Source organism: Neltuma alba, unplaced genomic scaffold (genome assembly GCF_004799145.2).
Source record: "Neltuma alba isolate B1F8T4 unplaced genomic scaffold, ASM479914v2 tig00012185_pilon, whole genome shotgun sequence".
NCBI classification, from domain to species: Eukaryota; Viridiplantae; Streptophyta; class Magnoliopsida; order Fabales; family Fabaceae; genus Neltuma; species Neltuma alba.
Window position 1 is genome coordinate 176931 of NW_021636727.1, and position 72089 is coordinate 249019.

The following is a 72089-nucleotide window of genomic DNA, read 5'->3' on the forward strand; positions in this document are numbered from 1 at the left end:
GAAAATTCATAATTAATTCTAGAAAACTCCAAATTGAGTGATTCCAAGTCTCACTGAAAGATCCTTAAGTTAAATTTAAATGAAAAATAGTTTCAGGAACCAGTTCTACGCTGAACAGTACCGGAACTGTACGGAACTCGAAACTCTTCCAAAAGTTCAACACTGTTTCCAGATTTCAAACCCTAACTTTGAAAAATCACCATAAATCGTACACATATCCAAATGAAGTGTTCTACCTATGGATTTAAAGCTCACAGAGTGTACTTAAGCATGCAAAATTTCAGAATCAGATACGCACAGTAACTAATCCGAAATAGGCATAAAATCAGGTGCTATAACCACCACATACCGTGTTTTAGAGTTTGATCTGGCTTGGAACCACTTGGCCTTTCTTTCTCCCTCTTCTTTCTCTCTCTAGAAACCATTTTGCAAGAGCTTCCCCATGGATTCCTTATGCTTGGACGAAATGGTAGGGAGGGGAGGGGGTATTTATAGAAAAACAGACCGAATCTGGACCGTCGATCTTAAAAATACGTGGCTCGATCTGGACCGTCCATTTTCTCTTTTGATCTTACGGTGACAAGTGTCCTATGACATCATGCTTACCTCATCATGATGACATCATGCTTACATCATCAAGCCACATGTCTTTAATCCGACCGCACACGTGCCTTGCATCCGACCGTACACGTGTCTTCCATCTAGCCGTACACGTAATATTTTCTTTTTCTCATCTAACCGTACACTTGTCACTTTTATGTCCTTTCATCATTTATGGCATTAAAATAGGGAGAAAATAAATGGAAATTCGTGCAAAAATATCTCCTTAATTATTTCTCCACCTATCAAGCCAATCTTGCACCATATCAGATACTTTTCGGGTCCTGACTTACCCTGTACCACCAGGACATGTTCTGACACTATTTTCTCATCTTAATTAAGTACATATATGGTGCCACCTTAGAGGAGCATAGATAAAAATAATTAGCTCTACTGACAGGCTACTTAACCTTACTGAGTCATGCAGTAGAGATTTCGCTATAATGGGTAGACAAAAGATTGTCTAAAATATTCCCATACCGCGTTCTGATTTTTATGCTGTCCATAAATATCTTCTGGTGACTCAGCATGATGACTCGTAGGTGTCATGATTACGCTTGATGACTCAGCATGATGACTCGTCGGTGTCATGATTACGCTTGATGACTCAGCATGCTGACTCAGCATCGTCATGATGGCTTTTAGATGTTTTCTTTGGTTTTGTCTCCTATTTAGGGGACAAAATTATTTAATATTTGACTGGAGCATTTTATTCAGTCCAGAGCTCCAAAAATTCATCCAAAAATATCATAAAATTCCTCCTATTCTAGAGAAAATCTGTGAATTTTCTCAGGTCATAACTCAACCTATAGCCCCACTTAAAAATCATTCTTTAAAATGCCTTTTTTGGGCACAACTGGCTTTTAAGTATTCTTAAAGCCATTTTGCTTGTCTTCTAGGGATGAGACTAATTTTATAATTTTCTACAGTCTCTTAGATCATACATCCCCATTTTACCATAATTTTCTGAGGTTTCCTTATGACTCAAACAATTAAATCTACCTCTACATCTTAAATTGAGCCATAAACTTCTAAATTCCTTTTAAGTTACCTCAGGGGTATTTTCATCATCTCTCTTCACAAAAGAGTCTTAGAATATTATTTCCCATTTTCTGGGATTTTCTTAGAATTTTCTAAGTACTTTCCATTTTTACCCCTGATGGCCGTAACTTTCTGAATTTACGGTTTTACCCCTGCTTAGGCTCAACCTCATAAAACAATCTCTTTGAGGCTTCTAACTTAACCTTTGGTCTGTATCTAGCCTCTTTTCTCTTTCTGGGCCTTTGAGACTTTACTGGAGCCTCTAACTTTGATTACCCTTTAGCCCCTTAAAACATTCACTTTGCAGTTTAGTCCCTAAAACTGCTTTAACTTTCTTTCTCATCTTTAAGACCTCTACTAAAAAGGGGTCTGGTAGCCTATCTCATTTAGGCTATTTCTGATACTTCTAGGCCTAAAAATCAGGATGTTACACAGCCCGTGTCAGATAAATGTGTCTTATTTTTCTATTTTTTTACGGCAATTAACATAAACTTTTCACGGCGGTTTTGAGTAGGACATCTATGCCGTTGACATTAAAAGGTAGAAGACTTTATTTTATTACATCTTATTGATGTGTAATCATATTTTTATCTAAAAAAAAAACTGAAGTATATAATACTGAGTTCAAGCAAGATTGTGCCCTTAAGAAATTATAGCATTATTTTCATTTTAATAGAATTTAAAGAGACTTGTATACATTGTTGTTTCTTCAAATTTTTAACACTTAAGGTTCATTATTATATTGACAACTAAAATATTTAATATTTATTTTACATTTTAGATTCAGAATAAAAATCTTGAATAAATATTTTCAATTTTAAATTAATAAAAATATAAAAATCAAATAACTATATTTTATGATCTCATTTTTGTTGTAAACATATGTGTGGGATCTTATATCAAGAACATGAAGCAATAACTAAGAAAAAATGAACACACGTCCCGTCCAATAATGATTTATAGTTTACATTGTTGATGGTAGTTATCAACTTAAATTATACAGGTGTATTTTAAATCTCAAATTGGAAAAAATAAAAAAATTTAAATAACTATTTATATATATATAAGTGGATACTTGGTCTTCTACCAAAATTAAGTACTTCAATCACATTTATACATAACAATGTTATAGGTGAAGTTAATTTGTCTTTGTAATGACATATGGTTAATTGTGATTATATTAGCAAAACATGTTAGAAAAGTATATAAAATATAAGAGCAAGACGCTCTAAATATCTTGAAAATAATGATCTTAAATGATAGAAACATCACAAAAAGAAAATTCAGTACTACTTACAAAGCAACTTTTTATAATCTTTTATCTTGAGCATAATATGATTTTTTTTTTGGTGACAAAAGTATATATATGAATTTAACTAATTTAACTCATCACTGTGTAGTTATTGAACTTTTTATAATATATGAAGAAATACTAATTCAACCCCGTGCATTGCACGGGTACCGTACTAGTTATTTAATAAAGGGAACGGGGAAGAAAAAGGAGATGTGGGGAAGAGGGGAATGATAGCTGGCCTCCCGAAATCACATCACCGCTTCCTTTTTCAAATACGCACTATTCTCTCTTCTGACTTTCTCTCCCTCAGTGTTGACGGAAGAGAAAAGTAGAAAACGTAACACACAATCAAACATCTTGAAGAACCACGAAGGAGACGGAAGAGTTCAAAAGAGGTGTAGGAAGGGTGATGGGATGCGATGCCATGACCAGATATGAATTTTTGTGCTGAAATAGAAGCTTGGTACGTTTATTTCCTCTTCTTCCCTTCTATATCTATCTTCTTTTCCGACGGATTCAATTTTATGCTTATGTAGCATCCGGATTCTTCCTCTTATTATTTACTGTCCTCTTCCTCTCATGACTGCATAATTTTCTTTCTTAAAGAGAATAGCCCCTCCACCACAAATAGTGAACTTGCCGGTGTCTTCAAGGTTGGAATACTGTGACTCCAACCTTGTAGATGTCCTGATTTGACATATTTTGTGTTTTTGAACCCGATTGATAAATACCCTTTCAAATTTTTCTTTCAGTATATTGCAATACTTGGAAGACTCGATTAAAATAAAGTTTGAATATTTGGTAGTTCCTGCTACACATCACCCAGAAGCATAAATAAGTGTATTGGGAAAGATTGCATGAAATGTATGCCTCACTAAAATCAGCATTTTGTTTCTATTTTGGTTTGTACATGTGCTCCAGCTGGCTTTTGTTTATAATTTTCTATTTGGAAAACCATTGTTCAAATATATTCCTGCTCTTGATGCTCTTCCACGCATGGTCTTGGAGACGGGTAGAAATAGGTTGGGCTGGCTTGGTTGGGGCTTGACATGACCTACCCTGTTTAGTAAATAAGTCAAGTCTAAAACCTATTTAGAGGTCTTTAAAGTAAACAAGCTAAGCTTTTAACTTTAAAGTCTGGCTAAATTAATTTTTTAAAATTAATTTCGTTAATATGTATGAAAATATCTAGACTTCTAAGTATATCACACGCTTAAATTTGTATAGGTTTTTAGTAGGCTGAAAGTCTTTACGACTTTTAAAGCTTGAACATAAGGTTTTTTGTTTTTTTAATACCTATACCTTTAAAAAAAAACTTCCATATAAGCTCCGGCCTAAACCTATGCTTCTATGTAACCTCAAGTCTATGCTTAAGCTTTAAACTCTAATTATAAGGCCAAAGCTTGATCTGTTTTCATCCTTAGTTAGAGATCATATATCTGACATTGCATTTTATATATATTCCTCCATTTGCTTGAACTTTTTGGAGCCAATCATGGAAGTGCTTGGAAGTGTGTCAAGCACATGGTATTGAAAATCGGACCGGAAACTAATGAACTGACCATGAAACCGGTCCGGTTGAGTCTTTGAACCAGGTTCACTTTGGCCTGGTGTGACCCGGACTGAACCAGGATGACCTGGTAATGAGCTGGGTAACCCACCCAATTTGGTGGGTTAACCCACATCCCCGCTTTTTTAAAAAAAAAATTAGTTTGATTTTTTTTAAAAAGCTATTGATAATTAGGACTTAGTGATTAATAATTATATGGAGGAATATTTTGTTATCATATATCTAATTTGATATTTTTTTGGGATGAATATTTAGTGATTTTAATAGTATGATATTATAAGAAATTGTAAGGATGTGATTATTTCACTAGTGATTCAAGATATTAAATTGATATCTAGTTCTTAGTAAAAATTTAAATTATTTTTTATTTTTCTATTTCTCACCGGTTTGACCCCTGGTTTGATTCTGGTTTAACCCACTGACTCTTGACCCATTATTTTTACTAGTTCAATTACTGATCCTGTTTTTAGTACCTTGGTCAAGCATCATAGGGCTTGGGTTGCTCTCTGCATGAAGTAATCAGAAAAAATTATAAACACTTGAAAGCATCTAATGGAAGATTCAGCGGCTGAATTTTTGGATGCAAAAGTTGAATGCTTGTCAAGATGTAGGAGAGATTCACTAGGAAAACTGGCATACCGGATGATCTAAACACCTAAAAATCATGTTCATGTTTATGCTAGTTAAAATAGAGTTGTCTTCACATGTTACTTTATATTTTATACTACTTCTTGTCCCAATTATAAGATGGGAAGTAGTATGTTATAATTAAAAAGTTTAAAAAATTATCATTTCACATCTGATATGGTGTGATTTTATTGGGTATTGCATAAATGATGCCTTGGGCGCATCTAATAATTTCTCCATTCTCGGGATTATGCACAATCGTTCCCCCACAAACATTGAATTAATGGGTTTATTTTCTTTCCAATATCCGTCCTATACTTCTTTCTCGTTCAGCTTTCTCTCTCTCTCCCCTTCACGTGCTTTTGTTTCGCTTGGCCTTATGTCCCGGGAACATTGACTGAGGGAGACACTCTTTTCCCTTTTTTTGATATTATTTCTTTATTGTAAGTTGTAACTTAATTAAAGTTTTAACAATAAATTAAATATTTTATAGAATTATTTCAAAAATTACTGATTACAAAATTTATCATCTAAAAGTACTTAAGATTCTAATATTTTGAAATGTAACTTTTTCTAAACTATGTACCTCGTATTTTTAATTATGTGTAAATATTTTTTGTTATGGACAGATTCCTCACATTTAAAAGTTGAAGATAAGTGCACTTGAGTCATTCATCAAATTTCAGGTATCTTTGATAATAAATTTTGCAACGAGAGATTTTTCAACAATTTTCCAAATTATAATTATTATAATTTTACATAAATAAATTTAAAAGATTAAAATTTCGCTCGAACAATTTAAAATTGTAAGAAAATATTCTCATTAAATTTTAATAAAATTTTACAGTTCATATTGATCAAATTATAAAAGTACAAATTTATTTGTATAAAATAATAATTTTATAAAATATTAAATTTAAAAATATGAAATTATAAAATTATAATAAAAGGAAAAGAGAAGAAAAATAAAAAGATGGGGAAAATGGGAGGATAGTGTCCCGAATCACCTCTTATTATTATTATTATAAAAGGATAAATATTATTAAAATTAAAAGAAGAATTTAGAATTAATATAATTTTTGGTCCCTCAAGTTTCTTTCCATTTAAAATATTGGTCTCTAAACTTAATAAAGCTTGAATCATTTTGTCTTTTCAGGGACCAAAACTTATAATGTAAAACTTGATAGATCAAAATCAAAATGAAAGCAAGACGATTATATTAACCTAATAATTTATTATACAGAGTTAGTAAGGGAACACAAATGGACAAATTCTTGTCTCTTTTTTCTTCTTTTTGTTTTCTACATTACTTGCCTCTTTTCTGAGTTTCTCTCCATCGATGCGGATGGAAGAGAACGATTGAAACATAACACGGAAGCAAAGTTATGATCACTTTTTATAATAGTAACTTAATGGATAAAACTTGTATAAATTGACATCAATATCTGTAATAAGGTTTGAGAACTACAAGCAAAACAACAATAATGAAGTCCATAATACTAGAAGAGAAGGACACCGCAGCAGGAAAAGGAAATTCAAAGTTAAGTAGGGAAGCAGATGAAAAGGACGGTCACAGGGAGAAGGATAGACGCCAGCGAAGGAGATCGCTTGACAAAATTCTTCACTGCCTCCGTACCTTCATCTTGCTCCAGTATATGCCCTAGTGGCCTAGTCCCTCCAAATTAGCCCATACTCCTTAAGCCCAATATTAACATCTGTTGACCCAATACTAGTTTTCTCATGTTCCTCACTAATACGGGGCCCATTCATGACAAGCAATCATTCTGGAGAACCGTAAAAGACATGGCTGATTTTACGGGACGAAGGAAGGGTGATGAACTGCGATGATGCCTTGACCAAATCTAAGTTTTTGTGTGCACAGATAGAAGCTTGGCACGATTATTTCCTTTCTTCCCCTTTATTGTTCTTTCTTTGTGTGTTATGTATCTCCTTTATCTACGGATTCAACTTTAATTTACCTCATGCAACATCCGGATTTGGCAGTTTTTGTGTTTTGAACGAGCCTTACCTACTAATAAAATAAAAATACTTAACAGTTATTTTTCCTATACTTAACAGTTCTCAACCATCATATATGTAGGTTTATGTTATATGTTTGCATAGCAAATATTTGACGGCTATAAATCATTAAATAGTTGTGGAAATACTCGACGGTTTTAATAACCATCAAGTATTGCGACCGTATTTGTAATTTTCTGGTTTCAATCACTTGACGGCTATTGAGAATATTTGTTAAAAAATATTTGATGATTATTCTTAATGACCTTACTTGATGGTTATGCACAATAAGCATCAAGTATTATTGACTTTTTTACAAAAAAAAATAAGTGGCTGCTTTTCTAGTAGCCCATTACATTTTAAAAGCAAAAGGGAACAATAGAGAACTAGTAATATATATCAATTCAACTAGCAAATTAGGAATACTAATTTACATTACATTTTAAGAAACCAAAAGCCATATATAATGTACCCTAAACCAAAAAAAAAAGTTTAGACAAGAGAAAGCAAAACTAAATTGGCCAAGTATCCTAAAACCAAAGCCAAATTGGCCAATTATCAAAACCATAACAAAATTGTCCAAATACTAAAACTAAATTGGCCAAGTATCCTTTTTTGAATTTAGACTCTCTATTGCATACGCGCTCTCTTCCTAAGCCTCTGACTATTCCAAAACTATTAAGTATTGTCAACAAATACCTGACGGTTTTAGAGAATAAATGTTAAATATTCTATCTAAATAAAACCCTCAAGTTTTTGTTGACAATACTTGATGGTTCTTAATGAACAATAGTCAAGTATTGTTTTGCCATTTAGTGCCTCCTCTTATTTGATAGTTTTTTCCATAACCGTCAAGTTTGTGACATCAAATATTTATGATTATGTAGTAGTGTTGGTCCGGAGTGACTCAACAGGCTCGATTGATAAAAGCTCCTTGAGACTTTTCTGTCAGTATATTGCAATACTTTGGAGACTCAATTAAAATAACGTTTGACTGTTTGCTAGTTCACATTGTTCTTGACATTACTATTTCACTTACTTGCTCATACACGCATTACACACAAGAATGGATTAGTCATATATGCATGTCACACTATTAGGAAAGATTGCATGAAATGAGTGTCTCGCGAAAAATCACCATTTGTGTCTATTTTAGTTGTAGGTGTGCTCCAGCTTGTTTTTGTTTTTCTATTTGGAGAACATATATTTGACCTTTCGTTATGTTTTTAATATGCAGCTGACAGGACACACTGGCTCCAGCAATATACGTTTTGCTTTTCATATTCTTCTGTCTGTTTGAATTCCTTGGAGCCAACCATGGAAGTTTTTGGATGTGTGTCAAGCACCATAGGCTTGTGTTGCTCTCTGCATGAAGTAATTAGAGAAAATTATAAACACTGGAGAGTATCCAAGAGGAAGATCCAGCAGCTAAATAGTTTGATGCAAAAGTTGGATGCTCGTCAAAAAGATGTTGAACATGAACTAAATCAATTATGGCATCAAAAAGGGGCAAAACGAACAAATGAATGTAATTTATGGTTTGAGAGCGTTGATCAGGCAAGAATAGAATTTAGTAGCCTCTTGGATGAAAATGGCCCCCATAGACCAAAAGGATGCTGTTTCATTTGTTCGAGAATTAAGTTGGGGAAACTTATTGAGGAAAAGATCGGAGATATTGGCAAACTTATAGATGATGTTCCACATTTAGAGCATTCAATTGTTGTTCCTGTAAACAGGACAAGTGATGTTTTGTCCACAGCGCCAATGGTGGAATATGAAACACATAAACAAATCTGTATGAAGATTTGGGAATTCCTATTAGACAAAAAAGTCAGAAGGATTGGTGTCTGGGGAATGGGAGGAGCAGGTAAAACAACTATCATGTTAGAGATTTACAGACGCCTATCAAAAGGAAGGAGTCAATTTAATTGCATTATTCGCGTGGAAGGGTCAAAGGATACAAAAAAGGTGCAAGAAGATATAGCTAATGGATTAGATTTGGATTTGGGAAATATTGATGGTGAAAGAGAAAGAGCTTCTAAATTATTAGAAGCCTTTGATACTTTCTTGCTTGTAATTTCTCTTCTTTTTTTCCTTCTCTGAACCATGTTTATTACTGAAGAGAAGGAACCTTTGAGCTTGCCAAAACTTGAATACGTGCTCCCCCACACATGTTTAGGGCCTGATCTTTTAAGTTACTTTTAAGAGAGCCTGTGGGAGAATTTTAAGCTAAACTCGAGGGAATGTTAAAAGAAAATTTGTTTTCAACTTGTTCTGATAGGCTAATCAAAATCACTTGTCCAAATAAAATGAAAATAGTTTTCCTTCAACAATCCCTTTTGTTTACCTTAAATTCTCTAAAATAAATTTCTTACATAGTTTAATCAAAATTTACTTTTTTTTGTTAACCTTAAATAGATACAGTTAGTTATGCCTTTATTATAGTTATTATTTGTAATTCCTTATACAAATCTATTTGGCACCTTTTAAACTCTGTTACTTCTCATGAAATTATCAAGTTAACATTTTTTGGAATACTTAACTTCTATTAATTTTTATTTTGCCGAGGATTCACTGATGTAAATTGATCTGCATAGACAATTTTTATCTTACAACCATAGAGTACATCTCATGGATGTCTCTATTTTTATTTTTATTAGTGTGTGCTTTAAATATTAGTAGTATTAATGTTCAATTTAAAAATGATTTCTTAGACATCCTAAATAAAAGTAAGAAATTAGTACTAATTAAATATTTGCAATATATTAAATTTATTTGTCATCCTACCTCTATTTAAAATATAAGGCAATTTTAACTAAAACTCACCAATTGAGATTTGGTTTCTTAAACTCAAAAAATTGCTGTAAAAAACTGTGTCTTAAAATGTAAATTAACAAATGCTGTGTAAAAGACCAAATTTTTCTCCCGTTGAAAGTAAAAAGTGAACTGTTGAGACTAACAAGTACAATATTAAAAATTATGAGTTAAATATTTCAAATAACAAGTAACAAGTACAGTATTAAAAATTATAAATGAAGTATTTCAAAATAATAAGCCAGTCGCTGGAAATAACAAGTTCAAACAGTAAGGTAATTTGGTCTTTTTACACAATATTGGCTGATTCATATTTAAGACCTCGTCTCTAACAGTAACTTTTTAAAATTTAATAACCCAAATCATAATTTTACATTTGTTAGGGGCTTTATTTGTGATTTTTCTTTTATTTTATCGGGATTAAAAAAAAAAGGCCTGTTTAATCACCCCTCCCCCAACGCGTTTTTCACTTTTGTTTCCCTCGTCAATTACAGTCTTATCCATTGAAGACGGAATTATCCCGAGAGACCCCCCCCCCCAAAAAAAAAAAATCATTTAGAGGAATAAGGGCTAGTTGTACAATATAAAAAATTGTTCATGTTATTAGGGTACAAAATTATATGTAGCGTTCTCTTTCCCTTCTAATTTCATTATTTATTATTATTTGATTAAAATTTTAACTATTGAAATAAGATATTTTTATAAAAATTATAAAAAAGTTTAAATAGCTAAGATTTAATCTAAATAATTTATAATTGTATTCTATTTTAATTTTAGATTATTTAAACTAAAATTGTAATAATAATTTTATAAAATATCAAATAAAATATTAATTCCAAGAAGAGACAGTGAAGGGAAAAGAAAAGGACAGTAGGAGAGGAAAGTCTCCCGAAATTAAAACACCAGTTCCATTTTCAAGCTCACAAATTATTTAACTGATTTGACATAACTTTAAAAATCATTTATAAGTATGTAATTGACACAAAATTTCACTTATATATTCAGTACTATTTCTAGTTTTAATTATATGACCTCATTTATAATTGACAAACAAGACCTTATAATTAAAATCAGAAATAACATTTTGTAAATTATTATTGAAAATCTACTTATAACCTATTTCAAACCGCCAATAATCTATTCCGTTTTGTACATTACTTTTCTCTTTTCTTCACTTTCTCTACCTCAATGTGGATGGAGGGAACACAGAATCAACATTAATTTGAAGAAGCAAAAAGGACATGGAAGAGTATGAAAGAAGGGGAGAAAGAGTGATGGAAATACGAAGCCATGACCAAATCTGAGTTTTGTGTCCAATTAAAAGCTTGGTAGGATTATTTCCTCTTCTTACCTTTTATTGTTCTCTCCTTTTTCCTTTATGTCTTTCCTTTTTCGCCGTATTCAACTCTATGATTATGCAACACCCGGATTCTTCCTTTTCTTCCTTCCATCGATGTTACACTTAAAAATCGGACCACATAATTTTCTTTTTATTTTTTTTTCAACAAAAGAAAAGAAAAGGCGCCTTTTTGAACTGGTGAACTTGGTTGTGCCTTCGAGATTGGAATGCTGTGATTCCAGTCTTGTATGCCCTAGTTTGGCATCTTTTGTGTTTTGTCGAACCCGGACCCAAGTGATTCAACGGGTCTGATTGATGAGCATCCCCCATCTAAGATAATGTTTGAATGTTTGATATTACCTCTAGTCCAGTAACTAATTTGGAGAGATCAAGAAAGCTAAATAAATTGCTTAAATAGCATATGTTACATATGTGTCATTAGATTATATTTTAATTTATACGTAAGATAAATTAATTTAAAAAATGATAAATATAAATATTTTAAATTAATTTATTTAGCTTTCTTGAGTTGAGTCTTATACTAAGGACCGTTAATAGTAGTTCATGCTGTTCTTCACATTACTTCTTTACTTGCTCGCTCATACACAATCACAAAGAAGCATGAAATAGTCATATATAAGTGTCAACCAATGTATTACGAAAGGTTGCATGAAACATGTGTCTCACTAAAATCAGCATTTTCTTTCTATTTTAGTTCTACATGTGCTCCAGCTATTCTTTTTTGCTCACAATATTCTGTTTGGGACATCGTTGTATATATTTGTGCTCTTTATGTTGTTCCATGTATACTTTAGAAGATAATATATTTGACCTTCCATTATGTTTTCAATCTGTAGTTGACAGGGCACACTAACTCCAGCAATATACATTTTGCTTTTTATATTCGTCTGCTTGTTTGAATTCCTTGGAGCCAACCATGAAAGTTGTTGGAAGTGTGTTGAGCATCATAGGTTTGTGCTGCTCTCTGCATGAAGTAATCAGAAAAAATTATAAACACTTGAGAACACCCAGGAGGAGCGTTAGGCAGCTTAATGATTTTATGCGAAAGTTGGATGCTCATAAAAATGATGTTGAAGATGGAGTAAATGTATTGTAGCATCTACAGAAGCCAGAGCCAACAAATGAATGTAATTTATGGTTTGAGCGAGTTGATCAGGTAATAACAGAAGTTAGCAGCCTCTTGGATGAGAATGGCCCACATAGACCAACTAAAGGATGCTGTTTCATTTGTTCAAGAATCAAGTCTGGGAAACTTATTGAGGAGAAGATCAGAGATATTGAGGAACTTCTAGAGAATGCTCCACGTTCAGAGGATTCGATTTCTATTTCTAGCAACAAGAGAGGTGATATTTTGTCTACAACACCAATGATGGAATGCAAAACACATAAACAAATATTTATGAAGATTTGGGGATTCCTACAAGATATGAATACTAGAGGGATTGGTGTTTGGGAGATGGGAGGAGTAGGTGAAACAACTATCATGTCAGAGATTCGCAACTGCCTAATAAAAGGAAACAGTCCATATGATTGCATTACTTGGGTGGAAGCATCAAATTATCTAAAGAAGGTGGAAGAAGATATAGCTTGGAAGTTGGGTTTGACTTTTGAAAAAACTGACGGCAAAATAACAAGAGCTTCAAAATTGTTAGAAGCTTTTAATAGGAGGAAGACATTTGCACTAATTTTGGATGATGTTTGGGAACCATTCTCTATTAAAGAAGTTGGAATTCACGTGCCAACAAAAGAGAATGGTTGTAAATTAGTGATAATAGCTAGAAGCCGTATATATGGTGTGCAAAGAGATGGAAACAGACAAGGATGTCGAAGTCAGAGTCCTAGAAGGGGATGAAGCATGGAATCTCTTCAAGGACAAAGTAGGAGAACTTGTGCTAACTGATTCAAATATACAATCAATTGAAATGGATGTGGCAAAAGAATTTGGTGGTTTGCCTCTAGCTATTGTTGTAGTTGGACGTGGATTGAAAAGCACAACTAATATAATAGAGTGGGAGAATGCATTAGAACAATTAAAAATGTCAACTATTGATATTTACAACATTGACGAAGTAGTGCATTCTCACACTGCAAAAAATATGACTTTTAGCAATGACTTAAAGTTAACGCAAAAGTCAGACTTTCTACGGTGAGTGTCACAGCAGAAAGCCTAACTTTCAGCGGTGACTTTTTGTGTCTCTTTCCACGATGACAAAACAAAGTTGGCACTAAAACACTTTTTTATTTTTTAAAAAAAACATCATGTTTTTGTAGTAATTTTGTTATGAATGTAATATATTATCAATAAATAAAGTATTTTCATATATCGGTGTGTTAACAGCGAGAGAGTTTGAGAAATAATGTGATGTTAGTGTATTATTTTTGTTAAAGAGATGATGTAGAGTGAGAGAGGGAGGATGAGAGGGGGTGTGCATCAAAGATATATGATATTTATATTTTGCTTGGTCTATTGGGGAGGTGAAGAGATGGATAATATATTTTCAAAAAATCATCATATTTTTGCAATAATTTTGTTCATGAATGTAATATATTATTAATAAATAAAGTATTTTCACATATTGGTGTCTTTGGAGTGAGAGTATTTGAGAAATAATATGATGTTAGTGCATTTTTTTCTGGTTAAAGAGATGATGTAGAGTGAGAGAGGGAGGATGAGGGGAGTGTGCATAAGAGATATATGATATTTATATTTTGTTTGGTGTATTGGGGGGGTGGTGAAGAGATGGATAATATATTTTTGAAAAATCATTGTATTTTTGCAATAATTTTGTTCATGAATGTAATATATTATCAATAAATAAAGTATTTCCACATGAGAGAGTTTGAGAAATAATATGATGTCGGTGCATTATATATGTTAAAGAGATTATGTAGAGTGAGAGAGCGAGGATGAGATAGAGTGTGCATAAGAGATATATGATATTTATATTTTTTTTGGCATGTTGGGGAAGTGAAGAGATGGATAATAAATATAAATAATATAATTAAGCCTACAAAAGTTTAATAAATTTATCCTCAGGCCATATGGGATATTTTTTCTTCACACCTTAATCAAGATATCCTTATAGATTAGATATAATCACATTTTTGTCTAAAAAGTATATTAAAAATATATTAAATATATTCATATGATATTATATAATTATTTAATATTATCTGAGAATATCAATATAAATCATACATTTATTCTAAAATTTCTAATAAATTAATAGTTAATAAATAAAAAAATAAAAGCTGAAAATGTATGTAAAAATTTACCAAAAAATTTTTAAAAATTATATAATTAATTTAGATGAAAAATAAATTTGCCAAGCAATGAAAAAAAAATACATGACGTAATCTGTAAATGACTTTTTTATTTTTAATTAATATATTAAATAATATTATAAGTTGAATATAAATAAAAAATTCATTGAATGTATTATATTTCATTAGCTATATAAATACTTTAATTTATTTAAGAAGAATATTATAAATATTTTATCAATATATATTAAAATATGAGATATAATATTAACACATTTTACATAATATTTATAATATATATTAATATTAACATATACGCTAACATACGTATAATTTAACATATTTATACAATGATATTTATATATTTATATCAAATATATATTAATAATATGTATTATAAATAATACCACATAGATATATATATATATATATAAAATTTTGCAATTAAAAAAAAAAAGAGAATTCGTCACAATTCTATGCCAGGAAGCTCAACAGAGTAACAAGGCGGTCAATGGTTTGAATCTGAGCAAGTGCATTTAGGAGGTGAAAATATTAAGGGCTGATATGGCATGATATGCCAGGGGCAATGATGTGGTGACACATGGCAGGTGGCTTGGAGCAGGTGATGACGTGGTGTGACATGTGGCAGGTTGGGGGGGCAGGCAGGTGACGTGACGGATGGGTGATGATGTGTTATTATTATTTTTTCCTTCACTTTAGGTAGTGACATATAGGGTCGACGCTCAAAAGTGAAATTCTGCAACGACATAAGCACCTTTTACCCATGACATTTGTTGCCGGTGACTTGTTTTGTCATTGCCTATTAGTATCAATGACAATCACTACAGAAGCGACTTAGCGACGACAAAAAGTCACCGCTAAAAACCTTCGGTGGCAATTTTTTGACTTTTGGCAGCGACAAAAAATCAAATTTTTTATAGTGTCATTTGAGATTGAGCTGTTCAAAACTAAAAGATGAGGCAAGGAGATCTTACTTTCTGTTCTGTGCTTTCTACCCAAAAGGTCATCTAATTGATGAGAATGAATTGATTAATTATTGGGTGTGGGAAGATTTATTGGATGGTGTAAGCATGCATTTGATGAAACAAAGGGGGCAAATGATTATACGTGAGTTAATATCTGCTTGCTTATTTGACAACACGCAAGGGCTAAATGTTCTTTGACAACACGGCTAAAAGTTCTTGATCTCTCCTATATTGGGATTAGTTCTCTACCTGTGTCTCTTTCAAATTTGAAGAATCTATGTGCCTTAATATGTAGCCACTGTTAGAATCTTGTTGAAGTTCCTTTTTTAGCAAGGCTAACTGAATTGAAGTATTTAGACTTTTCATTTTGTAGACGTTTAACAGAACTTCCACAAGGGATCGAACAATTGACCAATCTGAGACACCTGGATTTCTCCTTCACATCCGTCCAGAACTTAGAAGCTGGAGTCATATCCAAATTTACTCTTCTGGAGGAATTTTTGATTTTGGGTTCGCATATTATTGGGATGTCATCTAAGGATATACAGAACCTTGTGCTTATCCAGTTAGAGTTGAAGAAATAATATCCTCTCAAAAGTTGCCTCTTGTGCACATGCAACTGCTTGGGGCATTGCGGCTTGTAAAAAAATTGCTAAACATCTCGAGTTTTCTCAATTGAAGGAGTTCATGCTTACCGTTGGGTTTCGATATGCAGACTACATTCCAGAATTATTTGAGAAAATCATTTTAGCAATAGATATGGGATACAGAGATTACTGAATTGATTCCGAGAAACGTTATGGAGTTAACAATTCATAATTCTTATAATGTGATCAAACACTTGTCTTTGCACTTATTGGAGGCAAAGTGGTTGAAAACTTGCAATACAAGGAGTTGTTGGGGAATGGAATTCATTCTAGAACCTGAGGAGAACAATTTATCGCAGCTAGAGAGAATGAATCTATATTATTTGAGTGATTTGAGGATGATTTGTGGTAAAGTTATGAAACCCGGTACTCTAATGAACCAGAAGAGTATTTATGTGGAAAGATGTTCATCATGGAAATTTCTGTTCCCAGGGCAGCTCATGCTCGAACTTAAAAGTCTTGAAGAAATTACCATCGTTTGGTGCCTCAGAATGGAAGAAATTATCGAAGGGGAGATGAATACAAACGCTGAGGGCAGCAGCCATGCAGCCAAAGTGATCCTTCCAAAATTGCAGAGGTTGAAGTTGCTTCATTTACGAAGCCTGAAAAGCATATACAATGGGGAATTCAATGTCATTCTCTACGCCACCATTGAAGTCTCTCGCTGCTATGCTCTAAATAAATTGCCGCTGGGTCTGTTTAGAATAGAGGGAGGTCAGCAAATGTCACCATCAATTACTCTTGAACAAATAACAAGTGAAGAACCATGATGGGAATCTCTGCAGTGGGACCAACCCCAAGCTAAGCATCTCCTTCAACCACACTTTGGCGTCCATCCCAATAGCAGGTATGCTTAAGAATATGTATCCCGGTGTTCATATGCATATTATAATAAACAAAATTAAATATAGATATAGTAGGTTTTTATTTTTAGGCTTCTTTTATCTGCTGTATTTGATTTGATTACATTATTATTCCATCTATCATAGTATTGTGGTATGAAGAGGTGCAGGGACAGGTTTGGTCCGAGCAGCAGTAATACAGCGTGAAGGCAGTATTTGAATAATGGAATGAAGCCACAATCACTTAATCTGATTCAAGGAGTGTTATATATCGTTAATGTTCATGTTTGTATAATGTTTGATGCTTGGCAAGGGAACATTTTCTGTGAAGAGTGTTGCCTCTCCTAAATTTATGGTGAGACCAAGTGAATTTTAAAGTTATTTTCATGTTTCTTTTCAAGACTTATTGTTAAGCATATGCCTTTGAGAATGATTTGGTTTCGTTTTTAAAGAATTGGAGGTAAATCCTTCTGACTGTGTGGCTAATGCTATGAGGCTGGCAAGGGAGGTTTGGAAAGCTTTAGCAAAGAAGGAAAGAAGAGGGGCTACTGGTGTGGAGTATGAGAGAAGAAAGCAGTGGGAGAAACTGGAAGCTGGAATGGTGAAAATAAATGTTGACGCTGCATTCTGCAGCAAGTCAAGCAAAGCTGCTTACAGCGGGATTGGTTTGTAGAAATGAGATGGGCCAGTTCATTAGAGGCATGGGTAAAAAAGTGCAGGCTAGCTCCTCATTGATGGCTAAAAGTTGAGCCCTTTTAACAGCCCTGGAGGCGAGAGAAGTGATGAAACGGGAGACGCTAGTGGTTGAAACAGATTGCCAGAAGCTGCACAACATGATGAAGAAAAAGGAAGCTAAGGTTGGGGACGTATTATAGAAGTGCTTAATAGTGATGAAAACTAAACAGGATTGGTCAGTCGAGTGGGTAACAAGGCTGCAGATTCAATGGCAGCTGAGGCAATGAGGGGTAGTACCTAAAGGATGGCTGACAAGGCCATCATCCTTGTGCTGCAAATGAAAAGAATTATAAATGTAGAGAAAAAAGAAACTTTAATAAGAGTAAAACTAAATTTGTCAATTTAATGATGTACTTTTTAATATATGAAAAATGTGTTACCAATGATTTATATTTTGACCTGACAAATTATAATATTAAAAATTAGAGTCGTATAAAAATTTTCAAAATATGTATTATATTTGAAGAAGAGGGGGTGCCATAATTTTAATATATAAATATTGAAAAATATGTTTAATTATTACTAATTTTTCACCAAAGTAATTATTACTAATTAATATGTCCTAAATCAATATTTGTGAAATACTAAATTTAAAAGTGAATGCAATTTTAGACCCATTCAATTTGAAATGCAAAGGTCCCACGCCCGTTCTCCAAACTGGGGACCACGGAAAACGGGCCATTCGCATTCACAGTCAACTTATCCACAATCTTGTGGCCGGGACCGTGAGGGGACTGAGATGTCCTATTTTCTCTTTAAAAAAAAACTATAATTTTTTGTGTAAATTTTTTATTATAATGCTTATTTTTATTGAATTTCTAGAGATAAAAATATTATTAAAAAATATTATGTAGAAAAGCTAAATTATATAGTATAAAAAGGTGTAAAAACAATACTATAAAAAAATACCATAAAAAAAACATTATCTAATGGCTTTATGAATTATTTTATTGAGGAAAGAGATTTTGTTGAGATAATACTACAGCTTAAGAGCTAAAAAAAATCACTATAAAAATATTATTATTAAGTAAATGAATAATATAATAATAATTATTAAAAATTTTTTAAAAATTCGGGATAGGACAGGACGACTCCGTCTCGCATCTTGTTCTGTTCAGATTACTATCCCGTTCCCTGCCTACTTGTCCCGTTTTGAAATCTTTTTGTCTCATCCTGAACTCACAGGGATTGGGACAGAACAAAATTGAATACCCTTATTTTCTAAATATTGATCTTATTTTTCAGCTGTATTGACATCCTAATCTCATTTATGGTCATCCACTGTTCTTTTCGCAATCACCGCTTCCTTTTTCAAACACACATTCTTATCTTTTTCGTATCCATTCACTATTCTTTTTTCTGGCTCTCTCCCCCTCAGTGTTGATGGAAGAGAAAAGTAGAAGAGCAACACAGAATCAAACATCTTGAAGAACCACGGAGCAGATGGAAGAGTTTAAAAGAGGTGAAGGAAGGGTGATGGAATGCGATGCCGTGACCAAATCTGAATTTTTGTGCTGAAACAGAAGCTTGGTACGATCATGTACTTTTCTTCCCTTTTCTATCTATCTCCTTTTTCTACGGATTCAACTTTATGCTTATGCAACATCCGGATTCTTCCACTTACTATTCCCTGTCCTCTTCCTGTTTTGACTGCATAATTTTCTTTCTTAAAAAGAAAAGCCTCCGCCAGAACTAGTGAACTTGGCAGTTCCTTTAAGGTTGGAATACTGTGACTCAGTCTTGTATGTCCTGATTTGACATCTTTTGTGTTTTGGAACCTGATTTATAAATACCCCTTCCAAATTTTTCTTTCAGTGTATCGCAACACTTTGAATACTCGATAGTTCACTCTACGCATCACCCAGAAGCATGAATTAGTCATATGTACTTGTCACATAAATCAGCATGAAATGTATGCCTCACTAAAATCAGCGTTTTGTTTCTATTTGGGTAGGCTGTGCTCGAGCAGGCTTTTGTTTGTAATTTTCTATTTGTTTTTTTTTTTACCTGTTTGTAATTTTCTATTTGGAAAACCATTGTTCAAATATATTCCTGCTCTTGATGCTCTTCCATGTATAGTCTTGAAGACAGAGGTGGAAATATCGTAGGCCTACAACCTGGCTTGGTTGGGGCCTAATATGGCCTGACTTGCTGGAGCAAATAGATCAGGCCTAAGGCCTATTTAGAGGCGTCTAACAAGCTAAGTCTTAAAATTTAAAGCATGGCTAGATTAATTTTTTTACAATTTATTTTATTAATATATATTAAAAAATATAGGCTTCTAAGTACACTAAATGCTTACATTTATATAGGTTTTAGTAAGCTTAAAACCTATTTATGACGATTGAAATATAAGGTCTTTTTAACTGTTTACATTGTAAGTAGATTTTTAAAATGATTTCAGGCTTTCCAAACCTTTCAAAGGCTCAGGCCTAAGTCTTAAAAAGAAAAAAAACAAAACGCTCTTTTATATAGACTCAGACCCATGCTCAAGCTTTGAACACTTATTACAGATTTAGGCCTATTTGGCCAAAGCCTTATCTGTTTCTATTCCTAGTTGGACATCATATATTTGACCTTGCATTTTATATTCCTCTGTTTGTTTGAATTCCTTGGAGCCAACCATGGAAGTTGTTGGGAGTTTGTCAAGCATCATAGGACTTGTGCTGCTATCATCATGAAGTAATTGGGGGGGGGGGGGGGGGGGGGGGGGGGGGATTATAAACACTTGAGAGCATCCAAGAGGAAGATTCAGCGGCTCAGTTTTTTGATGCAAAAGTTGGATGCTCGTCAAAAAGATGCAGGAGAGATACAGTAGGAAAATTGGGATACAGAAAGCTGCCAGCTGGGGATTTGCTTGGAGCTACGATCTAAACACTTAAAAGCATGTTTATGTTCTAAAACAAAATTCACTTCTTTTCTTATTCAACTTTCTCTCCCTCTTTCTTTCACGTCCTTTTGTTTTGCTTGCCTTCTCTGGGGAACATTAACTAAGGGAGACTCTGTTTTCCCTTTTTTTACATTATTTTTTTAATCGTAATAATCTAATTAAAGTTTTAACGGTAAATTAAATATCTTGTAAAATTATTTCAAAAATTACTGATTATAAAATTTATCATCTAAAAGTACTTAAGATACTAATATTTTGAATGAGTATAACTGATTTTAGCAAATGTAACTTTTTCTAAACTATATACATCATATTTTAGTTATGTATAAATATTTTTTTGGTTTTGCATATAATTAAAGATAGATTCCTCAAACTTTAAAAAAGTAGCATTAATAGAAGATAAGTTGCACTGCGTCGTCAATCAAATTTCAGGTATCTTTGATAATAAATTTTGCAAGGAGATATTTTTCAACAATTTTCCCAAAATTATAATTATTATTATTATTATTATTTTACATAAATAAATTTAAAAGATTAAGATTTCACTCGACAATTTAAATTATAAGAAGATATTCTCATTAAATTTTAATTAAATTTATTGTTTATATTGATCAATTATAATAGTAGAAATTTATTTGCATAAAATAATAATTATAAAATATTAATTTAAACATATGAAATTATAAAATGATAGTAAAAGGAAAAGGAAAAAAGAAAGGAAAAGGAAAGATGGGAAAAATGAGAGGATAGTGTCCCGAAATCACCTCTTTATTATTGTTGTTGTTATTATTAAAGGATAAATATTATAAAAATTAAAAGAATAATTTATAATACTACCTCCGGTCCTAATATAGACCCTGCTTGACTTTTATTTTGGTCATAAATATAAGACTCCAGTCCACTTAATTGTCTCTCATATTTACTCAATATTTTTCAAAATAATCCTTCTAATAATTATAGTTCTAGTCAATACACTTGATTAGTAAGGATATTTTAGAAAAGACAACACTTATTTAAAACAAATAACTATCCCAACTTACTTCCTTAATCTCCTCAAATTATTCAACTTATTCTTATAATTAGGACCGGAGGTAGTATATTGTTAGCAAGAGAACACGAATGCAAATTAGAAAAAGGAAATATGGAATAGTTTATAATACAACACCCCTTCCTTTTTCAAATACACAAATTCTTGTCTCTTTTTTCTTCTTTTGGTTTTCTCCATCACTTCCCTCTTTTCTGACTTTCTTTCCATCGATGTGGACGGAAGAGAACGATAGAAACATAACACAGAAGCAATCATTTTGAAGAACCACAAAGGACATGGCTGATTTTACGAGACGAAGGAAGGGTGAAGGGCTGCGATGCCTTGACCAAATCTAACTTTTTGTGTGTTCAGATAGAAACTTGGTGCGATTATTCCTTTTCTTCCCCTTTATTGTTCTCTGTGTTTTATGTATTGAACGAGCCTAATCCAACCTGGTCCGAAGTGAATCAACGGGCCCGATTGATGACCGCTCCTTTAAACTTTTTTGTCAGTATATTGCAATACTTTGGAGACCCAACTAGAATAACGTTTGACTGTTTGATAGTTCACGCTGCTCCTGACATTACTCTCTCACCTGCTCCTCATACACATCACGTAGAAGAATGCATCCGTCATATATACATGTCACACTATTAGGAAAGATTGCATGAAATGATCGTCTCGCTAAAATCACCATTTTGTTTCTATTTTAGCTAAACGTGCGCTCCAGGTAGTTTTTGTTTATGATTTTCTATTTGGAGATCATATATTTGACCTTTCGTTACGTTTTCAATATGTAGTTGACAGGACACACTAGCTCCAACAATATACATTTTGCTTCTTATGTTCGTTTGTTCGTTCGAATTCCTTGGAGCCAACCATGGAAGTTCTTGGTTGTGTGTCAAGCACCATGGGCTTGTGTTGCTCTCTGCATGAAGTAATTAGAGAAAATTATAAACACTTCAGAGCATCCAAGAGGAGTATTCGACGACTGGATAATTTGATGCAAAAGTTGGATGCTTGTAAGAAAGATGTTGAACATGAAGTAAATCGATTGTGCGGTCAAAACAGAGCAGAGCCAACAAATGAATGCGTTTTCTGGTTTGAGCGAGCTGATCAGGTAAACACAGAAGTTAGCAACCTCTTGGATGAAAATGGCTCGCATAGACCAACTAAAGGATGCTGTTTCATTTGTTCAAGAATCAAATTGGGGAAGCTTATTGGGGAGAAGATCAGAGATATTCAAGAACTTCTAGATGGTGTTCCACGTTTAGAGGATTATTCAATTGCTGTTCCTGTAAACAAGAGAGGTGATGTTTTGTCTGCAATACCAATGGTGGAATATGAAACACATAAACAAATCCTTATGGAGATTTGGGGGTTCCTACTTGACAAAAAAGCCAGAAGGATTGGTATCTGGGGAATCGGAGGAGTTGGTAAAACAACTATCATGTCAGAGATTCACAACCGCCTAGTGAAAGGAAGGAGTCAATTTAATTGCATTATTTGGGTGGAAGCGTCAAAGGATCCAAGAAAGGTGCAACAAGATATAGCTAGGAGATTAGGTTTGACTTTTCAAGATGCTGATGATGAAAGAGCAAGAGCTTCTAAATTATTAGAAGCTTTTGATAGGAAGAAGACATTTGCACTGATTTTGGATGAGGTTTGGGAGCCACTCTCTATTGAAGAAGTTGGAATTCCTTTTCCAACAGCAGAGAATGGTTGTAAATTAGTGATAATAACTCGAAGCCGTACAGTGTGCAAAGACATGGAAACAGACAAGGATGTCGAAGTGAAACTTCTTTCAGAGAATGAAGCATGGAATCTCTTCAATGACAAAGCTGGGGAACTTGTGCTATCAGATCCAGATGTACAATCAATTGCAATGGAAGTGGCAAAACAATGCTGTGGTTTGCCTCTAGCTATTGTTACAGTTGGGCGTGCATTGAGAAACACAGTCGATATAAGAGAGTGGGAGGATGCATTACAAGAGTTAAGAACTTCAACTACTAGTATTCACAACTTTGAGGAAGTAGTATATTCTCGTTTGAAGTTGAGCTATTCAAAACTAGAGGATGATGCAAGGCGGTATTGCTTTCTATTTTGTGCTTTATACCCAAAAGGTCATCTAATTGATGAGAATGAATTGATTAATTACTGGGTGTGGGAAGATTTATTGGGTGGTGGAAGCATGGCCGAGATGAAACGAAAGGGACAAAAGATTATACGACAGTTAATATCTGCTTGCTTATTGGAATTAAAAATTGAGAATGGTGTGAGATATGTGAAACTGCATGATTTGATAAGAGATATGGCCCTCACAATCATGAGTACAAAGCCTAGATGCATTGTGAAAGCTGGCATGGGACAAGTAAAACTGCCGCCACCTCAGGAATGGAAAGAAGATGTTCAATGGGCATCATTGATGCGAAATGATGTGAAATATATAAGATTCAATCCAATGTGTCCCAGACTCACTTCTTTACTCCTTCAATGCAACTCATTTGAACAAAATATATCAGATGACTTCTTTGACAATATGCAAGGGCTAAAAGTTCTTGATCTCTCCTATACTGGGATCAGAGCGCTGCCTATGTCTCTTTCAGATTTGAAGAATCTACATGCCTTGATATGTAGCCAATGTTGGAATTTTATTCGTGTTCCTTCTTTAGCGAGGCTCACAAAATTGGAGTATTTAGATTTTTCATTTTCTAGAAGCTTGACAGAACTTCCAGAAGGGATGGAACATTTGACCAATCTAAAACACCTGGATTTCTCCTTCACATCCGTCCAAAACTTAGGAGCTGGACTCTTGTCTAAATTTACTCTTCTAGAGGAGTTGTTGATTCTGGGTTCGCCTATGATGGGAGTATCATCTAAGAGTACAAATTCTTACTCTTATGCAGTTGGAGTTGAAGAAATTGGATACTGTCATAAGTTGTCTCTTGTGCACATGCAGCTACGTGACATTACAGCTTATAGAAGAATTGTTAAATGTCTCAAGTTTTCTCAATTGAAGGAGTTCAAGCTTGTCGTTGGGTCTGTAGCCGGATACGACACTTCACGATTATTTGAGAGAACTAGTTTAGCTATAGATTTGAGTGTTGGAGCAAGGAACCTTTCAAAAGCGGAGATCACCGAATTGATTCCGAGAAATGTGATGGAGTTAGTAATTCAGAATTCTCAGCATGTGATCAAACGCTTGTCTTTGCACTTATTGGATGCAATGTGCTTGAAAACTTGTGATATCACATGGTGTTTCGGGATGGAATGCATTCTGGAAAGTGTGGAGAACAATTTGTGGCGGTTAGAGAAAATGAGACTATATAATTTGCCACAACTGAGGATGATATGCGGGGAAGTTGTGAAACCAGGTACTCTAAAGAACCTGAAGAGTATTCATGTTGAAACATGTGGCTCACTGAAATTTCTGTTCCAAAAGCAGCTCATCCTCGAACTTAAAAGTCTTGAAGAAATTACGATCGTCGGTTGCCCTAGAATGGAAGAAATTATTGAAGGAGAGAGGAATACAAATGCTGAAGGCAGCAGCCATGCAGCCAAAGTGATCATTCCAAAATTGCAAAGGTTGAAATTGATTGATCTGCTAAACCTGAGAAGCATATACGATGGGGACATTCAATGTGATTCTCTACGCACCATTGAAGTTTTCCGCTGCGGTGCTCTTAATAAATTGCCTCTGGGTCTGTTCGGAATAGAGGAAGGTCAGCAAATATCACCATCAACTACTACTCTTGAACAAATATCATGTGAAACAGAGTGGTGGGAATCACTGCAGTGGGACCAACCGCAGGCTAAGCATCTCCTTCAACCATACCTTGTCGTCCATCCTGGTGGCAGGTATGCCTCAGAGCACATATCACTTTGTTCATATGTATATTATAATAAATAAACTTAAATATAGATATAGTAATTTTTTATTTTTAAAATCTTTTATGCACTTGTATTTAATTTGATTACATTATTCGCTTCTGATAGGGTGATTGGCACGATCATGTTTGCTCCAATCATGTTTGCTCCAAGTAGCAGTAATACATCGTGAAAGCAGTATTAAAGTGGAGCCACAGTCATCACTTGATTTGATTCAAGCTGTGTTATTTTACTGTCAATGTTGAAGTTTGTGTAATGTTTGATATTTGGAAGCAGAACATTGTTGCTGCTTCTAAATTCATGGTGAGACCGAGGGAATTTTAAAGTTATTTCAATGTTTCTTTTCCAGACTTATTGTTAACCATATGCCTTTTAAGAAGGATTTGGTATGTTTGTCAAGTAATTAAAGATGTGTCTATGGTCACTTACCATTTAGTTATCTAAATTGGTAATTGCGTAGTGAGAAACACAGCATCACAGCGTGATCAAACAGCATTGGCCTCTCATATCATGACTTATGAATGCTTTGGATTATGATGCTTTCTTGCTTGTAATTTCTGTTTTTTTTTTTTCCTTCTCTGAACCATATTAATTACTGAAGAGAAAGAACCTTTGAGCTTGCCAAACTTGAATATGTACTCCCACACACATTTTAGGGCCTGGTCTTTTAAGTTACTTTTAAGGGAGTCTGTGGGAGAATTTTAAGCTAAACTCAAGGGAATGTGAAAAGAAAATTTGTTTTCAACTCATTCTGATAAGCTAATCAAAATCACTTGTCAAAATAAAATGAAAATAGATTTCTTTCAACAATCCCTTATGTTTAACTTAAATTCTCTAAAACAAAATTTCTTACATAGTTTAATCAAACTTTTTTTTTTTTTGTTAACCTTAGATAAATACAGTTATTTATGCCTTGATTATGGTTATTATTTGTAATTCCTTATACGAATATATTTTACACCTTTTAAACAATGTTACTTCTTATAAAATTATCAACTTAACATTTTTTAAAATACTTAACTTCTATTAATTTTTAATGTGCCGAGCATTCACTGATGTTAATTGATCCCAATAGACAGTTTTTATCTTACAACCATAGAGTATATCTCATGTATATCTCTATTTTTATTTTTATTAGTGTGTGCTTTAAATATTAGTAGTATTGCTTTTCAATTCAAAAATGATTTCTCAGACATCTTAAATAAAAGTAAGAAATTAGCAGTAATTAAATATTTACAATATATTAAATTTATTTGTCATCCTACCTCTATTTAAAATATGAGGCAATTTTAACTAAAACTCACCAATTAAGATTTGGTTTCTTAAATATATTGGAGTGTTGTATTGTTTCTTCTAAATATATGATGAGACGTGAATTTTGAAGTTATTTTCATATTTATTTGTAAGACTTGCTGTTAACTATATGCTTTAAGGACGATGATTTGGTGTGTTTGTCAAGTAAGATGTGTATAATCATTTATCATTTAGTTATCCAAATTAGTATAACTGCATAGTGAGAAACAGAACATCACAGAGTACTCAAACAGTATTGACCTCTCATATTTTGACTTGTGAATGCTTTAGATTATAATGCTTTCTTTCTTGTAATTTCTCAAATTTTCCTTCTCAGAACCTTTAAGCTTGCCAAAACCTGCATACGTGCTCCCAGCTGACACATATTTAGGGAGCCGTTAGGAGAATTTTAAGCTGAACTTAAGGGAATGTTAAAAGAAAATTTGTTTTGAACTCATTCTGATAAGCTAATCAAAATCACTTGTCAAAATAAAATGAAAATGGCTTTTTCCAACAATTTCTTATGCTTACCTTAAATTCTCTAAAAAAAAAAATCTTATGTAGCTTAATCAAAATTACTTTTTTTTTTGTAACCTTAAGTAAATATAGTTATTTATGCCTTTATTATATTTATTATTTGTAATTGCTTATACAAATCTATTTTACACCTTTGAAGCGCTATTACTTCTTATAAAATTATCAGGTTAATATTTTTTTTTTAAATACTCACCTGGTCTTTAATATAAAACCTAATTAGAAAGTTAATGTTGTTTTTAAATATAAGACCTATTTTATATAATTATCAGCCTTTTCCCAATTAACCTTATTGATGTTCCCTCAATAATAATCAAGTAGGAAGGGAAGCAAGGAAATTAAAAAGGTACTTAGAGTATTTAAAAAAAAATATCATATTAATTAATTCAACTAACATTCTTAATTTACTTAAATTAATTAATTAGGTTTTATGTGAAAGATCAGAATGGATATTTAACTTCTATTAATTTTTAACGCGCCGAGCTTTCATTGATGTGAATTGATCTCCGCAGGCAATTTTTATGTTACGAACCACAGAGCATATCTCATGTATATCTCAATTTTTATTTCCAACTAGTGTGTGAGGACTATTTAAATTAGTTTTTTCAGAAATGATATCTCATAAGGATTTTAAATACCCCACTAGAGTGTTTAAAATATATTAACAGAATCTAGAACACCAAGCTCCAAAACACATTAAGGTCCAATTGGTAGAAAAATTAGTTAGAATGAAAAGGCACTAGGGGAATGAAAATTTTTTAACTAACAGTATGTTTGTTAAGCATTGAAATGAAAAATAGGTTGATAAAAAATTTTTATGTTTAATTAAATGAAAATGGATTAAAAAATTGTGTACTTTTACTATGTCACCCGTAATGACAGAATATAATATTATTAAATGAAAATGCCTTTTAACCTTATAGAATAATAATATTATTAAAAAAAAATACTTCAAAAATAATAATTGAATAAAAATATATTATAATTTAAATAAATATAAATATAAAAATACTCTAAATATTAAAAGATTAAAAAAATAATTAAATAAAAATTAAATAATAAAATACCAAAAAAAAATAAAACAGAAATTTTGCACAAGAAATAAAAATAAATTCACAAAAGAATGAAAGAAAGTACAACCAAACAATTTATAAATCTAAATCGAAATAAATAAAGTCAATTAAAAAGTGAATGTTTAGATGACATACATTTGTTAATTTAAATTTAAATGGGTCAAGTGATTTATCATTCTTTAAAATTAATTTTTAATGCAACATGACCCATTTAAAAACTCTCCGTATTTTGAAATTTATTTTCAAGATAATGAGCAAGGGTAAATTATTTAGATTGATGTCATTGAAAAGCTTATTTAGTCTATAGTTATATCAAATAAACTTCACTTTAAAAGTTTCTATAGTTTGTGAAACACTATAACTACATTAATCAAAGGTCAAAGCTGAAATATTTATGACCTTTATTCACAATTTTAATCATAGCCCTATAAATATAAAGAATTTTTAATAGGTTTTATTTTATTAGAAACTAGATTTAAATAACTCTTCAATGATAAGTTATTTGCCTAATTTAGATTTAGATTGATAAAGTCTTATTTGATGAAATTTAAGCTTTAATAGGGCAGAGTAATCAAATTTGAATTTGATGCAGTAAATTCAACTATTTTTTGCATCAAATTTGAATATATTCATTTTTTTTACAGTTTAAAGTTTAATCATGAGTTTATTAATGTAAAGTAGGATTTGTATAAAAAAATTTCCAATTTATCCACCATAAATTCCAACTTTTTGCGCAAAATTTGAATTTATCATGTCTATGTTATACTCTATTTTTAATATTGTGAACAGAGTAATTTTTCATTAAATTTAACTTTCTCCTTTAAATTCAAATTGAACAAATGACCTATTATTGAAAAGAATTTTTAGTCTAGTTTTTAATGCAATAAGATCCGTTTGAAAATACTTTGTAATTTTAAAGTTATGATCAAAATAGTGGGCAAGGGGTCAGAAACATTTTTTTCTTACTAGATTTTGAATCAGATTTGAAAATTCATATCTAATTTACACGAAAATATTTTTTTATTGAGATAAATGTCGTTAAAAAGCTTATTAAGTGAATGTTTGTGCTTTTTGGCCAATCCATGTGTGTTAATTGCGCGACTCAACAATGACAGGGTAGAAAAACGCTTGGCAAAAATGAAGATTTAATTATGTGTTGGGTGTTTAGGGAACTTTATATTATGTTATTATCACCAAAAATATAATACAGCTTGAAAAATCTTTGAAACAATTTTGATCTAATATGATTACGTTCAGGGGTAGGATGCTCAATGGAAGGAAGCAGGGAGGGGGAGAGGGAGAAGCACCTGAAAAAGAGGGAGATAGCAATGGCACATACATCGAGGGGCAAACCTGTCTTTAAGATTTTTCCTATCGTCCTGGAAAATGGGTTCCCACTAAAATAGGTGGAAAGCCACCTTCCCCTGTACAAAGGAAAACTGATCGCCCCCGGCAATCTGCCAACCAAACGCACACTGTACAAAAATCATGATTTTTCTTTTCCTTCTCCAAATTTTCAACATACCAAATGGCCTCTGAATGCTGATTCATTCAAGATTGATTATAAGCCAAACATGAGGAAAATTTTGTCTTCAATTTATTCTGATAAACTAATCAAAATTACTTATCAAAATAAACTAAAAATAAATTTTGTTCCAATAATAGCCCTTATGTTTTACTTCTTAATATTTAACTCCATTAATTTTTAAAGTTCCGGACGTTGTCCGGGGTAAAAATCTGGGTAATAAGAAGTTATATCGAGTAATTTGATCTCAATAGGCAATGTGTTCTTTTTTTTTTTTTCTTTTTTAAAGAGTGAAATACTCTAACGCCTCTCATTTTTATCTTAATTCCGCAAAATTTTCCTCTATTTTGAAAACTCATATAAACTATCTCTAAAATCAATATATATACATAGATATATAAATATATATTACATAAGCATCCCTTATATATTTTAATTAGATTTTGACAGTCAAGTTTAACTCTTAAACTTCTGTTTGACCAAAATAACCCTTTTGGCATAAGAATTATTTAAAAATTCATATTTTGCCCAGAAATAAATTTTATACAACCAAAAATAGTTCTGATACATATATTCTAAAACTTTCTAATATGTTATAAAATTTATTAATTCTGATTATATTATACAAATTTATAGTTTTAGTTGGTTTCTTTCAAAGGGATAAAAACATATTGGAAATTTTAGGTGCTCTCTGTTAATTTCATAATAATGTAAATACTAATAGAAAAAATTGCAAAAAGAAAAGAAAATGAAAAAAAAAACTCTTATTTCGCTCCTCAATTTAAATAAAAAATGTCTTGAAATATTTTTAAAAAAATGTTTTCCTGAGCTCGCAAAATTTCTCACAATTTACAAAGATTGTAAATATTTTGAATCTATCACTGATTACCAAGAACCTGTACTCCACTGAGCTTCGATTCATCAGCAAAGTCTCCTGCGAAGATGAGAACGAAGGAACGAGCATTTGAACCTGATTTCACCAAATTGGACAAGAAAGGAAAAGACACGGTGCAGAGAATTTGGAGTTCCATTTTAATATTTGAGTTCATATTTGGATAGCTTTTTCCCCTTCGTCTTTGATTTTTTTTTTTTTTTTGAGCTGGAATCGTAGTGTGAAATATCTTAAGAAATTCGAATCGCGGCGATAAATTTACAGTGATCTTAAAAGAATCATGACTGTGCTCCAACATATAAGAGAGAGGCCATGAAGGATGATTAGAAAAAAGAGACCTTAAAATATTAAGGGAAAATTAGTAAATAAAATTTTGATTTTAATATAACTTTTAATTTAGAAATATATTTTTAGAAGCTTTTTAAAATATTTGTAATAGAATTAATTGAAGTGCATGTTTTGAAAATGGGAAAATTTTATGTAATTCAGGCAAAAAAAATGTAATCAGAGTATTTTACTTTTTGCTTTTTCAATTATACTACGATTTACTAGTGCTTCAATTTGTTTATGTTAAAATATATAATTAATTTCCAATAATTAACGCTAACTTATGTTGTTTAATTTTCCTGTGTTAAACTGCCGTGTGCGTTCCCTTTTCTTTTCTTTTCTTTTTTTAATGAAATTAACTTGCCTGAAGCCATAAAAATTGGGATCGGCTCTCCCGTGCTCTTCTCCTCCTTTGTCCAAAACTACGCGGTTTTGGATTTAAAAATGAAGGCTGATAATTTTTTTTTCCCTCAAACCAATATCCATCCTTTTAGAGTATTTATCAGTTGCATGTAGTATATTAAAATAATTTTAGGGCATCTTAAAATATTGTTCTAATAATATTTAGTATCTAACAAGTGAGACCAGCATTGTTTTTTTAGTAGCAATATTTTCAACTAAATTTAGAATGTTGGGTTCGGAAAATAATGTAAGGTACTTGATACACTATACTCTTTAATATAAGAGCTAATTGACTAATTTGAATAAATTAAGAAAATTGGTTATGTTAGTTATTTGTAATAAATAAGTGTTGTCTTTCATAAAATATCATTACTAATCAAGTGTATTGATTAGACCTACTATTATTACAAAAACTATTTTTAAAAAATAAATAAATACGAGATACAAAATAAATTTGAAAGTTATATTTAGAATTAAAATAAAAATAAAAAACTCTTATATTAAAAATAGGAGGTAGCAGGAGCGTACCGCTCAAAAGTATTTTTTGGTGACAGGTATAAATTATCTTAAGATACTTGATTTTATTGAAAAATATTCCAGACTGAAAAATACCTTAACCTGATGGATATTGGTTTAAAATGAGAAGTTATTAACCTCCATTTTTACACCCAAAATAGTATAGTTTTGGGCAGAGGAGGAAACGAGGATGGTAAGAACAGAGGAAGAAAGCCGGTTCCATCAAAGTTAACTGAGAGCCTTGAGTGTTCAATGAACTGAGAATTAAAATAATTTTAGGGCATCTTAAAATATTGTTCTAATAATATTTAGTATCTAACAAGTTAGACCAGCATTGTTTTTTTAGTAGCAATATTTTCAACTAAATTTAGAATGTTGGGTTCGGAAAATAATGTAAGGTACTTGATAGACTAAAATTTAGTTTGAAATACTAGATAGTATTGAAAAAACAATTTAGAGTGCAGCTTGTTAGATACTACCTCCGCTTTTTAATATAAAAGCTAATTGACTAATCTGAATAAATTAAGAAAATTAGTTAAGTTAGTTATTTGTAATAAATAGATATTGTCTTTTCTAAAATATCATTACTAATCAAGTGTATTGGCTAAAATTACCATTATTACAAAAACTACCTTAAAAAATAGATAAACACGAGAGGCAAAGTAAATTTAGATATTATATTTAGGATTAATATAAAAGTTAAAAAACTCTTATATTAAAAATAGGAGGCAGTAGTTGGATACCGCTCAAAAGTATTTTTTGGTGACAGGCTCACTATAAATTAACTTAAGATGCTTGATTTTATTGAAAAATATTTCAGACTGAAAAATACCTTAGCATGATGGATATTGGTTTAAAATAAAAGGAGATAGGAGGAAAAGGGAATGGTAAGAACAGAGGAAGGAAGCCGGTTCCATCGAAGCTAACTGAGAGCCTTGAGTGTTCAATGAACTGAGAATTCCTCCCGGAGATGCGAAGGAGGGAGATAGCGGGAGAAGTCCGCGGTGTTTGCTGATCAGGGTCGGGTCATGATGGAGACGGTGAATCCGAAAACCAGAAAAAGCAGAGCGCTGATGATGACGAGCTCGTTTATTCACTAGCCATCACCAAGTGGAAATAATAGGACTTGAGATTGTGGACTGCTATCTCCTTCGCATCTCCAGGAGAAATTTTCAGTTCATGGAACACTTGACGCTCATCGATGACTTCGACAAATCCATTTTTCCACATAGACGACAAGCACCATCCACCCATTTCTAATGCAAGTCAACACAAATTAATTAATAATTAGCTAACTGTTCTACACTATTTTCAGGCAATTACATAGCTGAAACCTCAGGGTTTCCTAAAATCTAACTCGAACATGTCAGGCTTTTACACCTAACTTCGGATTCAAAAAAAACCCAAGAAACCATTAGGCAAAACTTAACCACTCTCAAAACTTACATAAGGTGTATTATTGAAGATGATACTGCTATCATGCAGGCCAGTAGTACTTGACACGTCAGATGTCCTGACTCTTCAACCGAGCCAAGATACATCAGCTATAAATTTGTCTCAAGTTTCCATCAATATTTCATTCCAATTACTATTTGAAAATTCGAATGTATTTGCAGATGTAACCACTTTTATTTATTTTGTTAAAAAAAAAATTATGACGACTTTGTCTGCTATCCACCATTTTCCTTATTCTATTCTCTTTCCCCCCACGGAGAACAAGGAAGGTTTCTAAAGAAGCGCAAGAAGGGCGATGGGATTGATGCCGTGACCAAATCTGAGATTTTGAGTTCAAATAGAAGCTTGGTAGGATTATTTCCTCTAGTTCACTTTTGTTTTTCTCTTTCTGCGCTTTGTGTATTTCCATTTTCTACTGATTCAACTCTATGCTTATGGAACATCCGGATTCTTCCTATTTATTATTCACTGTGATTTTCCTCTCACTTATCTTACATTTAGACATGGGAATTCATAATTTCCTTTTTCAAAGAGAAAAAACCTCCACCTGAACTAGTGAACTTGGTGGTACCTTCAAGGTTGGTGCGCCCTGATTGGGTATTTTTTGTGTTTTGAACCTGCCCTGCCCAACATGTTCCCAAGTGACTCAAAGGGCACGATTCATAGAGGCCCTTTTAAATCTGTTTGTTAGTATATTGCAATATTTAGAAGACACAATTAATGTTTAAATGTTTAGCAGTTCACGCTGTTCCTCACATTACTTCTTCGCTTGCTCACTCATACACACACATCATACAGAAGAATGAATTAGTCATATATACATGTCACACAATATTTGGAAAGACTGCATGAAATGTGTGCCTCTCTAAAATCAGCATTTCGTTCTTCTTTAGTTGTACATATGTGTTCCAGCTGGTTTTTGTTATGATTTTTTATTTCAGATATATTCCTGCACTTCATTTGTTTCCATGTAAAGTTTTGGAGATCATATATTTGACCTTTCATTATGTTTTCACTATGTAGCTGCCAGGATACACTAGCTCCTGCAATATGCATTTCATTATGTATATTCGTCTCTTTGTTTGAATTCCCTGGAGCCAACCATGGAAGTTGTTGGATGTGTGTTAAGCATCACGACATTGTGTCGCTCTCTGCATGAAGTAATTAGAAATAATTATAAACACTTGGGAGCATCCAACAGAAGTATTCAGAAGTTGAATAATTTGATGAAAAAGTTGGATGCTTGTAAAAAAGACGTTGAACATGGATTAAATCAATATTTTCTCAGGATATTACAAAAATATAACGCGTGAATTGTCAATATCTACTGTGATAATTGTTAATCATCACACCTTAAATTATTGACGACTGCACTTTCAGTTATTAATGCATACTATTAAAAAAAGACAAGAACAGTTTGGTAATTAAACAAATAGAATTTATTGCAATGAGGTCTTTTGGGACTTCAGAATAATTTGTTAATTTCAAGAGATATTTTTGTATTTAATTCTTTTGGGTACGATCTTATTGCAATTTTTCTTCTTGTTTTTTTTTCTTTAATTTAATCTTCTTATGGTTCACCAATAGCCCATCATATCAAGTCATCAATTTTTCCGGACAACACCATCAATGTGCACTATTATATAATGGATTAAAGTGAAAAATGGTGGGCAATTGACACTACTACAAAAAAAACAATCATTTTTGTTTGTTGTGGAGGCCTTTTTTCATCTGTTTAAAGGGGATGTTGACACAAGAAATGTAGATAATAGATATATATTTGCTTGTTAAAAATAGATGAATATTTCAACTCAGGAATAGGCGAGTATAATGGCAATATAGACGAGCATGGTGATGCATACTCATTTGTTCTACTGAACAGTGAGTATATTATGTTTTTTTAAAATAAAACAATTTGTTAATTTATATATACCAGTTTTCATTGAACCATACAATTGAAATTAAACCAAAATAGACTACAACAACAGCAGCAATTCAGCAAAGGCAATTCATTCATCATAGTTTCTATACAAATAGCATTCTAATGACATCCTAAACAATAACTTATGGAAATAACATCTTGATTAACTTAGTTAAGCGGGAAAAAAAAACTCCCTAATATAATGATGTAACACAAGTAACTTTAACCTAAACATATCTAAACCTTTCAACCTCATGCATCGTTTTGAAAGAAAAACTCTTGAAAAAATTGTCTTGCCAAGCGATCTTGAACAACATCAATTTTTTTGTTAGTATATGAGACCCATACTTATCTGTTGGCCTAGAATAGACGAATATGGGGCCTCATCTAAGTGAGATCTTCTAACTGCTTGGTAGATCAAATGGCGTAAAAAAAAAAAAAAAAAAAAAAAAAAACCACTGAAATCGGCTTGCGCAAAATAGACCTCAGAACGCACCGTTTTATTGTAAAGGTATTTTCTGGGTTGATCCTAGCCCGAGGGATGCGAAATATCTGCGCTAAGGGATAAGACAAATGAGATAAGGCTTGTGGTCCCAGCTAAACACGCCTTGGAAAATAGTGGACAGCAACAAATTATGAGTAAAGAGATATTCCAATTTTCTTCGTCAACCTTCAAAGCCATTCGAATTGACTTTTCAAAATTTTTAATTTTGTTTATAAAACCACAAAAATTTTAAAAATTAAAATATAAATTAAAGAAGGCTCTAAATATTTTTTAATTTTTCAAATAAAATGAGAAATTAGATATAAATGGAATTATAAAACATGAGAGAAAATTCGAAACATATGAAAAAAAAATAAAAAACTATACAATTATATTACTGGAGTCTTAAAATATACTTTTATCATTAGTAATAAGCTTGTTGGCAAAGACAAAAAAAATCAGTGGCAACAAGCTCCATGCAGTAGGATGTGGCCTGCGGGGAAAGGTCCATTATTTTGGGTGATTCTGTTATTTTCCGCTTTTTATTTTTCTAATTTCTTCTTTTATTGTAATTTAATTAAATTTTTAAACAATAGATCAAATATTTTATAAAATTATTAAAAATTTCCTAATTACAAAATCTATCATCTAAAAGTATAATCTAATTCCTTTTTTTTTTTGGGTAATAAAAAGTTTAGGTGAGGGTCCCGGGTATAATCTAATTCTTTTGAATAAGTGCAACTCATTTTTTACACATGCAACTCATCTTAAATTTTTATTTACGTGCAAATATTGTACGTTTTATACATAATTAAAGATATATTACACATGGTTAAAAGAAGTTGTCTTCATCAAATCCTAAAGTCATTAATTAAATTTCAAGTAACTTTGATAATAAAATTTGCAACCAAGAGATTTCTCAGCAATTTTTTTCAAATTAGTATTATAATTTTACTTAAATAAATTAAATGATCAAAATTTCATTTGAACAATTTAAAACTAAAATAAAATATCATCATTAATTTTAATAACATTTTACAGTTTATATTGATCAAATTATGATAGTATAAATTTGTTTATATAAAATAATAATAAATTTATGAAATATTAAACATCTGAAATTATAAAATGATAGCAAAAGGAAACGAAAACGAAACCGGTGGAAAATATGAGAGGATAGTGTCCCGAAATTACCTCTTCCTCTTTTTAAGAAAGGATAAATATTATTAAAACTAAAAAAAATAGTTTATAATAGAAAGTGAGTTAGAGAACAGTCAGAATACGTAAATTAGAAAAATAAAGAAAATGACATAAAAAAATTTAAAATTATAATACTATAATACAGGCATTCAAGAGGTCAAAATCCCATAAAATAAAATAATGTTTGATCCCGTAGTTGCAAATGTCATTAAAAGACAAAAATATAATTGTATCAAAAGGTTAATTAACAAATTCTAAATTGAAAATAACAAGTATTGAATAATAAATAATAAGAAATATACGAGTAATAATAAGTTATTTACTAATAAGTTGTGAACTATTAATGATAAGTGTTGAATAACCAATAAAAATAAATATACAAGCAATGATAAGTTTGATATCTTTTTTAAACAAAATTTGATACGATAATATTTTAATCATTTAACTATATCTGGAAAATACCATATCAACAAACTTTCTTTCCTGATATTTTGACCTTTTAAATATTATAATTTTGAACTTCTTTTTGTTTTTTCAAATACACAAATTCTTTTCTCTTTTCTCTTGTTTCTTTACATTTCCTCCTTCTTTTCCGACTTTCTCTCCATCAATACGGATGGAAGAGAAGGATAGAAACATAACACAGAATCGATTTGAAGAACGGCAGAGGATACACGGAAGATTTCAAAAGAGGCAGGGGAAGCGGCGCTGCACTGCCATGCTTGGAAAAAATCTGATTTTTTGTGTTGAAATTGAAGCTTGGTAGGATTTTTTCCTTTTCTCCCCCTTTATTGTTCTCTTTTTTCTACGGATTCAACTATATTCTTATGCAACACTAGGATTCAGCTTTTTTTTTTTTTTTGTGTTTTTAATGAGCCCTGTTCAACCTGGTCCGAAGTGACTGGATAGGCCCCGTTGATAAACATTCCCTTAAATTTTCCTGTCAGTAGATTGCAATACTTTGAAGATTCAACTGAAATAACGTTTGACCGTTTGATAGTTCACACTGTTCTTGACATTAGTCTTTCACTTGCTTGCTCATACGCATATCACACAGAAGCATGATTTAGTCATATCACACAATATACTAGGAAAGATTGCATGAAATGTATGTCTCACTAAAACCATCATTTTGCTACCATTTCAGTTGTACATGTATGTGCTCCAGCTGGTTTTTGTTTATGATTTTCTATATGGGATACCGTTGTTCAGATATATTCTCTCTCTTCATGTTGTTCCATGCATAGTTTCAAAGATCATATATTTGACGTTCCATTATGGTTTTAATATTTAGCTGATAGGATACACTAGCTACAGCAATATACATTTCGGTATTTACATTCCTCTGTTTGAATTCCCTGGAGCCAACCATGGAAGTTGTTGCAAGTGTATCAAGCATCATAGGCTTGTGTTGCTCTCTGCATGAAGTATTTAGAAACAGTTGTAAACACTTGATTACACCCAGGAGGAGGATTCGGCTGCGTAATTTGATGCGCCAATTGGATGCTCGTAAAAAGGATGTTGAATATCAAATAAATCAGTTGTGGCATCTAAAAGGGGCAGAGCCAACAAATGAATGCAATTTATGGTTTGAGTGAGTTGATCAGGCAATAAGAGAAGTTGTTAGTCTCATAACTGAAAATGGCCTGCATAGACCAACTATAGGGTGTTGTTGCATTTTCTCAAGAATCAAGCGAGGGCAACTCAGAGGAGAAGATCATTGATATTAATGAACTTCTAGAAACTGTTCCACGTGAAGAGTATTCCATTCCTATTCCTATAAACAAGAGAGGTGATGTTTTGTCTGCAACATCAATGATTGAATACGAAACACATAAACAAATCTTTATGAAGATTTGGGGATTTCTACTTGATGAGAATGCCAGAAGGATTGGTGTTTGGGGGATGGGAGGAGTAGGTAAAACAACTATCATGTCAGAGATTAACAATTGCCTAGTGAAAGGAAGTAGTCAATTTAATTGCACTCTTTGGGTGGAAGCGTCAAAAGATCTAAAGAAGATGCAACAAGATATTGCTGTGAAGTTGGGTTTGACTTTTCAAGAAACTGATGACGAATGAGCAAGAGCTTCAAAACTGTTAGAAGCTTTTAAGAGGAGGAAGGCATTTGCACTTATACTAGATGATGTTTGGGAACCATTCTGTATCAAAGAAGTAGGAATTCCTGTGCCAACGATAGAGAATGGCTGTAAATTAGTGATAATAACTCGAAGCCTTATGGTGTGCAGAGTGATGGAAATAGACAAGGATGTCGAAGTTAAAGTTCTTGAAGATGATGAAGCGTGGAATCTCTTTAAGGACAAAGTTGGGGAGGAACTTGTGCTATCAGATCCAGATTTGCAATCAATTGCCATGGAAGTGGCCAAAGAATGTGGTGGTTTGCCCCTAGCTATCATTGCAATTGGACGTGCATTGAGGAACACAACTAGTATAAGAGAGTGGCAGAATGCATTAGAAGAGTTAAGAACCTCAAGTGATGGTATATACAACATTGATGAAGCAGTATGCTCTCGTTTGAAGTTGAGCTATTCAAAACTAAAGGATGATACAAGGCAATCTTGCTTTCTATTTTGTGCTTTATACCCAAAAGGTCATCTAATTGATGAGAACGAATTGATTAATTATTGGGTGTGGGAAGATTTATTGGGTGATGTGAACATGTCTGCGACAAAACAAAAGGGGCAGATGATTATAGATGAATTAATATCCGCTTGCTTGTCGGAATTAAAAATTGAGAATGGGGTGAGATGTGTCAAATTGCATGATTTGATAAAGAGATATGGCTGTTACAATCATGAGTAAAAATTCTAGATGCATTGTGAATGCTGGCATGGGACAAGTTAGACCACCACTGCCTCACGAATGGAAAGAAGATGTTCAATGGGTATCATTAATGAGAAATGATGTGAAATCTATTGACTTCAATCCAATGTGTCCTGGACTCACTTCTTTGCTGCTTCAATATAACTCATTTGAAAAAAATATATTGGATCACTTCTTTGACAACATGGAAGGGTTAAAAGTTCTTGATCTCTCCTACACTGGGATTAGTGCTCTGCCTATGTCTCTTTCGAATTTGAAGAATCTATGTGCCTTGATATTAAGCCACTGTTGGAATCTTATTCAAGTTCCATCTTTAGCAAGGCTCACTGTATTGAAATATTTAGATTTTTCATTTTCTAGACGTTTAACAGAACTTCCACAAGGGATGGAACAATTGACCAATTTGAGACACCTGGATTTCTCCTTCACATCCGTTCAAAACTTAGGAGCTGGGGTCGTATCGAGATTTAATCTTCTGGAGGATTTGTTGACTCTGGGTTCGCCTATGATTGGGGTATCATCTAAGGGTACAAAAGATTGTTCTTATCCAATTAGAGTTGAAGAAATCATATCTTGTCATACGTTGTCTCTTGTACACATGCAACTACTTAGCATGCGAGCTTATAAAACAATTGTCAGATGTCTCGAGTTTTCTCAATTAAAGGAGTTCAAGCTTGTCATTGGGTTTCGATTTCATGTTCCAGAATTATTTGAGAAAACTAGTCTAGCAATAGATATGAGAAATGCAGCAGAGAACGTTTCAGAAGCAGAGATTATTGAATTAATTCCAACAAATGTTACGGAGTTAGTAATTCATAATTCTCTTGATATGATCAAACGCTTATCTTTGCATTTCTTGAATGCAATGTGCTTGAAAACTTGCGATATAAGAAGGTGTTCCAAGATAACATGCATTCTGGAATCTGAGGAGAACAATTTTCCGCTGCTAGAGAGAATGAATCTATCTAATTTGCCAAAATTGAGAATGATTTGTGGGAAAGTTGTGAAACCAGGTACTCTGATGAACCTAAAGAGTATTAATTTGGAAGGATGTTCATCATTGAAATGTCTGTTCTCAATACAGCTCATTTTCCAACTTAAAAGTCTTGAAGAAATTACCATCTTTAGGTGCCATGCAATGGAAGAAATTATTGAAGGAGAGAGCAATACAAACGGTGAAGACAGCAGCCTTGCAGATGCAGCCAAAGTGATCCTTCCAAAATTGCAAAGGTTGAAATTGCTCGTTTTACCAAACCTAAAAAGCATATACAAAGGGGACATTCAATGTGATTCTCTACGCACCATTGAAGTTTGTGACTGCATTTCTCTAAATAAATTGCCTCTTGGTCTGTTTGGAATAGAGGCGGGTCAGCATATGTCACCGTCAACTGCTCTCGAACAAATAACATGTCAAAAACAATGGTGGGAATCACTACAGTGGGACCAACCCCAAGCTAAGCATCTCCTCCAACCATACTTTGTCGATCATCATCGTAGGTATGCTTCAAAATGTTCTTCAAATTACGCTAATGAGGTGAACGACATATTAAGAACTAATGATTGTAAATATGGCTAGAGTAATTTTTAATTTTTAATCTTTTCTATCCTCTTCGTTTAATTTGATTACATTATTCAATTTCTCATAGTATTGTGGTATGGAGACATGCAGGGCATATTCGCTCCGAGCAGCAGTGGTACAGCGTGAAGACAGTATTTGAATGGAGCCACAATCACTTGATTTGATTCAAGGAGTACTCTTTATTGTTAAGGTTCAAGTTTGTGTAACGTTTGATATTTGGTAAGAAAACGTTGTTTCTTCTTGTCTAGCCTATGGGAAGGTGTTCCTAGGTTGATGTCCTGGTCTACTTGTTCTCAGGCTATGGCTTGCCTTTGTACCTCAAAAAAAGGAAACCTTGTTTCTGCCTGAAATAATTAGAGTGCTGTGTTGTTTCTTCTAAATTTATGGAGAGACTAGGTGGATTTTAAAGTTATTTTCATGTCTTTTTAAGACTTATTGTTAAGGTATGCCTTTAAGAATGATTGGGCTTCTTTGTCAGGCATAGTGAGAAACAGAGCATCACAGAGTATTCAAACAGCTTTGACCTATCATATCATGACCTATGGATGCTTTGGACTATAATGCTTTCTTGCTTATAATTTTTCACCTTTTCTTCTTCGAACCATATTAAGCAATGAAAAGAAAGAACGGTTGAGCTCACCAAAACTTGCATACGTTCTCCACACTACTAGGAGAGGCAACAGAATCTAGGACTATGCTCTCCCAAAAACATCTAGGCGCCATTTGTTTACTACTACCGGAAAAAGTTGATTTTGATAAGGCTGCATACGCAAGTTGTTAGGAGAATTTTAAGCTAAACATGAGGAATTGTCAAGAGAAAATTCATTTTCAACTTATTATGATGTGCGAATGAAAATCACTTATTAAATAGACTTGTTCATGAAGTCATTTAGCTGGCAAATGTGGCTCGCCACTGCTGCCATCTTCTTATACCCAATGCTTGCCATAAATGAGTTACTACTAATCAATATTTGATAATAGGTTACAAAAAAAAGATTATTTGATTACTTCTTCATGTAGCATATACATCTATATAACTTAAATATCTAGAGCATACATTCCGCTGTCATGTTTCTCTATTCCATCCTTCATCTTCTCCCCAGCCGAATGGGAAATCAACCTCCACAGAGTCACAACTGGTAATCGCACCTCCATTCTCACAGCTGGGGAGCCATTGTACAGATGATTTTCACAAGGACGGAAAATTTGAGTTTCAAAATTTGAATATGGCCTCAGCCTTTTTTTATCCGTTCTCTTTCTTATTTCTTGTCTGCCTTTCTTTCTTTTCCTCCCGAGATTCCTCTCTCTGTTCATGTCTTTGTTGAACTTGCTGTCTCTAATGGGTTTTCGCCGATCTATCCTAAGTTTAAAGATGGGATTTCTCTTCACCTTCTTCCACCCTTCTTCATCTTCTATTCTTCTTTTGTTGGATTTTACTCCGTCTGAGTTTGAGAAGAATCCAAAGAAGAGAGCACTAGTGATTTTACTCCATTTCTTTCAATGATTTATTTGCCAAACTCCCACATGTTTATTTAATTAAAGTTTGAGCCTCCACTGATTTGTTGAAGAAAAGACAGCGAACCAGTGAAGAAGATGAAGGAAGCTGATGGTGAAGTTGGGGTGAACGATGAACGTGGTCAATGATGGTTGTAAAGGTTGTGGAGGAGGTATAGAGGCTGAAATCGCAGTTTGATTCTTAGTTAACGAGACCTAATACATGACAGGAATTGTTGAGCACTGATTTCGATGATTTACTGATAAGATAAATAATTAGTAGTCACAATTTTCCTGTCTAACACCCAAGGGTGTATTAGTATAATTGCATGTTTGTAATGAATGTTGTTGATGGTTGTTGTGACAAAAGTAATTGATTCAACCTGAACATCGTAATACAAAGAAACTATTGGTTTGAGAGGAATAAATTTATTGATTATGTTGTCATATTTTGATTCACACAGATGAGTTTTAACTTTTGAAGATCACTGAATTCATTTGTAACTGATGTAGGTCTCACTCCAAAAAAAAAAAAAAAAGAAGAAGGAAAGGAAAAGAAAGGAAAGAAAGAAACTGATATAACAAGTCTACAGGCAAAACTGCATTTTCATATTCCATGATTGTTTTTTTATTATGCACTGAGTACATTAAGACATAATTCTATCTAAATTAAAAGTGTTTTTGCATGTATGGTACGAAAGTTTGAGGAATGATTCATACTATTTATAACTTGTTAATAGAGACTTACTGTTTGAAGCTTTTTAATACTCTAAGAATGAGATTGAAACAAAATAAGGTTATTGAGGAGTTTTAACTTCTTCCCATGACTTGCTTAACTTGCTATTCAGGTTCATTCTATATATATGTATGTTCAGTATTAATGATTTTTGACTTTCTTATTACACTAAGTCTCTAACCCATTTGATACGTATAACTAAGCATGTATTCCAAAGAGGCTCTCCATTGGTTAAAGACTTCTCTGAAGGTATTTTAAGATTAGCCGAGAATGGAATTTTAAAGAGTTTGGAAGACAAATGGTTGACCCTTCAAATAACTGCTCAAGCGGCTCAACGTCGTCTTCTGAAACTGAAAGCCTAACCCTAGCCGACTTTTGGATTCTCTATGTGATAAGTGGTCTGACTTCCACCATCTTCTTGATCGTTGCTCTGTTGAGGACTTACCTTCGTCAACAGAAAGAAGGTGATCAAGAAGAAGACGACCACGACGACAGCAAAAAGGGTAATAATGAAGTTTTCGATAATAATGGTTTTTGGAACCAGGCACTAGTGAGACTCACTTCAGGGCTTTACAACAATGGCAGTTTCAATTTCAACACTACAGGAAGAGCTGGAACGTTTGGTGGAACAGAAACTGTGCGCCATTGGAATTCTTCAAGGTGTGAGAGTGTAAGAACTTCTGATGATCATGTTAATCCTCGACGGACACAATCATTTGGCTTAGAAATGTTGTAGCTACCTAGCTAGCATAGATACTTGTAGAAATATATATCAATTATGGAAGATGTTTTTGTCTCTTAGCTTGTATACCTGTGTGTAATCTCAGCTTTTATGCAGACCCAGTCGGTAATTATTCATTGAATTCACATTCTTTGTCATGTTAATAGAGAAGTGGATACGCTTTTCTGTACATTGCATGGAGTGTGAGTGATTACATTCATCTATGTATATATATGTCTTGTATGAGTCTGACGTGCCAATTAGCCTTTATGTAAATTAACTAGGACATCCAAGGATTATTGCTAGAGAGTAGGGCTACCGAGTTTTAGCCCAACAAATTAATTTTGAGTTGGCAGTCATTTCTTGAATTTATGAAAAAGTGGAAAGAATATTTGCAATAAATAGGTATTGGTAGTTCCTTTATCATAATTTAAAGAGAACTTGAAAATAACCACCGGCCGGTTGGCCGAGTGGTATGTGTGGGTGTGTGGAATGTGCGCGTTGCGGGTTCAATCCCACCCCCTTGTAACCCAAAAAAAAAAAAGAGAACTTGAAAATATAGCGAGAAATTTGAATTTATGAAAAGGTGGAAAGGCTATTGTCCATCTAAAAATATAAATAGGTCTAATTAATTAGCATATACTACTTCCGATCCTTAATATAAAAACTACTTAACTAATTTGAGTAAATTAAAAAAACTAGTTAAGTTAGTTATTTGTAATAAATAGGTGTTGTCTTTCCTAAAATATCATTACTAATCAAGTGTATTAGTTAGAATTACCGTTATTACAAGAACTACCTTAAAAAAAATAGATAAATATAAAAGACAAAGTGAATTAGGATTTTATGTTTAGAACTAAAATAAAAATCAAATGAACCCTTATATTAAACGCACGAGGTAGTATTATTAATGCTTGGATTGGTATTAATTATGGTGTGGGAATATTAATTGGGTGATGTTAGCATGCCTGCCCGAAATGCATGGGGCAAATAATCAATGAAAAAAAATCGTAAAAAAGACATTGAAAATAGAAAAATTACAAATAAGATATTATTGGTTTTGACAACAATTGTCAATTAACAAGCAACTGATGACAATTTTGTGAACAGTCTCTACACAATTTTTTAATTTCCAAGGTTTTTTTTCCTGTGAATACCCCAAAGTATAAAGACTTAAGAGTTTTTTTCCCCCATGGTAAACGTTGAAATTATTTAATACAGTAAAGGGAAAGGGAAAGAAAAAGGAGATGTGGGGAAGAGGGACATGATAGCTGGCCTCCCGAAATCATATCACCGCTTCTTTTTTAAAGCACACACCATTCTCTTTTCTGACTTTCTCTCCCTCAATGTTGATGGAAGAGAAAAGTAGAAACGCAACACAGAATCAAACATCTTGAAGAGGCACGAAGGAGATGGAAGAGTTCAAAAGAGGCGAAGGAAGGGTGATGGAATGCGATGCCGGGACCAAATCTGAATTTTTGTGCTGAAATAGAAGCTTGGTACGATTATTTCCTCTTCTTCCCTTTTTATATCTATCTCCTTTTTCTACGGATTCAACTTTATGCTTATGCAGCATCCGGATTCTTCCACTTACTATTCACTGTCTTCTTCCTGTTATGACTACATAATTTTCTTCCTTAAAAAGAAAAGCCTCCACCAGAACTGTGAACTTGATAGTGCCTTCAAGGTTGGAATACTGTGACTCCAGTCTTGTATGCCCTGATTTGACATTTTTTGTGTTTGCGAACCTCATTGATAGATACCCCTTCCAAATTTTTCTTTCAGTGTATTGCAATACTTTGAATACTCCATTAAAATAACGTTTGAGTATTTGATAGTTCACTCTACGCATCACCCGGAAGCATGAATTAGTCATATGTACTTGTCACACGAATCAGCATGAAATGTATGCCTGGCTAAAATCAGCGTTTTGTTTCTATTTTGGTTGTACCTGTGCTCAAGCAGGTTTTTGTTCATAATTTTCTATTTGGAAAATCATTGTTCAAATATATTCTTGCTCTTGATGCTCTTCCATGTATAGTCCTGGAGACACGGGTGGAAATATCATAGGCTTACAACCTGGCTTGGTTGGGGCCTGATATCGGGTAGCCTGTTTGAGCAAAGAGGTGGGCCTAAGCTTTTAAATTTAAAGTATGGCTAGATTAATTTTTTAAAATTTATTTTATTAGTATCTATTGAAGTATATAGGCTTCTAAGTATACTAAACACCTACATTTATATAGGTTTTAGTAAGCTTAAAACCTATTTATGACCTTTAAGGATTGAAACATAAGGTTTTTTTTTTTTTTAACTGCCTATATTGTAAGTAGACTTTTAAAATGACTTCACGCTTGCGAAACCTTTCAAAGGCTTAGGCCTAAGCTTTAAAAAAAAAAAAAAAAAGAAGCTTTTATGCAGCTTCAAGTAGGGGTGTGCATGGACCAGACTGGACCAGATTTGTTATCAACCCGAAGTCTGGTTCAATAAAGGCCTCGGGCTGAAAAAGACAGCCTGAGGTCTGGTCCAGTCCAGTACCAACCTAAGGTCGGGTTGGACTGGACTTGGTCCTCTGGACTTCCTGGACCAGTCCAAGCAGTCTAGGACCTAAATTTAATTTTTTTAAAATTTTTTTCCTTCAATAGGAGACAAGATTATAACTTACTATATAAAATTTTGTACATATTTTAATCCAAAGTTCATCAAATTTAATCATTCTCTTTCAATTTCCCAATAATGTCATGTTTTATTAATTAATCCTCATTAATATAGATCTTATATTGTAGAAAATATATACACATGCTCATTACTTAGGAAGTTAATAAATAAATCTTGATTATTTGAATAAACAAAAAATTTATATAGAAAAATTAAACCAAAGTAAAATTATATAAATAATAATTAAAAAAACCGAGCTAGACTGGACTGGACTAACTAGTCTGAGGGGCCAGTCCTTAGTCCAGTCCAGCCCGATGAGACTAGTCCAGTCCAGTCTGGTGCAGTCTTGTTTCGGGCTAATTTTTTCTGGACTGGACTGGACTGGACCGGGTTTGCTCAGGTTGGACCGGACCACCGGGTTTTTGCACAGCCCTAGCTTCAAGCGACAAGCCTACACTCAAACTTTGAACACTTAATACAAACTTAGGCCTATTTAGCCAAAGCCTGATCTATTTTTATCCCTAATTGGACATCATATATTTGACATTGCATTTTATATTCCTCTGTTTGTTTGAATTCCTTGGAGCCAACCAAGGAAGTTGTTGGAAGTTTGTCAAAAAGTTGTAGGGGAGATACAGTTAGAAAATTGGGATACAGAAAGCTGCCAGCCAGGGATTTGGTTGGAGCCACGATCTAAACACTTAAAAGCACGTTTATGTTCTGAAACAAAATTCACTTCTTTTCTTATTCAACTTTCTCTCCCTCTTTCCTTCACGTCCTTTTGTTTTGCACTTTTGCTTGCCTTCTCTGGGGAACATTGACTAAGGGAGACTCTCTTTTCCCTTTTTTTCACATTATTTTTTATTGTAATCTAATTAAACTTTTAACACTAAATTAAATATCTTGTAAAATTATTTCAAAAATTACTGATTATAAAATTTATCATCTAAAAGTACTAAAGATTCTAATATTTTGAATGAGTATAACTCAGTTTTAGCAAATGTAGCATTTTCTAAACTATATATATCATATTTTTAGTTATGCATAAATATTTTTTGTTTTGCATATAATTAAAGATAGATTCCTCACACTTAAAAAAAAGTAGCATTCATAGAAGATAAGTTGCACTTGAGTCATTAATCAAATTTCAGGTATCTTTGATAATAAATTTTGCAAGGAGATATTTTTGGAAAAATTGTAAAAAAAAGACTTTGGAATTGCAAAAACGCAGATAGGGACCCTTGACAACTTTATGACACATGAAATTGTCAAAACCCAAAGTGAAGTTGTCAAGGGTCCCTATCTGCGTTTTTGCAATTCCAAGGTCTTTTTTTGTAATTTTCCTGATATTTTTCAACAATTTTCCAAAATTATTATTATTATTTTACATAAATAAATTTAAAATATTAAAATTTCACTCGAACAATTTAAAATTATAAGAAAATATTCTCATTAAATTTTAATGAAATTTTATAGTTTATATTGATCAAATTATAATAGTAGAAATTTATTTGCATAAAGTAATAATTATATAAAATATTAAATTTAAACATATGAAATTATAAAATGATAGTAAAAGGAAAAGGCAAGAAAAAGAAAAGATGGGAAAAATGAGAGGATAGTGTCCAGAAATCACCTCTTTTATCATTATTGTTGTTGTTGTTTTTATTAAAGAAAAAATATTATTAAAATTAAAATAATAATTTATAATACATTGTTAGCAAGACTGCAAGAGAACACGAATGCAAATTAGAAAAAGGAACTAAGCAATAGTTTATAACATAACACCCCTTCCTTTTTCAAATACACAAATTCTTGACTCTTTTTTCTTCCTTTTTTTTCCCCCTCCATCACTTCCCTCTTTTCTGACTTTCTCTCCATCGATGTGGATGGAAGAGGACGATAGAAACATAACACAGAAGCAATCATTTTGAAGAACCACAAAGGACATGGCTGATTTTACGAGACAGGGGAAGGTGAAGGACTGCGATGCCTTGACCAAATCTAAGTTTTTGTGTGTTCAGATAGAAGCTTGGTGCGATTATTTCCTTTTCTTCCCCTTTATTGTTCTCTGTGTTTTATGTATTGAGCTAGCCTAATGCAACCTGGTCCGAAGTGACTCAACGGGCCCGATTGATGGACGCTCCTTTAGACTTTTCTGTCAGTATATTGTGATACTTTAGAGACCCAACTAAAATAACGTTTGACTGTTTGATAGTTCACGCTGCTCCTGACATTACTCTCTCACTTGCTCCTCATACACATCACGTAGAAGAATGAATCAGTCATATATACATGTCACACTATTAGGAAAGGTTGCATGAAATGATCGTCTCGCTAAAATCACCATTTTGTTTCTATTTTAGCTAAACGTGTGCTCCAGCTGGTTTTTGTTTATGATTTTCTATTTGGAGATCATATATTTGACCTTTCGTTACTTTTTCAATATGTAGTTGACAGTACACACTAGTGACAGGACACACTAGCTCCAACAATATACATTTTGCTTCTTATATTCGTTTGTTCGTTCGAATTCCTTGGAGCCAACCATGGAAGTTCTTGGTTGTGTGTCAAGCACCATGGGCTTGTGTTGCTCTCTGCATGAAGTAATTAGAGAAAATTATAAACACTTCAGAGCATCCAAGAGGAGTATTCGACGACTGGATAATTTGATGCAAAAGTTGGATGCTTGTAAGAAAGATGTTGAACATGAAGTAAATCGATTGTGCAGTCAAAACAGAGCAGAGCCAACAAATGAATGCGTTTTGTGGTTTGAGCGAGCTGATCAGGTAAACACAGAAGTTAGCAACCTCTTGGATGAAAATGGCTCGCATAGACCAACTAAAGGATGCTGTTTCATTTGTTCAAGAATCAAATTGGGGAAGCTTATTGAGGAGAAGATTAGAGATATCCAAGAACTTCTAGATGGTGTTCCACGTTTAGAGGATTATTCAATTGCTGTTCCTGTAAACAAGAGAGGTGATGTTTTGTCTGCAATACCAATGGTGGAATATGAAACACATAAACAAATCCTTATGAAGATTTGGGGATTCCTACTTGACAAAAAAGCCAGAAGGATTGGTATCTGGGGAATCGGAGGAGTTGGTAAAACAACTATCATGTCAGAGATTCACAACCGCCTAGTGAAAGGAAGGAGTCAATTTGATTGTATTATTTGGGTGGAAGCATCAAAGGATCCAAGAAAGGTGCAACAAGATATAGCTAGGAGATTAGGTTTGACTTTTCAAGATGCTGATGATGAAAGAGCAAGAGCTTCTAAATTATTAGAAGCTTTTGATAGGAAGAAGACATTTGCACTGATTTTGGATGAGGTTTGGGAGCCACTCTCTATTGAAGAAGTTGGAATTCCTTTTCCAACAGCAGAGAATGGTTGTAAATTAGTGATAATAACTCGAAGCCGTACAGTGTGCAAAGACATGGAAACAGACAAGGATGTCGAAATAAAACTTCTTTCAGAGAATGAAGCATGGAATCTCTTCAATGACAAAGCTGGGGAACTTGTGCTATCAGATCCAGATGTACAATCAATTGCAATGGAAGTGGCAAAACAATGCCGTGGTTTGCCTCTAGCTATTGTTACAGTTGGGCGTACATTGAGAAATACAGCAGATATAAGAGAGTGGGAGGATGCATTACAAGAGTTAAGAACTTCAACTACTGGTATTCACAACTTTGAAGAAGTAGTATATTCTTGTTTGAAGTTGAGCTATTCAAAACTAGAGGATGATGCAAGGCGGTATTGCTTTCTGTTTTGTGCTTTATACCCAAAAGGTCATCTAATTGATGAGAATGAATTGATTAATTACTGGGTATGGGAAGATTTATTAGGTGGTGGAAGTATGGCCGAGATGAAACGAAAGGGGCAAAAGATTATACGCCAATTAATATCTGCTTGCTTGTTGGAATTAAAAATTGAGAATGGGGTGAGATATGTGAAATTGCATGATTTGATAGGAGATATGGCCCTCACAATCATGAGTACAAAGCCTAGATGCATTGCGAAAGCTGGCATGGGACAAGTAAAACTGCCACCGCCTCAGGAATGGAAAGAAGATGTTCAGTGGGCATCATTGATGCGAAATGACGTGAAATATATAGGATTCAGTCCAATGTGTCCCAGACTCACTTCTTTACTCCTTCAATGCAACTCATTTGAACAAAATATATTAGATGACTTCTTTGACAATATGCAAGGGCTAAAAGTTCTTGATCTCTCCTATACTGGGATCAGTGCTCTGCCTATGTCTCTTTCAGATTTGAAGAATCTACGTGCCTTGATATGTAGCCAATGTTGAAATCTTATTCGCGTTCCTTCTTTAGCGAGGCTCACAAAATTGGAGTATTTAGATTTTTCATTTTCTAGAAGCTTGACAGAACTTCCAGAAGGGATGGAACATTTGACCAGTCTGAGACACCTGGATTTCTCCTTCACATGCGTCCAAAACTTAAGAGCTAGACTCTTGTCCAAATTTACTCTTCTAGAGGAGTTGTTGATTCTAGGTTCGCCTATGATGGTAGTATCATCTAACGATACAAATTCTTACTCTTATGCAGTTGGGGTTGAAGAAATTGCATCCTGCCATAAGTTGTCTCTTGTGCACATGCAGCTACATGACATTACAGCTTATAGAAGAATTGTTAAATGTCTCAAGTTTTCTCAATTGGAGGAGTTCAAGCTTGCCGTTGGGTCTCTAGCCGGATACGACACTTCACGATTATTTGAGAGAACTAGTTTAGTTATAGATGTGAGTTTTGGAGAAAGGAACCTTTCAGAAGCGGAGATCACCGAATTGATTCCGAGAAATGTGATGGAGTTAGTAATTAAGAATTCTCATCATGTGATCAAACGCTTGTCTTTGCACTTATTGGATGGAATGTGCTTGAAAACTTGTGATATCAAACGGTGTTTCGGGATGGAATGCATTCTGGAAAGTGAGGAGAACAATTTGTGGCGGTTAGAGAGAATGAAACTATATTATTTGCCACAACTGAGGATGATATGCGGGGAAGTTGTGAAACCAGGTACTCTAAAGAACCTGAAGAGTATTCATGTTGAAAGATGTGGCTCACTGAAATTTCTGTTCCAAAAGCAGCTCATCCTCGAACTTAAAAGTCTTGAAGAAATTAGCATCGTTCATTGCCTAGCAATGGAAGAAATTATTGAAGGAGAGAGGAATACAAACGCTGAAGGCAGCAGCCATGCAGCCAGAGTGATCCTTCCGAAATTGCAGAGCTTGAAATTGCATTATTTACAAAGCCTGAAAGGCATATACAATGGGGACATTCAATGTGATTCTCTACGCACCATTGAAGTTGTTCGCTGTGAAGCTCTAAATAAATTGCCTCTGGGTTTGTTCGGAATAGAGGAATGTCAGCAAATATCACCATCAACTACGACTCTAGAACAAATATCATGTGAAACAGAGTGGTGGGAATCACTGCAGTGGGACCAACCCCAGGCTAAGCATTTCCTTCAACCATACTTTGTCGTCCATCCTGATAGCAGGTATGCCTCAGAACACATATCACTTTGTTCATATGTATATTATAATAAATAAACTTAAATATAGATATAGTAATATTTTATTTTAAAAATCTTTTATCCACTTGTATTTAATTTGAATACATTATTCGCTTCTGATATGGAGACATGCAGGGAGAGGTTTTTTCCAAGTAGCAGTAATACGACGTGAAAGCAATATTACAATGGGGCCACAGTCATCACTTGATTTGATTCAAGTTGTGTTAGTTTACCGTTAATGTTGAAGTTTGTGTAATGTTCGATATTTGGAAGCAAAACATTGTTGCTGCTTCTAAAATTATGGTGAGACCAAGGGAATTTTAAAGTTATTTCAGTGTTTCTTTTCCAGACTTCTTGTTAACCATATGCCTTTTAAGAAGGATTTTGTGTTCGTGAAGTAAAGATGTGTCTATAGTCATTTACCATTTAGTTATCTAAACTGGTAATTGCGTAGTGAGAAACAGAGCATCACAGGGTGATCAAACAACATTAGCCTCTCATATCATGACATATGAATTCTTTGTATTATGATGCTTTCTTGCTTGTAATTTCTTTCTCTCTCTCTTTTTTCCCTTTCTCTAAACCATAATAGAGCTGAGAAAATGGGCCGAGCCCGTCGGATGAGCTTAAAATTTTTTCCCTTAAACAAAAAATAGCTGTAGGGCCGAGGGCTTAAACAGGCCGGCTCTACAGGGTTGAGGGTTGGCCCGTTTAGGCCCTTTTATTATTATTTTTTTGTTTTTTAAAAATTGTTTTGGTATAATTATAATATTATTAATTTTTTATATTGTTAATGATATTTCAAATATTTAGTTATTATTATTTTAAAATTAAATTTCACATAATAGTTTGATTTATTTAGTTTTAGATAATAATTTGTCCAATTAAATTTTTAAAAAATGGGTTAATTTGGATCTTAATAATGATTTGATCTATATTATATGTGTTGATATTTTTAAACTATATATATTTGATAAAAGGATATTTTTATACTTATATAACTTGTGATTCTATAATTTGAATGAAAAATTTATGAGTTTCAACAACAATGTTTCTTAAACTAAAGTAAAATAATAGTTAGATTGCAAAATTTAAAAGTGAAGTTTCTATAGGGAAGAAAAACTTGATATTTTTGTTACAAAAGAAAAGTATACTTATAAAAAAGAGTAATTGATTATAATAATGATAAAGTTCCAAAAGATTAATAATGGTGTTTGTTTATTACCTATTTACACTACAGATGAAACTTTTGGATGTTGTTATCTTGTTAATGAATGTTTTAGATATTATTGGATGTTGATGGATATATATATAATGATATTTTATATTTCTAACTTAATTTTACTCATATTTATGTCTTTTATTAATAATTTTATTAGTTTATTTTTATTTTTTGATAAAAATGTGAAAAATATGAAAAATAGTTTTTTTCCTTAAACGGACCGAAAGCCTGAGAGCCGGTCCTGAGCCTGTTAGCTTAAAAGCCAGGCCTAATAAGTTGGAGTATTTTTAAAATTTTAACCCTATAGAACTAGCCCTTTTAAACTCTTCTCATCTCTCCATATTAATTACTTGAGAGAGAATCTTTGAGCTTGCCAAAACTTGAATGCGTATCCCACACACATATTTAGGGCCTGGTCTTTTGAGTTACTTTGAAGGAATCTGAGGGAGAATTTTAAGCTAAACTCGGGGAATGTTAAAAGAAAATTTGTTTTCAACTTATTCTGATAAGCTAATCAAAATCACTTGTCAAAATAAAATCAAAATACTCCTCTGACCCTAAATGCAAGACCCATTTTGTAGTAATGAGTCTTATATTTAATATCGGAAGAGTAATTTTTTTCAACAATTTCTTATGCTTACCTTAAATTCTCAAAAAAAAAATTTTCTTACATAGTTTAATCAAAATTACTTTTTTCTTAACCTTAAATAAATATAGTTAATTATTCCTTCATTATAGTTATTATTTGTAATTGCTTATACAAATCTTATTTTACACATTTGAAACCCTATTACTTCTTACAAAATTATCAAGTTGATATTTTTTTAAATACTCCTTCTATCCTTAATATAGGATCTAATTAGAAAGTTAATATTTGTCATAAATATAAGACCTATTTCATATAATTATCAACTTTTTTCCAATTAACTTTATTGATGTCCTTCAATAATAATCAAGTAGGAGATGGATTGAAAGAGGAAGGGAATTACAAAGATACTTAGAGTATTTTAGAAAAATATATCATATTAACTAATTTAACTAATATTCTTAATATACTCAAATTAGTAAATTAGGCCTTATATTATGAACAAAAAATATTTAACTTCTATTAATTTTTAACATGCTGAGCTTTCAGTGATGTAAATTGATCTCCATAGGCAATTTTCATCTTACAACCACGGAGCATATCTTGCATATCTCAATTTTTATTTTTACTGAATCAAAAATAAACATATATTAAAAAATTTGTCTCAATTTCTGTAAAAACAATTTTTTTAAGTGCTCATCAGAATTTCAAACACCCCACTAGCGGTACTACTTTTCAATTCAAAAATGATTTCTCAGGCGAACTCGCGTACATTCTACACAGAAATGGGAAAGAACAGAATCCAGGACACCAAGCTCCAAAACACATTAAAGCCCGATTGGTAGACAAAAGGTAGTTAGAATGAAAAGAAATGAGCGGAATGAAATTTTTTTTAATAATGATATGTTTGTTAAGCTGTTGATGAAAAATCTTATGATTGGTTGGGTGAAAATAGATATATTATCTTTAATGGAAAAATATAATATTATTAAATAAAAATGCATTTTAACCTTATAGAATAATAATATTATTAAAAAACAATACTTCAAAAAAAAAATTGAATAAAAATATATTATAATTTAAATAAATATAAATATTTGATATAAATATAAAAATAACTATAAATATTAAGAGATTAAAAATAATTAAATAACAAAATACAAAAAAAAATATAACAGAAAAGTTTGCACAAGGAATAAAAATAAATTCACTAGCAGAAAAAAAAAAGTATAACCAAACAATTTATAAATCTAAATGAACATAAATAAAGTTAATTAAAATGTGACCTTTTAGATGATATAATTTTCTAATTTAAATTTAAATGGGTCAAACGATTTATCATTAAAAAACTCTTTAAGATTAATTTTTAATACAATAAGACCCAATTAAAAACTCTTTGTATTTTGAAATTTATTTCCAAGATAGTGAGCAAGGGTAAATTATTTAGATAGATGTCACTAAAAATCTTATTGAGTTTATATTTATATCAAACAAGTTTCACTTTAAAAGTATTTATAGCTTGTGAAACACTATAACTATATTAATCAAAGGTCAAAGCTAAAATATTTATGACTTTTATTCACAATTTTGATCATAGCCTTATAAATGTAAAGAATTTTTAATGGGTTTTATTTCAATAGAAACTAGATTTAAATAACTCTTCAATGACAACTCATTTAACTAATTTAGATTTAGATTGATAGAGTCATATTATCATGTTTGGTGAAATTTAAGTTTTAATAGGACAACAAAAAGCAAATTTGAATTTGATGTCATAAATTTAAATTTTGTCACATCAAATTTGAATTTGATGCAGTAAATTCAACTTTTTTGGGCATCAAATTCGAATATATTCATTTTTTCCCGTAACTTAGAGTTTAATAATGAGATTATTAATTAATATGGATTAAAATTTGTATTAAAAAACCCAATTTATGCACCATAAATTCTAACTTTTCACTCAAAATTTGAATTCATCATGTCTCTGTTACACTCTATTTTTGACGTTTTGAATAAAGCAACTTTTGATTAGATATAACTTTTTCAGTTTAAATTCAAGTTGGGCAAATAACCTATCATTGAAAAGATCTTTGAGTCTAGTTTTTAATGCAATAAGACCTATTTCAAAATACTTTGTAAATTTAAAGTTATAATCAAAACAATGAGCAAGGGTCATAAACATTTTTTTCTTACCAAATTTTGAATCGTATTTGAAAATTTATATCTAATTTATATGGATGAATTTTTTTATTGAAATAAATGTTGTTAAAAAACTTATTGGGTGAATGTTGATGCTTGTTGCCCAATCTATGTGTGTTGGTTGCGTGACTCAACAATGACAAAGTAGAGAAACATATGAAAAAGATGACAATTCAATTATGTTTTGGGTGTTTAAACAACTCCATGTTACGTTATTATCACTAAAAATAAATAAATAATACGGTTATACTATTCTCCACTTGAAAAAAATCTTTGAAACAATTTTGATTTAATATAATTGCGTTCAGGGGTAGGACGTTTAATGAAAGAAAGCGGGGAGAAGAGAGTAAAAAGCACCTGGAGAAGAGGGAGATAGCAATAGCATATGTTACTAAGGGGCAAACCCATCTTCAAGATTTTCTCATCATCCTGGAAAATGGGTTCCCACCGGAATATGTGGGAAGCCATATTTCGATGTATAGAGGAAAACTCACGACCACCGGAAAATGGGTCCCTGAAAATTTTGCCAACCAAACGCATATTGGTTATGAAAAATTATGATTTTTCTTTTCCTTCTTCAAATTTTCAGCATACCAAACGGATTCTACGGGCTGATTTGTTCAAGATTATAAGCCAAATATGAGGAAAAAATTTTGTCTTCAATTTATTCTGTTAAACTAATCAAAATTACTTATCAAAATAAACTAAAAATAAATTTTGTTCCAATAATAACCCTCATGTTTTAGTTCTTAATACCCTCATGTTTTAGTTCTTAATATTTAACTCCATTAATTTGTAAAGTCCCGGGGGTGAAAATCTAGGTGACAAGAAAGGTATGTCGAGTAATTTGATCTCAATAAGCAATGTGTTCTCTCTCTCTCTCTCTGTCTTTTTTTTTTGTTCCTTAAGAGTGAAATACTTTAACACTTCTTATTTTTGTCTTAATTATACAAAATTTTCCTCTATTTTAAAAACTCATATCAACTATCTTTGAAATCAATATATATATATATATATATATATATTATATAAGCATCCTTTATATATTTTAATTAGATTTTGACGGTCAAGTCTGACTTTTAAACTTCTGTTTCATCAAAAATACCCCTTTTAGCTTTAAAAATTAATATTTTGCCGAGAAATAAATTTTATACAACCAAAAATAGTTCTGATACATATATTTTAAAACTTTCTAATATGTTATGAAATTTATTAATTCTGATTATATTATAAAAATTTATAGTTTTAGTTGTTTTCTTTTAAAGGGATAAAAACATATTGGAAATTTTAGGTGCTCTGTGTTAATTTCATAATAATGTAAATACTAATAGAAAAAATTGCAAAAAGAAACGAAAATAAAAAAAACTCTTATTTCCCTCCTCAATTTAAAAAAAAAAAAAAAGGTTTTCCTGAGCCCGCAGAATTTCTCACAATTTACAAAGATTGTAAATGTTTTGAATCTCTCACTGATTACCAAGAAGCTATACTTCACTGAGCTTCGATTCATCAGCAAAGTCATACCACTAAGCCGAGAACGAAGGAACGAGCATCTGAACCTGATCTCACCAAATTGGACAAGAAAAGAAAAGACACGTTGGAGAGAACTTGGAGTTCCATTTTGATCTGAGTTCATATTTGGATAGCTTTTTCGCTTCGTCTATGATTTGTTTAGCTGGAATCGTAGTGTCAAATATCTTAAGAAATTCGAATCGCGGCGATAAATTTGCAGTGATCTTAAAAGAATCACGACTGTGCTCCAACATGAGAGAGGGCTCTGAAGGATGATTAGAAGAAAGAGACAGTAAAATATTAAGGGAAAATTAGTAAATAAAATTTTCAATTTAACCCAACTTCTAATTTAAAAATATATTTTAGAAACTTTTTAAAGTATTTGTAATTGCAGTGTATGTTTTAACAATAGAAAGAAAATTTATGTAATTAAAGTAAAAGAAAAACATAATCAGAGTATTTTACTTTCTGTTTTTTGTTTTAATTACACTACTATCTCAATTGTCAGAAAACAGAGTTGGCAAACTCACAGTGACCACAATTTATTAGTGCTTCAATTTGTTTATGTTAAAATATATAATTAATTTCCAATAATTAACGCTAACTTATGTTGTTTAATTTTCCTGTGTTAAACTGCGGCGGGCGTTCCCCTTTCTTTTATTTCTTCATGAAATTAACTTGGCTGAAGCCATCAAAAATCAAAATTGGGATCGGCTCTCCTCCTCTGCTCTTACTCTCCTCTCTCCTGCTCTGTCCAAAGTTACATCATTTTGGGTTTAAAAATGGAGGCCGATCATTTTTTTTTCAAACCAATATTCATCATTTTAAAGTATTAGTGTCCTAAAATAATTTTATTGCATCTTAAAATATTTTGTTAGCGGCATCTACTATCTAATAAGTTAGACTTGTAGTATTTTGTTAGTAGCACACAGTATTCTAAACTAAATTTAGGATATCGGGTTAAAAAAATAATGTAGAACACTAGATGCACTAAAAATTAGTTTAAAATACTGGGTATTATTTGGTGTGTTTGCCAAGTAAGATGTGTATAATCATTTATCACTTATTTATCTAAATTAGTATAATTGCATAGTGAGAAAGAGAACATTATTCAAACAGCATTGGCCTGTTATATTATGACTTACGAATGCTTTGGATTATAATGCTTTCTTTCTTGTAATTTCTCAATTTTTCCTTCTGATCAGAACCATATTTTGTTACTGAAGAGAAAGAACCTTTGAGCTTGCCAAAACTTGCATACGCGCTCCCAGCTAACGCATATTTAGCGAGCCGTTAGGAGAATTTTAAGCTGAACTTAAGGGAATGTTAAAAGAAAATTTGTTTTCAACTGATTCTGATAAGCTAATCAAAATCACTTTTCAACAATTTCTTACGCTTACCTTAAATTCTCTTCAAAAAAAAATTCTTATATTGTTTAATCAAAATTACTTTTTTTCTTAACCTTAAATATAGTTATTCATGCCTTCATTATAGTTATTATTTGTAGTTGCTTATACAAATCTATTTTACACCTTTGAAACGCTACTACTTCTTATAAAATTATCAAGTTAATGTTTTTTTTTAAATACTCCTCCATCCTTAATATATGATATAATTAGAAAGTTAATATTAGTTCTAAATATAATGCCTATTTCGTATAATTATCAACTTTTTTCTTAATTAACCTTATTGATGTTTCCTCAACAATAATCAAGTAGGAGAGGAACGAAAAAAATAAAAAGATGCTTAACATATTTAAAAAAATCATATTAACTAATTCAACTAATATCCTTAGTCTCTTTAAATTAGTTAATTATATTTTATATTAAAGATAAAAGGATATTTAACTTCTATTAATTTTTAACGCGCCGAGCTTTCACTGATGTAAATTGATCTTCATTGTCAATTTTTATCTTACGACCACAGAGCATATCTCATGTATATCTCAATTTTTATTTCCAACTAGCGTGTGAGGAGTGTTTGAACTAGGAGGTGTTTGGCAACCCTCAAAATGTTTATTTTTCTGTAAAACAAGGTAAATTCCTTCACATATTTACTTCGTAAACTGTAAAAGTACTTCTGAAACTATAGTTTGATTTCCATCCAAACATTCCCTTAGTTTTTAGAAATAATTTTGCTGAATCTAAAATAAATATATATAAAAAAATTGTGTTTTGATTTGTTTAAAAAATACTTTTTTAAATGCTCATGAGGATTTCAAACACCCGGCTAGGAGTATTACTTTTCAATTAAAAAATGATTTCTCCGCGGAGCTCGTGTGCATTCTACGCAGAAATAGAAAAGAACAGAATCTAGGACTCCAAGCTCCAAAGTCAGTATCGACGAAAATGCACATGACGCCACAAAATTTGTTTAGGCATAAAAAATACGCATAAACTTTTTCAAATGAGACAAAGATGTCATAACCATTAACTCAACCTGGGCCATTACTTTTGAAAGGTGAGGCCCACACTAATTTTCAATTTGGAAAAATAATTTAATTTAAATTATTGTATTTTTTTACTCAAATAAAATTTAGGATGTTAAATACACATTTACAAAGCGGAGGAATGAGGGGGTGTCCTTGGCCTGGCACATAGAGCTGATGGTGTTACACGAGGGAGCGAGCTTCATAAATTTTTATTTCCAAGAGTATAAGTGTTCTTTTATTATAAATAAAAAAATTATAATTAGGTTCTATCTAAAAAAATTAAATAGCCAAAAAGTCTCTTAAAATCATGAAATTATTCTGAAATTCTGAGAAACTTTATTGCAATAAATTTTATTTATTTAATTACCAAATTATCCTTATTTTATTTTTGAAGTTTGTACTGCTAACTGAAAGAGCAATAGTTGATGTTGAAACTATCGTGACAAATATTAACAATACATTTTTTCAGCATTATAAGGTATTGACGACACATTTTCTCAGCATTTATTGCAAAAAAATTGTGATGGTTGTCAATGTGTTGTCAATACTTGCAGTGATAGTTATTAATCCTTTCACCCTAAGTTATCAACAACTGCTCTTTTAATTATCAATACAAACTTAAAAAAACAATTTGATAATTAAACAAATAAAATTTATTATAAAAAAATTTCTTGAAACTTCAGAATAATTTTAAAAGATTTTTTTGTATTTAATTGTTTTTAAATGGAATCTAATAGGGAAAATGACAATAAAATACCACTTCAATTCCAAAAGGACAAATAAGGGACCTGAATAAGCAAAATGACAAGGAGGTCACTGGGAACCAATCTGGAATTAATATTTTCAGCGAAAAGACCGAAATGCCCTTAAGATGTTTGAAACTTGAGGAGATGGAGAAAAGGCGGAAACCGACTCCTCGGCGAAAACAACACCCCACTCGACGAAAGAGCAACTGCTTCCACTCAGCGAAAGCAACCCCCACTAAGTGAAACAGGAACTAGAACTACCTCGCCCAGTCGACGAAAGCAACCCGCCGACCCGACGAGAGCAACCCACCGAAACAGAAAGTGCCCCCACTCGGCGAAACCAAATCGAAGGTCCTCTAGTAACGAAAAAGCGGTCGCCGAAATCACATTGCCGCCGTCGCTTTCGAAACTAAACAGGTAGGGAACTTGAATATTGTTGTTCATTCGATGGGTCCCCGAAGCTTAAAATGTAATTATGCAGTGATGCTCTTTGTGGTTCCGTCTTTGTTGTTCCCATAGAAGTTGCTCTAGGACGAAAAAAGTTGTTTCATGTTATTGCTGATGTGTTTGGTTGTGTACATATTTGGAAATGATTGTGATTGATAGTGTTTAATCCATTTTGGGTGGCCTTTAATTGGAACAGGGGATTGCTTTTGTTGTGGGGATTGGTTTATTTTGATTTGAAGGAAAAGAACAAAATGGAAAGGATAGTTTTGTCGGTGTTATTTGACTTTTCTAAAAAGAGTATAGCTTTCTATGTGGAGAGGGTGGGATTTTAAGGAAGTAGAATTCCACTAATTTGGTCTGCATGCGCGGCAATGACAAAGTTACTTTCATTTTCATTGAATGGTTTAGGGTGAAAAGTTTGTCCTTGCGTGGGTAAAATTTGCAAAGGTTATCCTGTTGTAGTAATTTAGCAAGCAGTAATTCTATTAGCCGAGTAGTAAATTTGATGAGGTAAGTAGTAAATAGTACTAGCGGGTTTGGTTTTGAAATAACAACTGTTGGTCTGAGAAGGACTAAATTTGTGTTGGCAATGATTACATTTGTTAAGTGATATGTTAATGAAATTTACAACATTAATTAGAGTAATTGACTACATTCGGCAATGGAAAATAATAGATTTGGTAAGGGAATGACAACATGCTTGTGATGCAAATTCAATTGAGTGGACAATGATATTGAGGTGATATATTACTGAAATTTACTACATCAGTCAATGAAAGTAACCAGATTTGTTACGGGAATAACAACATTGTGGTGATGCAAATTCATTTAACTGTGCAATGGTTTTGTAGGTCATGTTAATGAGATTTACTACATTTATTAGTGGAATTTACTACATTTATTAGTGGAATTTACTACATTAGTCAATGAAAGTGACCAGTTTTGCTAGGGGAATAACAACGTCGTGATGCGAATTCATTTGACTATGCAATGGTTTTGTAGGTCATGTTAAAGAGATTTACTACATTTATTAGTGTAATTTACTACATTAGTCAATGAAAGTGAGCAGATGCAAATTCGTTTGACTGTGCAATGGTTTTGTAGGTCACGTTAATGAGATTTACTAGATTTATTAGTGGAATTTACTACATCAGTCAATGAAAGTGACTAGATGCAAATTCATTTGACTGTGCAATGGTTTTGCAAGTCAGGTTAATGAGATTTACTAGATTTATTAGTGGAATTTACTACATTAGTCAATGAAAGTGAGCAGATGCAAATACAGTTGACTGTGCAACGGTTTTGTAGGTCAGGTTAATGAGATTTACTACACTTATTAGTGGAATTTACTACATTAGTCAATGAAAGTGAGCAGATGCAAATTCGTTTGACTGTGCAATGGTTTTGTAGGTCAGGTTAATGAGATTTACTACATTTATTAGTGGAATTTACTACATCAGTCAATGAAAGTGAGCAGATGCAAATTCGTTTGACTGTGCAATGGTTTTGTAGGTCACGTTAATGAGATTTACTACATTTATTAGTGGAATTTACTACATCAGTCAATGAAAGTGAGCAGATGCAAATTCGTTTGACTGTGCAATGGTTTTGTAGGTCACGTTAATGAGATTTACTACATTTATTAGTGGAATTTACTACATCATTCAATGAAAGTGACCTGATTTGTTATGGGAATGACAACATCGCCGTGATGCAAATTCATTTGACTCTGCAATAGTTTTGTAGGTGATATGTTAATGATATTTACAACATTTATTAGTGGAATTTACTACATTAGTCAATGAAAGTGACCAGATTTGTTACAGGAATAACAACATCGTCGTGATGCAAAGTCATTTGACTGTGCAATGGTTTTGTAGGTGATATGTTAATGATATTTACTACATTTGTTAGTGGACTTGACTACACTTGTTAATTGAGTGGACAATGGTATTTTGATGATATGTTAATAAAATTTACTATATTTGTTAGTGTAATTGACCACATTTGTTGATGGAATTGACGACATTGTTGTGAAAGAAATATAGTACTATGAATGACTAACAAGTGGTGTCATTGCAGCAGGGAAAATGGAGTTACAAGTACAAGTAGAAGGACAAGGAGAGGGAAGTGGACAAGTGAAGAGTGGGTACATGCTGTTTCTGCATGAATTTAAGGCGGGCAAAGAGTTTAGGAATAGGAGAGAAGAAGTTAGGGAGGGAGCAAAGGCATGGAGGGAGCTGCCACCAGAGGAGAGGAAGAAGTATAATGATAAAGTGAACAAACCAAAGAAGCAAGGGACGAAGAAGAAGCGGATGAAAAAAGTTGCTTTTAGCACTCGTTGCTCAGTCCGGCAATACAAGTCATTGGTGGAATTTATAAATAGCAATGACAGATTGAAAGCCAAGGTACAAAGTTTGGGATTTGCAAGTTTGCTTGACATGGGATGTGAGAGACTCCCTCGTGACCTCATAGTACGCATTCTTCGAGCATATGATCCGCCTACTCATCAATTTACAATAAGGGGGAAGATCAAGGAAATTGATGCACAAGATGTTGCGGAGTTGTTGGAGGTACCCCACACAGGGGAAAAGGTAAGAACGGATGTGGATGATGATGATGAAACATACAAGAGGTTGAAGAATGAATATGGTAAAGTCTCTTTTACCAAGATACTCAAAGACATTAAATCTGGGGAGAATGAGGAGAATTTCGAGTTCTTGTTCATGCTGTACACACTTGGGAGTTTTCTAGCTCCTACCTCACAAACAACAGTCAGTGACAAGCTAGTGAGGGTGATGTGTTGTACTATGCATGAATTTCACCAATTTGATTGGGCCACATACATTGTGAACAACTTGTGGAAAGAGATGGAAGATTATGTTGAAGTGTATAGAAACGTAGGGGAAGACAATGATGAAGGGAGTTGCAACGTCGGAGGATGCATCTACCTCTTATTGGTATGTATTTACTACCATTGTTTTTTGTTCTATGTTTGAATGGAGTGATGATAAAATTAATAATTTGATGTTGCAGTTATATCTTGCTGAGCGCTTCCCATTATCTAAATCTGTTAGAGATGGGTCAATAAGTGCTATTCAATTCTGGACTGATGAGAGGATAAAGGAGATGACAAAGAAGGAAAGGCGGAGCAACAGAGGCCTATTGTATAAGCAGAAGGGCTCGAAAGTTAGGGTTGGAGATGAGGAGAGAAGAAGGAGAAGTGTCGCTGACTTACACCCGGTGTGTTTATTTGCTTCGTAATTTCAATGTGCATTAAAAAGATAAAGTGTTTGACCTTTTTTTAATGATGTGATGCAGGAGTTGCAAAGCTTACATCGAAAGTTGATGGCTGTAATTGATTTAAGCTACAAGAGACTTGTTAGTGCAGTAGAGGATGAGCTACATAAGGTGCACATAACGATGGAGGAAAATCGTACTGTGGGAGATGAGGGCCCTAGTGAAGTTGGAGCTGAATATAAGGGAGAAGATGAAGCTGATGATGATGAAAATGAGGGAGATGATGATGATGGACAGGACTCAGGACACATACCTCATCATGGAGATGACTCGGACGAGGCTGACATGGTTGATGTTGAGGAAGAAGGAATACAAGCAGGAGATATGGATTCCCCTGATGTTTCCCCCATGGACAAGAATGCACAGCCCAGGAGATCACAGAGGGAGGTGAAGTCGGCCATAAATTCTCCATGGATTTTGACGATGCCTGTGAAGAGGAAGAAGAGGAATATGGAGGAAAAGGAAAAGTTTTTTAACATGATATCCCGCATGTGTTCAAGGCAGGATGGTGACGTGTAAGTTACTATTCGCATGACTGTGAATGATATTACTTATCGGTTGTTTACTAATTAACTACATACATAATGATACTGGGAACACATTTTTAGGACTTTAGTTAAAATATCTGATGAGGATATCACTCGAGATCAGCTAAGGACACTTGGAGGAATTGAGAGAATAGGTAACCGGGTAAGTTAGTATTGTGATCTTCGGCTGAGTACTATAAACTTATATTTGATGCTCATGTATACCTGTGCAAAAAACTAAAATTTACTTGCAAACAGCTTATGTCAGTTGTGTGCAAGACTTTACTGGCTGATATGAAGAGCGAAGGAGAAGTCAAGCGACACATATTTGATGCTGACTTTATGGTAAGGTTACTAAGATTAATACAAAATAATTACTGCTACATGACTAATCATTTGATGCTGCAGGCAATACTAGCTGCGAACCCATCTCGGTGGGATGCTAGAAAACGAGAAAAGCAGTTGCTGCCTGAATATGTCGGTTACAACATAGGAGACTGTGACTTGATATTTGGACCTACACTTGTTGGTGCTCACTGGTTTTGTCTTGTGCTTGAGCCTAAGACAATGAATTTCTATGTGCTGGACTCAATGAAGCCAAGTTTCCCTGCTAAGAAGAGTAAGAAGAAAGGTGCAGCTGATGATGATATGATGACTGTGGTGACCGGATGTGTAAGACTATTGTTACTGTTCTTGTGTAGCATGCTCTTTGTTTACCAAATTATTTACAAATGCAAGTATGTGTTGTGCAGAGGGATCGATTTTATGACATGATTGAGATAGTAAAGCCCAATACCATTGGAAAGAAGCAGATGAGTGACATTATTTGGGCCCCTGTTCCTCAACAGAACAATCTGTGAGTGGTATTAGTTGTTGATGTAATAATGTATGAATGCTACTTCGTGTTTCACTCATGGACATTGTTGCCATGTGCAGGCGAGACTGTGGCGTTCATGTTTTAATATGGTTGAGCAAATGGGAGCCCGGTGTGACGCTTGACTACGGTCAAGAACATGTTGCTGATTTCCGACGAAACCTAATGTGGTGGCTTGTTAATCATGAGCTCAATTCAAGACGTGAAGAAGCACTAAACTTGCTGTCATCCCCAGAACCCACACCAGGAAAAAGCAGCGTGCATCACGGCAGTAAATGACGCTGTCTAAGTTTAGTGATGTGTTAGTTAATGTCATGTATGTAAGGGAATTTGCAAACTGTTTTCAGGGATTGTAAAGGCAACTCATTTTCAAGTAATGTTAAACCATTTTCCCAATTTGTTACAACACATGTGACGAGATTACAACTGCAGAAGCGAATTTTACCACTTCTTGAAGGGGTTTGGCAACCTGTTTTGAGAGGCAGGGCAACTCAAGAAAAACACAAATACCACACTGAGTTTGACAAAACACATAGTGGGAATAACAACTTTTACAGTGAGTGTTACTACTTGTTCAGTGGGTTTTCCAACTGTATGTTTATTGGGCTGTGCTACTTCGTCCTAAAACGGTAAAAGTCAGAGGTGAATTTTGCAAAACACACGGAGGGATTTACAACTCTCCAACTGAGATTTACAACTTTTACAGTGGGTTTAGCATCCCAAAAAAATTGGCCTGCGCAACTTTGGTCTCAAAAGGGTTAAGGTCGGAGGTGAATTTTGCAAAACACACGGAGGGATTTACAACTCTCCAACTGAGATTTACTACTTTTACAGTGGGTTTTGCATCCCTAAAAAAATTGGCCTGCGCAACTTTGGTCTCAAAACGGTAAAGGTCGGAGGTCAATTTTGCAAAACACACGGAGGGATTTACAACTCTCCAACTGAGATTTACTACTTTTACAGTGGGTTTTGCATCCCTAAAAAAATTGGCCTGCGCAACTTTGGTCTCAAAACGGTAAAGGTCGGAGGTCAATTTTGCAAAACACACGGAGGGATTTACAACTCTCCAACTGAGATTTACTACTTTTACAGTGGGTTTTGCATCCCTAAAAAAATTGGCCTGCGCAACTTTGGTCTCAAAACGGTAAAGGTCGGAGGTCAATTTTGCAAAACACACGGAGGGATTTACAACTCTCCAACTGAGATTTACTACTTTTACAGTGGGTTTAGCATCCCAAAAAAATTGGCCTGCGCAACTTTGGTCTCAAAAGGGTTAAGGTCGGACGTGAATTTTGCAAAACACACGGAGGGATTTACAACTCTTCAACTGAGATTTACAACTTTTACAGTGGGTTTTGCATCCCAAAAAAATTGGCCTGCGCAACTTTGGTCTCAAAACGGTAAAGGTCGGAGGTCAATTTTGCAAAACACACGGAGGGATTTACAACTCTTTCAGTGGTATTTACTACTTTTATACTGGGTTTTGCACCCTCTTGCCGGGCTGGGCAGATTTTCTGCCATGAACAATACAATGCAGCAATATGACAGCAGATACATTACATATATTCAAATCACTGCACCTCAAGTACATCACGATAAACATGAACCGTTTACTTTCATAGTAGCTACACTAACTACACGTGCAATGGGATTTACCATTCACGCAACAGTATTTACCAAAAACCAGCAGCAATATGACAGCAGATGCATTGCATATATTCAAATGACTGCACCTCAAGTACAGCACGGTAAACATTGAACCATAACTTTCATACTAACTACACTACACGTGCAATGGGATTTACCATTCACGCAACACTATTTATCAAAAAACAGTAGCAATATGACAGCTGATACAGTATTTATGACATGATTGAACCATTAACTTTCATACTAACTACACGTGCAATGGGATTTACCATTCACCCAACAGTATTTACCAAAAACCAGCAGCAATATGACAGCAGATGCATTACATATATTCAAATGTCTGCACCTCAAGTACAGCACGGTAAACATTGAACCATAACTTTCATACTAACTACACTACACGTGCAATGGGATTTACCATTCACGCAACACTATTTACACCAAAAAATCACCATATCTATTGACATCTAAGTTCAACTTGGGTTTGGATTCTTGCACGTTCTTCTTGTGTGCCCAACTTGTTTGCATGTGCTACAATGGTAGATCTTCCTATTCTGGAACTGTGACTCTCGTCTTTTTACTTTAGGCCTTCCTGGCGGTCGATTAGTCAAAGGCGGTGCCAAGAACACTTGACTTCCTATATTTTCCACCCAGTAATTGTTAGGATTTGGCATGTCTACTGTCGCCACTGGAATCATACTCCTGCCATAAATCTTTTGCTGTGATGTAATCTTGTAGCATTCATCAACAAAATCATAGACATTGCAATTCACAGCCTTAATCGCTGCACAGGCATGGGGACATGGAATGCCTGACATTTGCCAAGCTGCACAGGTGCATTCGCCTAGACCAAGATCAACATGTACAGCTCCTTTTGCTGTATGGACACACACCCTACCTCCTCCATAAGGTACACTCAGCATGCATGCTGATCTAGCAACATTGTCCACCAATTTTGCATCTATGTTTGGGCCTACACCATTTTTCCAATTACTCATTGCTATGCTTGCTGCATACATCTTCTTTGCCACTTTCTCACGATGCTCATGTATAAGTTGGGCAACATTATATCGTCTCTCTTTCAACATCCAAGCATTGAATGACTCAGCAAGGTTTGTTGTGATGTTATCCCACCGTTTAAATGGGAATTTACTTAAGGCCCACCTTTCAACATCACCATGATTAAGAAGCCACTCAAATAATTGTGGATTGAACTTTCTCATGTTATCCATTGCACCATCAAACTCGGTGTCAAGCCTTGCATATGCAATGGCATCCAGGTATTGCAGTCCCTCCTCCCTTGCTTTCCCACTAGTCTTCCTCTTTCCTCTATTTAATTTAATCATTTGTGCACTGAAGTTTTCCTTAACATGTCTGTAACAGTATGCATGCCTCTCACCACCAAATATTGCTTGCACGGCGCCTATTATTGCATTGTGTCGATCTGACACAATTGTCAATTCCATCGAGCCAACTATCTCCTTAATCATATATAAGAACCATGTCCAATCCTCAAGTGTCTCTCCCTTTACAACAGCAATCGCAAAAGGTAACAATTCGTTGTCAGCATCATAAGCAGACGCCGACAGTAACGTCCCCTTATACGGTCCACTTAAATGACATCCATCAATGTACAGTACATGTCTAGCACCAGCTATAAAGCCTTCTATACAACACCCATATGCTATGAATGCACGCTCAAATGTGTTATTAGTATTAGCCACCCATTTGGCCACGGTTTTGTTATCTGTTTCCTTCAACCGTTCACATATCCACGGAATAAGCATATAAGACTGGTCAGGCCTGCCATGTATGTCCTCTAAAGCTTTTTGCTTTGCCCTGTATGCTTGTTTATATGTCAACTTCATACCATAATCTCTTTCTAAAGTCTTCCTTATATCATTTGGACGCCTGTCTATGTGATCATTTACCTCATCTCTGATGATTGATGCTGTCAAGCTAGCTGAACCACAATGTTCCACACAAAGATTGTCTTGTGCATTATGGACATGCTCATTTATGAATGTTGCCACACGTAAAAAGGGAGTACTCTTTCTGCCCACTCTTGCACTTATCCTCCACGGACAACCTTCAACACTACATTTCACATACATTTTTCCCCTACAATTTTTCACATACTTGTACTCAAACTTGTTTGCAATACTGAACTTATGTACTTTCTTCTTGAAATCTTCTGCATTTGCAAAAGTTTGGTTCCGTCCTAACAACAATTCCTTCCATTTCAAAGAATTCATCTCCGGCAAAGGTGTAGGTGCACTCACTACTCCGTATGGTAGGCTTACATTAGGTCTTTCACTGCCTCCAGAACTTGTACTTTCCAAAGCATTTCCCTCCAACGTAGGCTCATCACTCTGTTCTGACAGTCCTTCCATTCTTGAGATCCTGCATTTATAATTACCACTGTTGTTAAGAGATTTACTACAACATTACAACAATTATCAACTTTCATAACCACCAAAAAAAATTTCTCACTTACATTTCTGGATAACCCATTCCTTCCTCCACATTGTCATTACCTTTATGTGCTATATAAATATGTGCATTACGGTCATTATATTCAAATAGATTATCAACTTCACCATCATCTATAAGATCTACCAATACCCTCTCATCAAAACTCAAAGTGTATTTAATATCACAGCCATGACAATCCATGCTGAACCATTCGCCTATCATTGCCCTCAAATCTTCAAGTTTTGTACCCTCATTTATTACTCTTACTCTGACAGTCCCACCACAGTATTTAACTTCGCCATTGTCCTTTTCCACAAACTTCCCATCTACGTGAAAATAACAAGCAAGTCTTTTTGAAGATGTTGATACAATGTTACAAGACATCACCACTTGCTAACCTGCAGCAAACAACATTAAATATAAAAAAATTAACTTCTCCGCCAATTAGTTTCCATCAACGTACGTGACACCCAAAACACACACAAAGAGAGAAACTTTTCTTCTATTCGCAACTTTATTATAGGGTTTCACAACTCCATTATTGATTTTAACAACGTTCACCACTTGAACGCAAACTTCACGCCTACGTAATTGCTTGCCACCTTTCTTGATTTCCGCTACGTCATTCGAAATAGTCAATATAAAGTATAAAACCTCATCTCCAGCACACCCGTCCCCACCATTGCGCCATAAAGCAGACACAAAAAGGAACTACCCAAACCCCACCATCAGTTAATGCGACATGTTTACTCTCTCTCTTGCTACAAAACCTCTTGCCCACAACCAAAATCTATTAAATCAGCAATCCCAAAAAAATTATGATGCGGAGGAGTAAGATTATACCATTTCCAAAGACTACCGACTTAAACTCACCTCTTTTCAGCTCTGATGTGTTCTTCCAGCGTTTCTCTTTCCTTCTTAAATCAGCTCAACGGTGCTCTGCTCCATCTTTATTTTCATTTCAGTTTCACTTCATTTTACCTCACTGATAAGGGCATTTCAGTCTTTTCGCCGAAAATATGAATTCCAAATTGGTACCCAGTGCCCTATTTGTCATTTTGCTTATTCAGGTCCCTTATTTGTCCTTTTGGAATTGAAGTGGTATTTTATTGTCATTTTCCCATCTAATTACAATTTTTTTCTCTGAATAATTTTATTCAAAATATTAACAGGCGCTGATATTTCAGTAAAAGCTTAAATTTCAGTTCATGGAATAGTCCAGCTGTCCGCTTCATAAATAATTAATCTGAATAATTCATAATTGAGATTGATGAGATTGGCGATGTGGGGCGGGATGGGGAGTCGTACAGCTAGCTGTCGGGCTTGGGC

General features: G+C 33.3%; 4 protein-coding genes across 4 annotated transcripts; 3 read left to right on the top strand and 1 right to left on the bottom strand.

The window, feature by feature from the left end:
- The first annotated feature begins 22596 nt into the window (after nt 1–22596).
- On the top strand, nt 22597–39305 carry LOC114724350 (probable disease resistance protein At4g27220). The gene is made up of 3 exons (XM_028910690.1): nt 22597–25574; nt 25954–25990; nt 38892–39305. The coding sequence occupies exons 1-3, from the start codon at nt 22597–22599 to the stop codon at nt 39303–39305; spliced, it is 3429 nt and encodes a 1142-aa protein (XP_028766523.1).
- A 171-nt stretch (nt 39306–39476) lies between these two features.
- Nucleotides 39477–51568, top strand: LOC114724351 (probable disease resistance protein At1g12290). Its single transcript, XM_028910691.1, has 2 exons — nt 39477–39834; nt 51045–51568. The coding sequence occupies exons 1-2, from the start codon at nt 39477–39479 to the stop codon at nt 51566–51568; spliced, it is 882 nt and encodes a 293-aa protein (XP_028766524.1).
- Nucleotides 51569–64024: 12456 nt separating this feature from the next.
- Nucleotides 64025–66914, top strand: LOC114724352 (uncharacterized). Its single transcript, XM_028910692.1, has 8 exons — nt 64025–64894; nt 64971–65177; nt 65256–65749; nt 65843–65924; nt 66020–66106; nt 66170–66433; nt 66514–66617; nt 66698–66914. Exons 1-8 carry the CDS (start codon nt 64025–64027, stop codon nt 66912–66914), a joined length of 2325 nt encoding a protein of 774 aa, XP_028766525.1.
- A 1844-nt stretch (nt 66915–68758) lies between these two features.
- On the bottom strand, nt 68759–71144 carry LOC114724353 (uncharacterized). Its single transcript, XM_028910693.1, has 2 exons — nt 70783–71144; nt 68759–70688 (listed from the first exon to the last, which is right to left on the bottom strand). The coding sequence occupies exons 1-2, from the start codon at nt 71142–71144 to the stop codon at nt 68759–68761; spliced, it is 2292 nt and encodes a 763-aa protein (XP_028766526.1).
- Nucleotides 71145–72089: the final 945 nt, after the last annotated feature.

Excerpts from the sequence above, each read along its gene's own strand:
- LOC114724351 (XM_028910691.1), top strand. The coding sequence starts at position 39,477 with ATGGAAATAGACAAGGATGTCGAAGTTAAAGTTCTTGAAGATGATGAA. Across the intron at positions 39,835-51,044 it reads TTGTGCTTTATACCCAAAAG|GTCATCTAATTGATGAGAAT; the intron begins GTCATCTAATTG and ends TATACCCAAAAG.
- LOC114724352 (XM_028910692.1), top strand. The coding sequence starts at position 64,025 with ATGGAGTTACAAGTACAAGTAGAAGGACAAGGAGAGGGAAGTGGACAA. Across the intron at positions 65,925-66,019 it reads TTGAGAGAATAGGTAACCGG|CTTATGTCAGTTGTGTGCAA; the intron begins GTAAGTTAGTAT and ends ACTTGCAAACAG. Across the intron at positions 66,618-66,697 it reads GTTCCTCAACAGAACAATCT|GCGAGACTGTGGCGTTCATG; the intron begins GTGAGTGGTATT and ends TGCCATGTGCAG.
- LOC114724353 (XM_028910693.1), bottom strand. The coding sequence starts at position 71,144 with ATGTCTTGTAACATTGTATCAACATCTTCAAAAAGACTTGCTTGTTAT. Across the intron at positions 70,689-70,782 it reads GGAATGGGTTATCCAGAAAT|GATCTCAAGAATGGAAGGAC; the intron begins GTAAGTGAGAAA and ends TTATAAATGCAG.
- LOC114724350 (XM_028910690.1), top strand. The coding sequence starts at position 22,597 with ATGGAAGTTCTTGGTTGTGTGTCAAGCACCATGGGCTTGTGTTGCTCT. Across the intron at positions 25,575-25,953 it reads GTCGTCCATCCTGGTGGCAG|ACTTATTGTTAACCATATGC; the intron begins GTATGCCTCAGA and ends TTTCTTTTCCAG. Across the intron at positions 25,991-38,891 it reads TGCCTTTTAAGAAGGATTTG|GGTGTTGTTGCATTTTCTCA; the intron begins GTATGTTTGTCA and ends GACCAACTATAG.